General features: G+C 35.2%; 2 protein-coding genes and 1 non-coding gene across 3 annotated transcripts; 1 reads left to right on the plus strand and 2 right to left on the minus strand.

Moving 5' to 3' along the window:
* Positions 1 to 15,817: 15,817 nt before the first annotated feature.
* LOC133797134 (profilin) lies at positions 15,818 to 18,765 on the minus strand. Its single transcript, XM_062234942.1, has 3 exons — positions 18,499 to 18,765; positions 16,796 to 16,933; positions 15,818 to 16,256 (listed from the first exon to the last, which is right to left on the minus strand). Exons 1-3 carry the CDS (start codon positions 18,619 to 18,621, stop codon positions 16,122 to 16,124), a joined length of 396 nt encoding a protein of 131 aa, XP_062090926.1. The 5' UTR covers positions 18,622 to 18,765; the 3' UTR covers positions 15,818 to 16,121.
* A 4,981-nt stretch (positions 18,766 to 23,746) lies between these two features.
* LOC133795374 (uncharacterized) lies at positions 23,747 to 54,755 on the minus strand. Its single transcript, XM_062232825.1, has 6 exons — positions 53,891 to 54,755; positions 31,645 to 32,286; positions 31,369 to 31,473; positions 28,918 to 30,486; positions 27,822 to 28,413; positions 23,747 to 23,990 (listed from the first exon to the last, which is right to left on the minus strand). Exons 1-6 carry the CDS (start codon positions 54,753 to 54,755, stop codon positions 23,747 to 23,749), a joined length of 4,017 nt encoding a protein of 1,338 aa, XP_062088809.1.
* Positions 32,529 to 32,635, plus strand: LOC133798885 (small nucleolar RNA R71). The gene has a single exon (XR_009876101.1). It is a non-coding gene; the product is annotated as a small nucleolar RNA R71 (small nucleolar RNA).
* Positions 54,756 to 56,519: the final 1,764 nt, after the last annotated feature.

Raw genomic sequence — 56,519 nt, forward strand, 5'->3', positions numbered from 1 at the left:
GTTAATGGTATAATTAAACAATTATGACCCTCCCAGCCTATTAATCCAGCCATTAAACCGCATTAGGGATTTCGGGGCATTACAGCACGTGTGGGCAAAATGAGGTAGGGCCTCTGGTTGAGCTGGGGGTCGCGGCATGGGTTCTTAGGGCCGCGGTGCTTAGTGCATCTTTGGGTTTTAAAGAGGTTTTAGGCTGGGGATGGATTTTATCACTCGGATTGATAGAATTCAATGTCTCGGAGACTAGAATTATGACCCAAAGTTATTTAATGGATTAGAACTTGATGGATGGATATTGTTGGTGTTATATTATTTTATAATATAATGTAATATTATATTATATTATAATATAATGTTTAGATTAAATAAATGTGATAAAGTGTGTCACATATTGTAACATATAATAGAGAGTTACAATATTTAGATATATGAGATATATCCAAATAATGTAACATATTTGGTGTTACAAATTTGTAACTTCCACATATTACCCTTTATTGTGTAAAATTATTGTTACACAATATTGAGATGAATTTCATAAAGCCATATGTGATATGGCCGTTAGAGATATGATTTTAACCCCAATAATGTGTTTTTGGAGTTACAAAATCATTTGGGAGGGTTTGGAACCGTTTGGAAAAACAACACATTTTTAAGTGCTGAAATTGGTCGGTGGCCGCGGCCACAAGCCAAAAACTGACAAATTTTTCAGTTTTTTCAATCTTTGTTAAACGGCTCAAAAAACCCAAATAACTCTCAAATCTCTTTTTTAATTCTATATTAATCCAATTAAACATTGGTAACAGCCATGGGGGTTGGTGAAATTTGAAATTCAAAGGTGTAGAGTCCAAGAACTTTACTTAACTAATTGTTTAGTAGTGTTATAGTATGTTTAGTGTTATCTTTGTTACTATGGATTTTTGGTTCAGACCGGGAATTATTTGGACACTCATAGTAGTACTTATAGATTTTCTAAGTTTAATCTATAGTTTAAGAATATTAAGTATAACCTAAGGTTTGATTAATGTGACTGATATTAAGGATTATATTTATTATATTATAAGGTTTAGACATCAACCAATAGGATTTTAAGCACATGTTATGAATGGTGATTAAGGATTAAAGATTTTTGAGGATTTAATTTAATAAGGAGTAAAGTTTGAATGTTATAGGGTCAGTCAGCAGCTTTGAGTACGTTGAGGGCTTAGTCAAGGCTGTTTACTCCATTCAAACTTAGCTAAAAATGTGTAATTTCGTGTTTAAATATTCAGCGTGTGCCGATATATCGCAGCTATAGGGGGCGATATATCGCAGCACGTAGATACGGAAAACACGAATCGATGCACAGTCGCCTCGGGAACAATGGTCCAGGCGATATATCGCCTATAGGGGGCGATATATCGCCTCCTCCAGCATATGTTCAAACGTTTTTGAATTCTTTTCCTTTCAGCCATTCAAACTCCTTCAACAGTCCAGCATCTTTTGAACGAGTCTTCAGCCTCTGCTGAACGATTATTCAAATGATTTTCACCTAAAAAGCCATTATTTTTATTCAAGTAAAATCAAGATACTTTCATTCCCAAACTCTATAAATAGGACCTAGTACCCAGCCATTATTCACCATTTGCTCTAAGTTCAGAAGCTGCTAGTGTTAAGTGAGTGTGAGAGTGTAGACACTTGGTTTGGGGAAAAACTATAAGCTTAAACATCATAAGCTTATCAAACACTTTGGGAAGTGAGTTCTATAGTATTTCGGTGGAGGTTAGATTGATCTTGCAAATCTTTGAGGTAAACCCGAAACTCTATTTCATTTATTTCATGTTATTTCCTTTCTCAAAACCTTCTACTCAGTCCCCTAACCTCAATCTTATTTTGGTTAGGGAATCCAAGTTCTTAAGCATATAAGTCGGTAAGTATGTTTTTATGGTTTAGTCTTTCCATCTCTTTCATTTCATCTCCTTTCTTTAGACTCACTCTTTCTTATGGTTTTAGGAGTGTTCCAAAATGTCCCAACTCAGTCCATTATATCCCGGTAACTTTGGTAAGGAAAATAGGCTAGAATCAATATGTTATGTGCTTATATGTTTTATGTTATGTATATGTGTATGTTTGTAGGCTTGGGCATATGACCCATATGACTAACAAGACCCCAAAAGGGTTATGGGCATATGACCTACTTAGCTAGTAGGACCCCACTAATCCCATGTGCATATGCTTGTTTAGTCTATGGGACCCCAAGTAATAATGGCCATTATAATAAGTGTATGTTATATGTATTATGTTAAGTCTTTATGTTTTTATGAAATTATGTATATGACGTTGTGTTAGATTTTCCTTGCTGGGCATTAGGCTCACTCCTTTCTGTTTATGTGCAGGAAAATAAGCTTAGAGGCAGTAAGATTCGTGACGCTTGGAGGATGTGTATCGATGATGAATGGAGTCAAGGGTCCGAGCGTTATTCGATTCGAGGATGTAGTCTCATTTTATGTTTTTCTATGGTTTTATGTGTATTTTCCGCACCAATGATGTAATGTCTTTTATTTTAAATCATCTTTTGTTTTAAAGACAATGGGATCCCATAATCCTTCTTAGTATTCTGTTTATTTGTAAATAACTCTTATTTTGCAAGTTACTCAATAAATTATGGTATTTTCATAAAAATGTAAGTTTTATGTATAGTTTCGTTAATGGTCCAAATAGTCTAGATTAGTGGGTCATTACAAAAGGGTGTCTCTAAACTCTATAAATAGGAGCCTATAGCTCACTTGTAAGACACAATATTTTCTATCCATTAGAGCACTTGGCTAGAAACACCTTGAGGCTTGATAAAAGCTTTTCCAATATCTGAGAGAGATCTCTTAGTGCTTGAGTTAGGGGGAAATAAGCTTTTGGACAAATGTTTTAAACCTTGTTCAAGTTGGTGATCCTCAACCCTCTTCACTTAGGTTGTGTAAGTGAGAGTTTCTTGTATTTGTGTTCTTCTTTCTATTGTATTGTTTTCTTCTTATTCTCTTGTTCCTATTACTTGTATTTCTTGTTCAAGAGTTGTAATCTTTTCTTTTCTTTTGTTTCAAACACTTTACTTTTTTTGTAACCTTTTGCTTAGAGTTGTATTTCACTATTCTCTTCTTCTTCATCATCTTCTTCATTTCCTTTGTTTATTTGTAATTTTCAGTTATAGAGTTGTAACACTTTATTTAATCAATCATTGTCTATTGTAATATTTTGCATAGAGTTGTAATATTATTATCAATTTCTATTGAGGCAAAACAATTTTTCCTAACATTCAAAAGCTTATCCCCATTGTTTGTTTCAATGGAAAATGAGACTATCAAAATCATGAACCAAGACCTAGTAGGGTGGAATAGGTTTTATGGATTCAATTGAACTTGGTGGTAAGACAAGGTAAGTGCAAATTTTATATAATAGTGATGAAATGTTATTTCATGTATTAGCATGTTTTCCAAATGTTGATATATGAATAATTGTGTAAATGTTAACATGTTAATATAATATGAGATACATTGTAACATAGGTTACACATCTATTTGTGAAAGTTAAATCCTTAGAAGTGAACTTTTGAGAAGCTCTACATAATCTAGTGATTGTTAATCTTATGTGTATGCTATATGTGAGATAGTAGTACATACATTTGACATGAAAATTATGTTTTAAGAATTTATAAAGCATGATAATTAGGTAGTTTTGACATGCCTATATATTGATTTTGTGAATCAATAGATATGTGAATTATTGTACGATATTTGTGATATACTTACAATATAATTATGAGATTCAAAATGCATGCTAATATGATGGATATATGTTGACAAATTATGTGAAATTTCTTTGAGACATAATTATGTTAATATATAAAAGTATATTGATATATACATGAGAATTATCATGATTATTATGGTGTGCCATATAATATGATTATTAAGGTGATAATAATATAAATATGTTTTATCCTATATTATTGCAATGTGATGAGTTACCATTTATTTGGTAAATAAAGAGAATTATTTGAGAAATTAAAATTTCTCATTTAAGTGTTGACCATCTCAACTTATGAGATAAGAAAAGATGAACCTAAAATGTTACATCTTTTAATAAGTATCTTGCTATTGCAAGAAAAATTGATCAAGGTGGATTCAAAATTGTGGGATGACATATTGACTCAATAGACTTATAGTCTAAAGTGTGGTCAAATGAAATATATTTGAGAATTATTTAGTGACAATAATTATTGAATATTCAATGTCTCAATGAGGAGACATTACAAAATTGGAGAATCAATTTTGAATCTTTACACCAATGGTGAATAATATTGAAGATAATGTTATTCCTTTTTGGTCAAAGATTGTGATATGTTTAAATTAATCTCAATGAGGAGATAATTTTAAACCAAAGCATTAGAAATCAAAGTGTTTAAATAATTCATTGAGGGTTTATTTTCTTTGATTTAAGTGTTTAAAATTGACATCTTCCTAGTGTAGAAAGATCATCTAATTTACTAGATTTAATCCATAGTGATCTTTGTGAATTAAATTGTGTTTTAACTAGAGGTGGTAAAATGTATTTTCTTACTTTTATAGATGATTTTAGTAGATATACCTATGTGTTTCTTTTAAAGCATAAAGATGAAACCTTTGATGCTTTTAAATTGTATAAATCAGAAGTTGAAAATCAACTAAATAAAAAGATTAAGGTACTAAAAAGTGATAGAGGAGGAGAGTACTTCTCTAATGAATTCAATACATTTTGTGAAAAAAATAGTATAATTCATGAGTGCACTGCACCTTATACACCACAACACAATGGTGTTGCCGAAAGGAAAAATAGGACTTATCTAGAGATGATAAATTCTATGTTGGTGTTTGTAAAGCCCCAAATTCTCCGATGCATTTAACGGTGTGAACAGTAGGCCGGGAGGGCCATACTTGCTTAATTGTATTATTAATTGATTAAATGCATGTATATGTTGATTATATTATGATATGATGTGAAATGCATGCATGTGAGTCCATACTTCTTTATACAGGGGTGTGATGGTAATTTGGCCCGTTGAGGGTAAATTGATTATTTGTTCGCATGTCGGTGATATAATTTGAGACCACATTATGATGTGGGTTTGTTCGAGCCATTTGGTATGAGACGATCAAAGAAATGTTAACCGTCGGTTTGGTCATAACAGGCTTAAGCTCGGGGCTCGGGGTGAGTCTCGGGGTGTTTTAATGGTTAGAGTGTTACCGGGTATTAAAAGGTAACGGGATGTGAAATATTGGAGTTTGAGAATATTGAGATTAGCGGGAAAAGGGAAGCGTTAATTATGATTAACGGTGTAGGTGGAAAATGTCAAAATTGCCCTTAAGTTGGTTTTAGAGCCTTAAATGACCTAGGGGCATTTAGGTCATTTGGCTAGGATATATGTGGTTTTAGAAGGCTGTGGAAACCGTTCAAAACAGAGCAAAAACAGAGAGTCTTCTTCTTCCTTCTCGTACATCATTTCCTCTCTATCATTCTTTGAGGTTTTTTTGGTCCCAAGTTGAGGTGGCAAGTTAGGGAATCAAAGCTTGGAGGTTGTGGTCTTAGTTCATCATCTTAAGAGGGTTCAAAACCAGTTGGAGGTAAGGAATTGTCTTTGAATTTCAGGTTATACTCTGTTTTTGTTTATAGCTTTCAATTCATGTTTTTGGATGTGGGAAGCATGAATCAAAGGAGGTTTTTGTGTTAGCTTGATTGGGGTTTGATGAGAGTGAGTTAAGGGTGTTGATAGGGGGTTGAATTGGGTGTTTGGAAGAGGTTTAAAGTTGGTTTGAGAGGCTGGTTTTAAGGGTAAAACGCAGGGGCAATTCTGAGTTCGCGTGCTGGTTTTGGGCTGAACTGGGCTGGGTGCCGCGGCACAGCTTTTGCGTGCCGCGGCCCACGCGCGTCTGGCAGATGGAGCTTAGAGGCGTGCTGCGGCACGGCTTTTTGGGGCCGCGGCCCATAGGCCAAATTTTGTTAAAAATGGTTTTTAGCTTAGGGATTCAAACCATGGGCCTCGGGGTTGGACCTAGTACCCGGTTGGGTAGTATTTGAGGTCTCGAGGGCTGGGTTTTGGTTTGGGAATCCTCAGTTATCACTTTTTATTGATGAATCCTACATTTGGTTATGACCAGGTAACTGCTAAGGCACCAAAAGGTTGATCGTTCTCAGGGTCACTCTTTTATTTGTTCTTGGTCAAACCGGAGGTAAGAAAACTGCACCCCAAGTGTGACATGCATGGATATTTGTAAGGCATGTTGATTGTGTAATATGGACACGGATTGAATATGGATGCTTAGCGTATGTTGTTCGCTTGTGCATAGCACTGACTAATTAGTCAGGCTTGGCAAAGGTGCTAGTATCAACTGTGAAGCTGTGACTGATTAGTCAGGTTCGGCAGTGGTACTGAGCACTGGTCACGTTGCACTGACTTGTCAGTCAGAATTGGCAAAGGTGTTAGTGTCAGCTGTGAAGCTGTGACTTATTAGTCAAGTTCGGCGGTGATACTGGACGCTGGTCACTTAGCGCTGACTTATTAGTCAAAGATGGTCTTAGCGTGGTTCACGCAAGCCAGCGGAGATTAGATCTAATCGACTATTAGCATTGAATGACTCAAGGAGCATTAATGCCTGACCGACCCTGAGGGTCGATGAACAAACAGAGCTTGGAGGCTAGTGGCTTACTTAACAGCCACTCTCCCACTAGAAAAGAGAGCTTGGAGGCTAGTGGCTTACTTAACAGCCACTCTCCCGCTAAAATCATGTGATGTTCATTTGCTTGTTGAAAGCTTTATGTTCAGTATGATTATAATGATAATCATTTGATAGTGTTATTGAAAAATGTTATGTTTTCTTGCTGGGCCTTGACTCATGGGTGCTATGTGGTGCAGGTAAAGGAAAAGAAAAGCTCACCTAGCCTTGAGTGGAGAGCTGATGTGGTGGTGTGTACATATGCAGCCGCTTAACCACCACGGTCAAGGTGTTCTCAGAGGAACTAGGGGGTTTACCCTATTTTTGCCGCTTAGGTCGGCGGAATTGTAACTTTACAACAGTAGTGACCATTTTGTACTGAGAACAGCTTGTAAACGTTTTGTTTAGCTCTGCAGAGCAATTTGTAATAAAATCTCCATTTCCTTTTTACTGGTTTTATACCTTAACCTGTTAATTACACTTAGAGCACATTTTTGACCAAAGGACTCAGGTAGTGAGTCAAATTTCCGGTCCACCGTTCACCGTAACGGTTCTGGGGTAGCCAGGGCGTTACAGTGTTTTCTAAGTTGAACTTCAACTTATGGGGTGAAGCGCTTTTAACCACTTGTCACATTCTTAATCGAATACCGATGAAGAAAAATGAGATATCTCCATATGAGTTATGGAAAGGAAGAAAACCAAAACATAGGGTACTTCAAAGTGTGGGGGTGTCTTGCATATTGCAAGAAAAATGAACCTAATAGAACAAAGTTAGGTTCAAGAGCCATAAAGTGTGCTTTTGTTGGTTATGCCAACAACAGTAAAACTTATAGGCTATTAGACTTAGAGTCTAATATTATGATTGAATCTAGAGAAGTTGAATTCTTTGAGAATATGTTATGTGACAACAATTCTCAAGCTTCAACATCTCTAAGGGAGAATTTGTTATATGAGAACAATTCTCAAGCTTCTACATCCAAAGTTGATTATCAAGAGGAGAATTCTCAAAATGATGTAAAGCAACCCTTTGAACCTAGAAGAAGTCAAAGGCTTAAAAATCATAAAAGTCTAGTAGTGGATGAGATAGATTCTCAACGAATTTCATTCTACATGGTAGAAGGAAATAGAGAGGAAGACATTAGGAAAATTCCTATTGTACTTCTCGTTGAGGATGATCCTAAGACTTATAGAGAAGCTATGCAATCGAGAGATAATGCATTTTGGAAAGAAGCCATCAATGATGAGATGGATTCCATTCTTTCCAATAACACTTGGGAATTGGTAGACCTCCCACCGGGGTCTAAGCCAATTGGGTGTAAGTGGGTATTTAGGAGAAAATATCACATTGACGGCACTATCCAAACCTTTAAAGCTAGATTAGTAGCTAAAGGGTTTCGGCAAAAAGAGGGTATTGATTATTTCGATACCTATGCGCCTGTTGCAAGAACAACTTCTATAAGAATTTTGTTCGCTTTAGCTTCTATACACAACTTGTATGTTCATCAAATGGATGTCAAAATGGCATTCCTTAATGGTGACCTCTATGAGGAGGTCTATATGGAACAACTCGAAGGGTTTGTCCTACCAAAATATGAACATAAAGTTTGTAGACTTGTAAAATCCTTGTATGGATTGAAACAAGCTCCCAAGCAATGGCATGAGAAATTTGATCAAGCCATCATGTCTAATGGGTTTAGACATAACAATGGAGACAAATGTTTGTATTCCAAAACTTGTAAGGTATATGTGATCATTATTTGCTTATATGTGGATGACATGCTTATTCTAAGTAATAGCATGAAAGGGATAGAAGAAACGAAGAGGTTTCTATCATCAACCTTCAAGATGAAAGATCTTGGAGAAGTTGATACCATACTCGGTATCAAAGTAAAGAAACATAGTGAGGGTTTTGCGCTAGGGCAAGCCCACTACGTTGAGAAAGTATTGAACAAATTTAACCATCTCAAGGTTAAAGATGCCAATACTCCATTTGATCATAGTGTAAAACTAAAGAAGAATGAAGGAAGAGCGGTGGCTCAATTGGGGTACGCTAATGCTATAGGGAGTCTAATGTACGCTGCCCAGTGTACTAGACCTGATATAGCATTTGCGGTAAGTAAACTTAGTAGGTTTACAAGTAATCCAAGTGTGGATCACTGGAAGGCAATTGGAAGAGTCCTAGGTTATCTTAAGAAAACCAAAGTACTAAGCCTTCACTACTCCAAATTTCCTTCGATTTTAGAAGGATATACAGATGTAAGTTGGATATCCAATCTTGGGGATAACTTGTCCACAACTGGTTGGGTATTTACACTTGGTGGAGGTGTAATTTCTTGGGGTTCCAAGAAACAAACCTGTATATGTCATTCCACTATGGAAGCAGAGTTCATAGCTCTAGCTGCTAGTACCGGCAAAGAGGCCGAATGGTTAAGGGATCTATTGATAGAGATTCCCCTAATCAAAGATAATGTATCTACTATATCGATACATTGTGATAGCCAAGCGACATTGGCTAGAGCATACAGCAGAGTGTATAATGGGAAGTCTAGACACATTAGTCTAAGATATGGATATGTAAGAGAATTGATTCAAAGAGGAGTCATCTCAATATCCTATGTGAGAACAAGTGAAAATCTGGCGGATCCTTTCACTAAGCCACTAACGAGGGATTTAGTGGCTGCATCATCTCGAGGGATGGGACTTAAACTCCCTAAAGAGATTCACGATTGATGGTAACCTATCTTAATACTAGTTATTTGTGATGCCCCACGTCACTATGGCTGCTTTCTGGAATGACGACTGGCCCTACAAACCAACACGAGTCTTTTCAGCGTGCTTTGTCCTCACTCACATGCTTCCTAGGAAAACTTCCCAAGAGGTCACCCATCCCTAGATTACCCCAGGTCAAGCACGCTTAACTTTGGAGTTCTCAAGTGATGGGCTACCGAAAAGAAGATGCATCTTGTTGATATAGGTAGTACCCATCAATCCATTTAAGCCATCTTCAACTGTGTAGTCTCATACCTACACAGTCTTAGAATCATCACACTTGACCTTCCCCAGGCGGTGTGGGATTGCACAGCTTACCCAGTCTTTCCCCTTACGGATCACGGGATTCTGACTGTCACATTATTCAACTAGTGTTAGGTTCAATAGGTAACAACAAGTCAATCAAGTGAATATTAGGTAACAACAAGTCAATCAAGTGAATATTAGTTGTACTCAAAACAAGTCTCATCTGAGATATTGAGTACTTGTGTGTTACCAAGTGGAGGGTTAAAACTGAAAGGTTTTTTAATAGAATTCAGTCTTGTAAAGACAAGTACTTTTGGTAACAAAATACTGTAAGAATTCTACCTATATGGACCTAGGGGTGGTGCCGCCTCTCATGAGAATTGGGAGTATTCTCAAGATCGTCCATGAATGGAAAGTGCACATGGCCATTAACGGTGCAAAGCGAGACATAGAGGTCTCAAGTGAACATCGCAAAGGTGTGTGTGTTATCACCGATTTGTCATCATGAAAAGATGGTTCAATGCCTAGTGCAACCTAATTTTCGACAAATTTTGTGATAATTACACTATAGTAAAGTTCAAGTTGAAAAACACTTTGCTTTATGCACTAATGCAATGACTCCTATAAGAGAGAGTTCTTATTTAATCAAGTGGGGGATATGTTATATTTCAAAATATAATGATTGATTAAATAAGTGTTACAATAGATGACTATTTAATCTAGTGGGGGAATGTTATATTATTTTATAATATAATGTAATATTATATTATATTATAATATAATGTTTAGATTAAATAAATGTGACAAAGTGTGTCACATATTGTAACATATAATAGAGAGTTACAATATTTAGATATATGAGATATATCAAAATAATGTAACATATTTGGTATTACAAATTTGTAACTTCCAAATATTACCCTGTAACGCCCGGAATAGCTAAGACCGTTACACTGTGTGTTTATAAAGTGCTAGACTTGCTAATCAAGTCATTTAATTTAAAACGTGTTACTGAAACTATAAAGGAACTAGGGTTAAAACATTTTGGTCTTAAAAGCCACATTTATCATAAGAAACATTATGTGTTTACATGGGATCCCAAAAACATTGAGTTCAAAGACCGTTTACAAAAGTCATAAGATTTAGATACAATATCAAGCCATATTAAGGCAAAACAGACAGTTAGGCAATCCCTGTCCTGATCCACTCCTCGACCATGGCGATCGAACAGCTGGCTATGTACATTCAACTCCGCAGCTCTCCATCTCAGGATTGGTCCAACTTGCCCTTGCCTTTACCTGCACCACGTAGCACCCGTGAGCCAAGGCCCAGCAAGAAAACACAATAGTAGAGCATAAGCAATCAACAGACAAATCAATATTTCATATTGCATCACATATTCTCAACCATATAAGTATTCAGTATAATCAAGTATTCCACATGCTAAACATATCATATATCAGTTCTCAAATGATAACTAGGGCTAGCGCCCTCAGGCCGCTCCCTTCGTTATCCCACTGACTTCGGCCCGCTTAAACCGAGCTTAGTGAATATTAAGCTGCCTTCGGCTACCAGTGGCCGAGCCGCGCCCTGTGCGCAAATATAATGTACGGCACCCTTAGACCGTTTTTACATGTCCTATGGCATAATACCATCATTGACACGATACAAATATCGGGAGCACTTAGTCCCAACACAATCATATAATCGGGTGCAGTTTTCTTACCTTTCGATATGCTAGCTTTGATCACTCGACTCCTTGAGCATGATCCCCCTCGAGCCCTAGCGTTCACCTAAATACAACCATAGGCCAAAGTCATCATCGATCCTCAAGTTCAAAACCTAGCCTCGGGGCCAATCCCGAGCCCCCGGGAAGTTCTAGCTTCACCAAACAAGGTGGTGGAATCAAACCCCAAACCCTTGGTCAAAAACCCTTGCAAATAACCCTAAAATCCCTTTCTGAAAGCAGGGCAGCTCTACAACGCTCATTGGAGGGCGCTACAACGCTCATTGGAGGGCGCTACAACGCTACAAACAGAAGCAAAATCCCCTCAGCATGCATGGCCTAGCGCTACAGCGCCCAAAGGCTAGTGCTAGTCACAGACAGACCAACACCAGTTTTCCCTTCCTACGATTTCCTCGAACCAACCTCAACCAAAACTTCTCCAAACCTTTACCAAACTCAAAAACAACCTTATGAACATACTCCACTCATCCCAAGCACCCCAAGTACTCAAAACTCAATTACATGCATCTCTAATCCCAAAATTCACCATAGCTGACCCTATACTCAGAACTCAACATAAACCAGTCAAAACACCAAAGTCTAGAGCTCAGAACTTCATACCTTTTAATGGAATTCGATCTCAAGTTGTCTCTAGACCTCCTTGGCTTGCTTTTCCTCAACTCTTGGCTCCAACTTCCCTAGAATTCCCCATCAACACAGCTTAGATAACTTAGTTAAGAACCAAAACCAGAACTGAAGAGACTTACAAAATTTCACCTTAAGTGTTGGTGAGTTCTTGCTAAACTTTTGCCAATTCCTCAAACCTAGCTTAGGATCCTTGTGACAGTCAGAATCCCGTGATTTGTAAGGGGAAAGACCGGGTAAGCTGTGCAATCCCACACCGCCTGGGGAAGGTCAAGTGTAATGATTCTAAGATTGTGTAGGTATGGGACTACACAGTTGAAGAGGGCTTAAATGGATTGATGGGTACTACCTATATCAGGAAGGTGCATCTTCTTTTCGGTAGCCCATCACATGAGAATTCCATGGTTAAGCGTGCTTGGCCTGGAGTAATCTAGGGATGGGTGACCTCCTGGGAAGTTTTCCCAGGAAGTGTGCGAGTGAGGACAAAGCACGCTGGAAATACTTGTCTTTGTTTGTAGGGCTAGTCGTCATTCCAGAAAGCAGCCATAGTGATCTGGGGCGTCACAATCCTTGATGCTCAGCCTAACCCAGCTCTCCTCTGAACTTTGCTCCAAAAATCCTCAAGAAACTGATGAAGGAAGCATAAACCGACCTTAGAAAACTCTCTCTGTTTTCTCCCTTTCCTTTTCTTCCTTTTCCTTCTTTTCTCCCTTCCTTTCTTTCAGACTTCTATTACTTTCTACAATTCCCACTAACATAAAGCCTCAGCATATCTATCCATTGCAAGCCAAATGACCTTAATGCCCTCCCCTTGATTTCTAACCCTTTAATCCACTTATGGGCATTTTAGTCATTTTACCCAATTCCCGCTAATTCCTCGAATGTCTCTAATATTTCCCGCTTAATTCCCGATACCTAATTAATCACCAATAATATTCCTCAATGTCAAGATAGACTCCAGTATACTCACTAAATTCCCATTTATACCCCTAGGCTCACCCCGAGCCGGGTATAAATCCCCGCCACGACTTTCTCGCTACTTTGCTCACTAGGATCGTCTTGAGTCACAGATCATAGATATATCCACATAATAATGTGGTCTCAACAATTATCACATATATCGAAGCAGTTATGCCCATAATGGCCAAAATTACGATTATGACCTTCTAACCTAATCGGGGCCTACATGCATACTAATACACATAGTCATGCATCACAAATATTCAATTAGTCATATAACATGCTTTAAATCATAATCATGCATCTTACTCATTAAAATCACACATAATTCCCATTATGCCTTCTTAGCACATTAATCAAGGCCCTTAAGCCTTATTAGCAATTTTGGGTCGTTACAACCACCAACTCAAAGGACCAAATAACACATGTACGAGACAATATTTATGTACATACACACACACTTAGATGTGCATGGGAAATTTGGATCCCCAATCTTAGGCTTAATGTCCAAGACCGCACCACCCCATCCCATCTAAAGGTGGTAGTTGCGTATTATTAGATTGAATAAATATAGTTTTGTTTCGTAAATTAATTTCACAAATAACCTCTTGCCCCCTCACTTTTCAAGTCGTTGTCATTTATCTTATATCACTTATCTTTATGTTTAATTGCCCCTTAATTTATAAATGTGGTTCTAATTTGCCCCATTTCACTATTCTAAAACCAAATCTACTACTTATTATATAAATGGGTAAAAACAAACAATTATTTATTGAATATTTAGTTTTTTTTAGTAATACACATATGAAATGGAAATAAACATACAAGTAAAAGAAAATTGTGGCATAAATACTTATGCAGTTCGTTTTGTTACACTTAAATAGCTGTGTAAAATTACTAAAATCTACTTTATAAACTATTAAAATATTAATTAACAAGAACTACTAAAAATTCATCTTAAAAAAATTAAGACTTTAATATTGTTTTATGATGAATTTGAAAAAAAATACTTTGAGATGAATTCAAACAAATACTAAGATGAATTTTTAAAACTAAGAATTTAAAAATTTATCTTAAAATTCTTAGCTTTTTAAAGATGAATATTTAATTTTTTTTTGTTTTAATTAGCATTTCAATAATTTGTTAATTATATTTTAGTAATTTTTTGAGATAAATAATTTTTTTATTTAATTTTTTCCAACAAATTTTTTACTTAAGAATTAAAATATGACAAAACGAACTACATATATATTTATGCTACAAATTTTCCAAAAGCGAGTTTTGTCGCAAATCAGGTGCTGCCACATGCCGCTTGACACACTTAACAACCTAGAGACCAATATTCGTAATAAAAGAGTAATAGTAGTTATTTTTACACCAAATTTTTTATATAAGCATTTAAGTATAACAAAACGAATTACATAAGTATTTATACCGTAAATTTCCCAAAAGTAAATTTTGCCACCAATCGGGTACTAGCACGTGTACCACTTGGCACACTTAACGGCCCAGAAATCAACGTCCACACTAAAAGAGTAACTGTATGTATTTTTGTTGCCAAAACAAACTTCATATGTATTTATACTTACTTTTTTATATATGTCTATTTCTATTTTATGTGTATTACTAAAAGGTTATAAAGAGTATATTCAATAAATAGTAGTTTGTTTTTGCCCTATTTACATAATAAGTAGTAAATTTAGTTTTAGAATAGAGAAATGGAGTAATTAACAACTACATTTGTAAATTATGGGGCAAATGGACATAAAGACAAATGATATGGAGTAAATCAGAACTTCTTGCAAAAGAGTGAGGGGGCAAGAGGGTTATTTGTCATAATATTAAGTATTTAAATATTAATATTTTAATTTAATTCTGAAAAGAATAATAATATTTATTATAAAAAGTTTTAACTGTGGTTGGCAATTGTGGTGCCATGCTAACAATGTTGGCTTGGCTTGTGATATAATCATAAAAGTATCGTCTTTGTTATCATTATAAAACGAGGATGTTAGGAAAATTTACACTAGACGATATTACGTGATGATGGGAAAGAATCCCACCTAGGAGGCTAGGACTAGTAGTGAATGCCTTTCAAGTGTCTTTTGTCCTTTGTAATGTATTGGCTTTGAACTAGTAGCAAAAGATTTCAAATCCAATATTATACGATTATCGCTTATATTTTATTTTCCATGAATAATTAAATGCCAATCATTCCAATCTCATTGGCAGGATTATGTAATGGCCATAAAATGAAGAGTATATCTTGCCGTTTCGAACGTCAACCTTTATCAGGGGACCCAATTGGTCAAGTCAGGACAGGTCCTTCCATGAATTTTTTTAGAATTTGGTCATACAACAACGACCATTCAATTTCATGCACCAAACCATACCAAGAAAATATCCAAAACCACTTAGAATGGCATTCTATACAAAAGTTAACTTTAATTATTTTAATATTTTAAATTATAATACATGTCACCCAATTTTAAAAACAATACCAACTCAAGTAGCGTTTGCATATCGTGACTTGTAAGTTGTAACATTAAAACTTTTTTTATGCAGTGTATATAAAAGATGTAATGACGTTTATGTGTCCCTAAAATTAATCACATAAATAAGATGAAAGGAGTAAAAAAATGCTGTCTTAAAAAGAAGCTTCTAAAAATGCTAAAGAACTGCTGCAATCTCGTAGCCCAAAAGATGAACACAAGCACAACGAGTGAAAGAACCGAAGGCTGGAGAGAAAATCTAAAAGATAAACAAGACTCTTTATAATTTATGCCAATCAATTTTACCACATTTATGACTCAAAACATTGGACAATAACCTCACTTAAAAATCATCAAAATACCATCCATTGAAGGAATACAAAGACAAAAACCATAGTACCTACTTTTTAAAGCACCAAACTTTTTGTTCCATATGAGTTCTCTATGACTTTTAATAGGTGTAACATATTTCACTGCAACCATATCCAGGATTAAGAAGCAGATCGGCAGATACAATGTGTATGGAACCTTGGGGACTCGCATAAATATGACATACCAATGAAATCAGAGACCCTGATCAATGAGATAATCTCCAAGCCTCTCAACAATCATGTTGCATTGACCAGGCGTCATTGGCTCATCATACACACCAATGATCAAAGCCTGACTAGTCTTTTTAACAGTAACACCACCAGCACCCTGAAAGAAAAGAAAAAAGTGATACTGTGAGAAAGCCAATCACACTACACAAAATCATGTAGAGTCTAAACACCCCCTCCCGTCTTTTTCCAATAAAATACAAAAAGAAGAATCCCCGCCAATACCATGAAGCTGGATTACAAAGGAATGTATTCACACTCACAATTACAAAGGAAACAATGGCATGTATTCCTATTTATTCTTTAACTGTGTAGGAAGTTGAAGAAAAAGTTGGATAGAGGTTTGGAAGAAATTCATTGCTCTTTATGTGAAAGCCGACTATTTGAAAAGCCTAAACATGTCCTCGGAAATAGAGTCAGACCAGGGTGAAGTCGCTGTAAAATTTAATATTTTCAAATTACAAGAGACTGTCACTCAGCTTTGAAGTTAAGCTTATAAATATGCAACAAATCCCCTGTCACAATGTCTACATTTTAAGGAGTGAGCAAACCATTTATAGGGGGAAAAACGTAGAGAGATTTAGAAGATGTGCACATATTAGAACAAAAATGTAAAACAATCATATCCAAGTTTCTCACCTTCTTTCCTCTGATAACAGCACCTGGCTCGCCTTGGATCACCATGTATTTTGTGCCACCAAGATACAAGCCAGTTGGTGCAAGTGTTCCAGGCTCGTTAAAGTCATTCATGATGCCAATTATTTCTTCGGGCTTGAACTAAATCAACATTAACATCAAGCATATAAGCAATAAATAATAAGAAAAATCAAAACAAATAAGAGACATTGCGGTCAAGAATACCAATGAGAGTGTGAGGTATGCGTTTATATTTCTGAACTATAACACAGCCTTTAAAAACTACAACATAGAAATTGATTAAATTTAAATATTTTATGAAGAACAATGACGGTCAAGGAGTTGAGAAAACTTTGAGCTGACAAATCGAATTTAGGGTTCTACTTGAACTAATTTACAAATCATAGGGTCCAAAAGGTAATGAGATAAAACTTAGGGCCAAAAAGGTATAAACTCTTTTCATTTCGTAATTTATTAATGTTAAAGATTTAAGGGTGATCACGTGAGCTAGCCTCAAGTGGTTGGATGGGTGAGCGTGTGGGCGGTGGTCGGGTGGGTGCGCGTGTGGGTGGTGCAGCGATTAAGTTATCATAAATGTATCTTATCAAAATAAGTAAAGTGTTTTAATGTCAAAGATTTAAGGGTGGTTAAGTGAGCTAGCCTCAAAAGTGGTTGAATGAGTGAGCGTGTGGACAGTGGTTGGGTGGGGGCGCGTGGTAGCGGGGCGACGGTTAGTTTCTTGTAAATATATCTTATCAAAATAAGTAATGATGTTATGATCTAAGAGCACCTATGGAATTAAAAAATTTGATCACAACTAATAAAAAAATCTTTTGCATTAATTCAATTTAATAAAACTCGTCCGGAAGAAGCAGTATTTTTATTGAAACTCTTCAATCATGTTATAGTTAAAGGCTCGAAGCTCTTCCTGAAGAAGAAGCTGCTCCATGGGGGCCGCTTCCTTAAAAAAAAAAGACGTTGCAAACCAAAAAAACACTTAATATTTCATTCAAACAGGCCTAGCCCATGCCAAACAGACCTAAACCCCTTGTAAAAGCCATGCCAAACAGTCCTAACTCATTGTAAAAGCTATGTCAAACAGTCCTAACCCATTGTAAAAGCTACGCCAAACAGCCAAACAGGCCCTAAAACTTCCTGAGAAAGATCCGCATGCAATATAAAGAAATCTTTCTCCTCTCATTCTATTCCAGTTTTCCAATACCAGGCAGCATTTGCAAGTTTTTAATGACAGTTTCTTTTATAATATTATGCCTTTAATCCCACCTCCAGAAAAGCACTCACAATTTAACTGAAAAGCCTTCTAAGCTAAACCTTCACTGGGTGGTTGTATTAAACTACTAATATATTCCATTACCTGAAAACCTGTCCACACATCGTTCAATAAAGTACAAACATGGCAATTTAAATAACTCGATTGAGCACAGAAATGATGTAAAAAATACTTATAGCGCAATCCCTGAATCCCAAATCAAATCACAACTAGACCACAAATCCTGATTAACGAATCAACAAACAAACCCAAAACCCTTTCACAAAAAAAATAATAATAATGAATAAAAATTAAAGAAGCAAATAAAACACAACAAACAACATGCAGTGAAATAAACAAAAGTGAACAATCAGATCTCAAAATTGCATCAAATAAATGAAGGAAAAACAATGAAATAATGAAAAAGAAAATATACCTGAGGGAAAGTGGCGCTCTGAGCCCAAACGCTACCATCATGGCCGATGATGGCCGCAGCAGAGAGATGATTGCCATCGATTTCGCACATCAGATGGTCATCTACGTAAGCTTGCCACGACATCTTCTTCTTCTTCTTCTAGTAGCTACTGCAGAGATTTTTCTAGCAAATTTTTGCTGTTTGGATGGTGAGAAAAATAGCTGTGTTCTACTCCTACTTCTAGCGAGCGGTTGCGTTGAAAACACGGAGAAATAAATAATGAAATATTTCTCTTCAGGGTTTTTTTATTAAGGAAAGTTTAATTTTACTGTAATACCCCCACCCCAAAACTTTTGTTCTTCACAATGTTCTGTCTCCTCCCGTAAATTTCGCAGTGCCATACGTGCACTTTTCTTTTGTCTTTTATTTTTTTATTTTATTTTTTGGTTCTGATTTTGTTTTTATGTTTCATTTTCATAAACAATTATTCTCAACTTTATTTTTAATTACTCATGTTTATCGTCTAAATTTAACATGTTTACCTGATTACCTCAATCATTAGTTTGTAATAATTATTGTTAGACATTCTCTTTAACCATTTAAAATCTTATTATTTTGATATATCAATTAACATCTTATTCACTGAATCTATAAGGAACTGAAGTGGATATTTACTAATAATATTTTATATTTGAAAAATATTGATTTTATATGTCGTGCTAATTCAATACTGTCGAACTGTATATATAGAGAAATATATAAATAACAAAAGTATTTTGTATCATGTGTTTTTCTAACTAATTTTTTTTATTGAATTTTTTTTATTATTTTATGTGCATGTTTGAACAATTGTATAAAAGACTGGTTAAAAGATAAGGATTCAAACTCATAATAATTTATTCATGTAAGAAAAATAAATTATAAAACAATTTTTTATTCTAAATGAGTTATAATTTTTTGGAGAGAGATAATTATTATTTAAAAAAAAAAGGAGTTTAACATTATAATATAAGGGATGGTGTCTCATGCACTTTACAAAAGTATAATAAATTATTTATTTGACTGTGTTTTGCTTAAATATTTATTTACCCTTTTATAGATTTAACAATATTAATTTAGAAATGGATATTTACGGCAATAATATCTATATAGTTAAGTTTGTTGCACTTAAATATTTATGTAAAAAAATTTGCAGCAATAATGCCTACCGTTAATGTTTTGGTACAGTCGTTGGTCCCTGAGCCGTTAGGGGTATACATGGTACACGTGGCACAACCCAATTGTGTTAAATTATTAAAATTTTAAAAAATATTAACAAAACCTAAAATCTTTTTTGTTTAATATCTTAATAACATTTCTATAACTAATCTAAAACAAAAACAATTAATATTATGAGATTATAACATCTCTAACCTAAAAAAATGATATGCAAACCTCACAGTCACAAAACATCCCTAGAAAAGACGATCGAACACCCACACCCAGAGAAGGTGACCTCACCTCGACGCTTTCCCCCCGACCTCACCTTGACGCTCTCCCCCCCCCCGACAGTATAGCACTTCAACCCACTAGAAGAGAACTTGTAATTCCTTCGAATTGAGAGTTAGGACATCTTTTGCAGTAGGTTAATGGAGATTGACAAAAATTGCCATTGTCGACCACCAAGGTCAGTGGTAGAAAGAACGGCTTGGACAAACAAAAATCCTGGGCGAAGATTCAGAACATGCAACAAGTATCGGATAAGATTGGTCTCCATTTGTTTTTGTAATCTGATTCATTGAATAAATTATTATGGATATTGACTAGAAACTTTGTATGTTTGGGTTAACTCAGATTCATGGTGGGTGTAATTTCTTTGAATAAATAGACCCTCCCATGTGCCAACGAGCAAAAGTGGTCATCCCTAGACTACTAAGAAAAATTGGTGACCGTGAAACTGAAATCACATCCCTAAATACAACAACTGACATTGGAAGTCATCGACAATGCAATGGTTCTTCAAATGGATTTGAGACATAATCTCACAACCTTCAAAATGTTGGAAGAAAAAGCCGTGAAAGTTGTGCTGAAAGCAGGGGTAAAGTAAATGATGGAGGTCGAATGTAGTGTTACTACTTTTTGAATACTTTGTATTTTGCTGTAATTCTATTGGTTGTGGTTATTTGGGCTACAAAATCAAAGTAGAAGTTGTTGGTATTGTTAGTTTATTTTTGGGTAATCTTCATGTGTAGTATTGGCAATGACAAAGCTATTGCACCCTAGGCATTGATTTGTAATGAATTTTGTTGTAAAATGAAACACTGAATCAATGTAATCTATCTTGGTCTATTTTGATGGTCAACTTGATTGCCCAAAACTAAGTATTCAAATTCAGCAAGCTTTTTGAATTAAGTATTCTAGTTTATGCATTTTGTGAAATAAATATGATCAACAACTAGTTACATTCATTATCATAAGAGATAGGTACAAAAATATAGGCCTAAAAAGCCAAATGTATCTGATCTGTACATGACCAATATCATGGCCAGCATGACCTTGTCATGACTCAGAAAACATATATGATCAACAAGTCTATATAATATGTGCAAAAGGTGATTTGTACATGACTCTAAAATGGTCAACATAACACTTTAATGACTCAAAAAACAGCCATCAACCACAACATCCAAATATCAACTTTGCATAACACATAACAGACACCAAAATACAAGATTCGACCACTAGTTCAAAATAAAATCAAAAGATGAAACTCCTTCCAGTCAGACAGTATCGAATTGAGCATTCTTTGCACCACTAATTCCTCCTTTAGCATGTTGTTTCAGCCTTCTTTCCTTCCTTAAAAGTGTGGCTTCAATTGGTTTCTGCAGTGGTGGACGATCTCGCTTTTTGACCACACGATTCTAAAATAGGTTGAACAAACAAATATTTAGCTCCAAATTCACAAAACAATGATAAAGCAACTAATCCTAATTCATTATTTAATCATTGATAAAATTTATCTAGGAAGAGAAGAAAGCATAAAGTTTATACCTTAACCACCTTAGCAAATTTGCATGTTTCTCTCTTGTGCCCTGTTTTCAGACAATTGCTGCATGTTTTAACTTGTCCAGTTCTTCGAGCTTTCTTTGAAGCAGGTGGAGGTTCACCTGTCTCGCTTCTCCTAGCTTTCTTAGGTCTTCCAGGCAGCTTCGTCTTAGGTGGTGGATCAATTGAGTTGAGTCCTGTCTGAGGCCACATATCTGGACTAGGCATAGGGTGCACACTTTGTTCATATGCTTTTTGCAACGATTCTTTTTTATAGAATTTGTGGACTTAATCAAAGACATTACCTCCCATGAACCAGATAGTAGCTAGTGCATGGCACAAGGAAGCCCAGATAGTTGAAACCTCCTACATGTACAAGTTTTGAATTCCAAATTGACAACCAAGGCACTACCATTGCTGCATTGAACCTGAAGCACAAACTTGTCAGACCTAGTAACCAGACAATGCTTTGCAACCTCTTTTGGCTTCTCAATTATCTTCAAAATTCTCTTCCCCACAGGTTGAGTCATCTTCTCCAACTTAGCTTTTTTGTTATAAAACTGAGACATCAACCAAAATCTAATTTTCTCTAGTAAAGTTATAATTGCTTGTCGCGAGCATCAAGTATGGCTGCATTGAAACTCTCACACAAATTATTCACCAAAATGTCACATTTTGGGTACTCTGAAATATGTGACTTACTCCATTATGTGGGGTTCTTCCTTTCCAGCCAATTGTAAGCACCATCCGAGACATCCTTGACTTCTTGCATTGCTCGAGCAAACTCAGCTTGTGTTGTAGTATTAACTACTGCCCACAAAAGTTGCTTAAGTAAAAGCCTAGGATATTCCTTTTTAAAGTTAGCATGAAGATGTCTAACACAATACCTCACCTCACACCCACTAAAGATGGCTCCCACTGCATTTTCTAATCCTTTTTTACGATCACTCATCATTGTCACCTTGGTAGGACTCAAATTCCCGAGATCATCCTTCAATAGCTCCAAGAACCAAGTCCAAACCTCAGTGTTTTCCTTTTCAGCAACACATTAGGCAATGGGAACACATGGAATTATTACCGTCAATGCTTACTGCAGCCAATAAAATTCTCCTACAATATCCTTTCAAAAAGCAGCCATCAAGACCAATTAGAGGTCTACAACCCTCAAACCAGCCATCTCTACATGCCTTAAGACAAATATAAATACGATGAAATGTCATTTTCCCATTAACCAAATCAGTTTTCAACTTCACTGTAGAGACAGGATTGGTAGCCAACAACCTTTTACAGTAATCATCAAGAATGGTGTATTGTTCCTTGACAGACCCTTCAAACATCTTCCTTGCTTTTGTCTTGGCTCTGTAAAATGTCCAGCTAGACACAAGTGAGTACTTGGTCCTTGCAGTTATCTCCCTAAATTCAGTGTATTACATACTCGGATTTAGCCTAAATTGCTCCAAAAAGTGCTTTGCAAGCCAAGTTGAGGTTAGCTTTTTATTGTTCAAAACAATGCCACAACTATGCTTGACAACAAGTGTTTTAACCCTCATTGTCTTGCCATCTGTCTTGTTAACTATTGAAGCAAACAACATACATTCACAGTTTTCACCCTTGCACTTAACTCTAACTCTATTTGAATCATTGGCAATAAATACATATTCTCGATCACCTTCAATAAAGTACTCCCTTATTGCATTCCTTAAAATTGTAACAGTGGCAAATTCCATGCCAAGAACAAATTGGAAGTTTTGCATTTTGGTTTTCGGGTTGAATTCTTTGGAATTTTTACCAACATCAAACTCATCATCTGATTTCAATTCGTGTAACTTCTCCTCAGAACATATACCATCTGAGTTCCATCATCAACATTTTGAGTACAAAAATCTGAAACTGATCGCCACCACTTCATGGGGTCAGATTGTGTACCCATCTCTATCTCAGCTTCAACATCTTGCTCAAATTCTTCCTCCTCCAATATGAAATCTTCGTCATTCTCTCTTCTACTACAGCCAGTTTGCTTTCCTTTCCCTTTTCTGTCACGCTGAACTTTGTCTTGGCTCTCCTCAGCTGTATTTTCCCTCACATCAGCTTGCTTTCCTTTCCCATTTCTGTCACCCGGAACCGGTTCTTGGTTCTCCTCAACTGTATCTTCCATTACATCACCAATATCATCCTCTAAATCTGAAAGCACAACCACCTCTGGTATTTGGTTCTCCATATCACTTTCATAATCCATGTAGTCAAACTATTTTTCATATTCCTCTTCATCAGGTTCATCAAAGTCAGCATCCTGAAATTCCTCTGAATATTGATCAGCATCAAACTCTTCTTGTTCCCCATCCATGGTTGCATCAACAGGGATACCAACAACATCTGCATGGACATCACAATCATCTGGTAGTTCCTCAATAATACATCTTTTCAGAGGAGGTAAAGTGGTAGCAGAGACATGTTTAACAGTTTCTGAATCTTCCTTCAAATCTAAAGGTCTGACTATTTAAGGAAAAACAAGATATATGTCAATCTTTGTAGCCCGATTCCTCTCAATATCCTCCACAATTGTTAGGATCTTCTTATCCCCTACCACCATGAAGTCCATATTAAGCACCTTTCCTATAAAACCCATTGGAAGTTTATGTCCTAAGTTCAAGGTCATTCCATCCAATTCCATCTTAGTGAAGTAACCAGTATCCACCCAATCAACATAATCAACTTTACCTCATTTATATCTTCTATTGTCGAATGGAGTAAACCAACTTCCCCCATGGTGTATTGCAATAGTGAAGATGTTAGTATGGCCACCTGTTAAATAAAGACAACTCTGGTTTAGAATACTGCCCTAGTCAACAGAAATAAAAACTGCTATGTCAACACTTCATACGCACACAAACCGAAACATAATATACTTCACACACTTGAAGAGCAACATAGTCCACCACACGATTGAACCATAAACCACAACAACAAATATTCCCACAACAAACAAAGCATATATTCCAATGGACCCCACTCCGTCAATTGTATGCACATGCTTCCCAACAACAATTTGACACAAATGTAATAATACCACCTACTGTAAATCAACAAAACTCTCCCTCCCCCAAAAACTTGAAAACCAATACCTTTCCCCGCCCAAACTGCTCTATATAAAGTATCATTATCATTCCCCCCAAAAAATTGTAAAAACACTTTGAGAAGAAATGAAACCCAGTCAACAGGTTCTGTACAAAAGAAAAGAAATCACCATAGTCGGGTGGTTGTTCCTCCGGTTGTCAAATGGTCGACATTGTGGAGGCAAAGTCTCCGTCGTCTCTTCCGTGCTTCTATCGCGAAATGGATGGATTCCTTGACTGATTTCTCTCAAGCTCCTCCTTTAAACTTTCTGGGTAAAGAATTTTTAGGGATTCATCCGATTGGGTTTTCGATTGTTATATTTTGTGTAATATTCTGAGTAAGGAATTTTTAGATTTTTTTGTTTTAGATTAGTTTTAGAAATGTTATTAAGACAATCAGTTTTTTTTGTTATATTTTTAATGGTTAGTTTTTTTTTTTTATTTTAGATTAGAAAACAGAAATATATATTTTTTATTTTTTAAAATTTTAATAGTTTAACCCAATCGGGTTGTGCCACGTGATGGACCCTAAACGGGTATGTTTAAAAATTTATATATCGCAAGCGCACGAATCGTCCATATAGAATAGTGATCGTAAGCAAGGATGTCGAACCCAAAGGAGTTGTCTAAAATCGAAAATGAAACTATTTTAAATCAAAAGTAATAAATTCTAACCTAGTTCCAAAGATTGATAAGTTTTAATAGTATGAACATAAAATGAAATATTGAAAAATAAAGCTTTTTAAGATAATGAAAATAAACCAATAATGAGTTGAAAATAAGTATTAAAAGAAAAGATTATTAAGATACTAGAATCCACAAAATGTAAGTTTAATAATATTTATTAGTATATTGATTCCCAAGTTTTAGTGATAGTTAAAATAATTTAAACTATCCTTTTCCAAAATATTTATAATTTTAAACACAAATTTCTTATAAAAAGTTAGGATTTTTCTTCACTTTTCAAAATTATAATTTCAAAGCATTTAGTGTAAATCAATCTAATGAAATAACAAATAAATCAATGAACATTATTTATAAGGCAAAACATAATATTTTTGTTCTAAGCATGGATGTGTACAATTTAATGACACATCTTACACAAAGAATATTATGTTTATGCACTAATGAAGAACAAAGTGTAAATATGTTCTAACAATCTAAAATACAAGATATTTAAGATGAAAGAAATATATGTAGAAGAAAAATCCATAAACTTTGTTGTATTACAAGGGAAATCAACATACAACATAAATATTACCTAGTTACAAGTTGCTTCATCATGATCTTAATAATCTTATGAAAAAGATTAGAAGCACATAACTAGAGTAGAAATTACAAAATAAAAGACATACATACTTGCAAAATGCTCTTGAAAAACCCAAATGGAAGATAAAATGGTAGAGAGAAAATGAGAGAAAAAGATGGTAACCAAAATTAAGCACCCCAAAATAGTCTTCAAAACCCTTATTTATAGCCAAAATGAGATTATTAAAATAATCAATTTAAATTAAGTAAATTGATTAAATTAATAATAATGTGGTAAATAGGGGTAAATTGTAGGAGTGATGATGATTTTGGGGTAAAAGTGTATAGAAAATGGGTAAAAAGTGGCATTTTTTAATATAGGGGACAAGAGTACAAATTGACATTTTTATGGGCTCAAAATGTTGGTGGCATAGGTTTGGGCTGGCAAGTGGCTGCTGCAGGGAGGCTAGTTGGGCGTGGGGTTGCTTTGGCTGAAGAGGGCAGTGGCTTGGATGCAATGGACAGCTGGCGCAAGGCTGACCGTGGGAGGCTTGCCAGGCGTTGGAGGCAAGAGCTTCAATGAAGCAGCTGGGCCTTGAAGGAAAACTTCTGGGCCGTACGGTTGGCAGGCGTGAAGGCAACTGTGTGGAGAAGCTGAAGGCAATGTGGAGAGCTAAAGATGGCAGGCGGACTGGGCCAGGGACAGGCGGGCTGGGCCTGGGCCATGCGGGCTGGGCCTGGGCAGGAGGAATTGGGCCGAATGGCTGGGCCGACTGGGCTTCTATGCCATTTTGCTCCTTCCTTTCCTTGAAAATGCCATTATTTATTTCTTTATTTTCAAAACACAACAAAGATACAACAATTCCTACACCATAAAAAAAATTAAATTAAATTAAATAATAATCAAATCTCTTCAATTATAAATAAATCATATTAATTAATTGAAAATATTGATTATAATTTAATTTAATATAGCATTTAAGTTCAAAAGAATTACACTTTTAACTTCTAACTTAACAATACAAATTTCATATAATTAAATTACACATATTATAATAAAATATCTATAAAAACATAAAAAAATCTATAAAACTACAATAAGATTAATAAATTAAAAATTACATAAAATCTTAATAAGTTAATTAAAAACTCAAGAACTAAGCAACAATTAGCATATAAAAAGTGGTAAAATAACTCTATTTTGTAGAGTTATCACACCCCCAAACTTAAAGTTTTGCTAGTCCTCAAGCAAAAGAAAAATTAAAACACACATTTTTTATTGGTGATATAAAAATGATTTTCTCAAAAATTGTACAATGAAAATAATTCTAAAAAATTATTATGAATAAAAGTTAAGCTTATGTAATTAATTAAATTGTCAATTTTGCTTTTAGAAAATAGGTTTTCATTTAAAATTATTTTCCACTTAAACTTATAGGAAATAAGAATGTTTTTGTTATGAAAAATGTATTTTTTGTTACAAGCAAAATTGACCCTATAATTAAAAACAAAGCTTAAAAATTATTCATATTTTTAAGAGAATTAACTTCAAACTCAATCAGGATTTTTATCATTGAAAATGAAAAATATCACCAATTTTTTTTTTTTTTTAAATATATATTTTTTTTGAATTTTTATGAAAATGAACAACTAAAACAACAACAAATTTTTTTTTTTTTTCAAATAAACATAAATAAAACACAGAAAAAACACAATAAAACTCGATACCACCAAACTTAATGTAAGCATTGTCCTCAATGTGTCAAAATATAAATATAAATTAAAATTGACAAGAGTGTAAAGTTTAGAATGGTCGTACCTCGATATTGTGCATTGCGAAGAGAGAACAAGATACAACTAACAAAAATTAAATCACACATAAAACAACAATACAAATAAAACACAAGTTATCAAGATCACACAGGAATCTAAAGAGCATGGTAAACAGGGTCCTCAAGGAGTATCTCATCCACTTCATCAGATTTTAATTCTAAAAATGGTTTTAATTTTTGTCCATTAACTTTAAATATATCACCATTTTTAGGATTTTCAATTTCAATAGCTCCATGTGGAAAAACAATACGAACAATGTAAGGACCGGACCACCTAGAGCGTAACTTTCCCGGGAATAAATGCAAACGAGAGTTGTATAAAAGGACTTTCTGACCTGGATAAAAATCTTTTCGCAAAATATTTTTATCATGGTAAAATTTCATGCGATCCTTATACTTTTTTGAATAGTCATATGCATCATTCCTAATTTCGTCTAGTTCATTTAGTTGAAGTTTTCGTTTCTCACCTGCCTTGTCTAAAGAAAAGTTTAACTGCTTAATTGCCCAAAAGGCTCTATGTTCTAACTCAACAGGTAAGTGGCACGCCTTCCCATACACAAGTCTGTAGGGTGACATGCCAATGGGTGTTTTGTACGCGGTACGATACGCCCATAATGCATCAGTGAGTCTTAAGGACCAATCTTTCCTAGTTGGATTCACAGTTTTTTCTAAGATGTGCTTAACTTCCCTATTAGACACTTCAACTTGACCACTAGTTTGTGGGTGATATGGTGTTGAGACTTTATGTGTAATGCCATATTGTTTCATCAAATGTTCAAATGGCCTGTTACAAAAGTGTGTACCGTTATCACTAATTATAGCACGTGGTGAACCAAAACGGGAAAATATATTTTCTTTCAAAAAACGAAGCACAACTTTGTGGTCATTAGTGTGGCATGCAATAGCTTCAACCCATTTAGATACATAATCGACTCCAACAAGAATATAAAGATTACCAAAAGAGTTAGGAAATGGTCCCATAAAATCAATGCCCCAAACATCAAATATGTCAATAATAAGAATAGGATTTAAAGGCATCATGTTTCTTTTAGTTAAACTTCCTAACTTTTGGCAACGTTCACAAGCTTTACAATAAACATAAGTATCATGAAAGATAGTAGGCCAATAAAAACCACATTGTAAAACTTTAGCAGCTGTTTTCTTACCACTAAAATGTCCTCCACATGCATGATCATGACAAAAAGATATGATTTTAGACTGATCACAGTTTGGAATGCATCTTCTAATTATTTGATCAGGGCAGTATTTAAACAAGTAAGGATCATCCCAAATAAAGTTTTTCACCTCAGAATAAAATTTAGATTTATCATGCTTAGACCAATGAGATGGTATTTCTTTAGTGACCAAATAATTAACAATATCAGCATACCAAGGTAATGAAGAAATATGCATTAATTGTTCATCAGGAAAAGTTTCAGTGATAGGAGTGGAATCATGTATAGTTTCAACAACTAGTCTAGATAAATGATCAGCAACAACATTTTCAGATCCTTTTTTATCACGTATTTCTAAGTCGAATTCTTGTAAAAGCAAGATCCAACGGATCAAACGAGACTTGGCATCTTTTTTCGATAAGAGATATTTTAATGCAGCATGATCAGAATAGACAATAATTTTAGATCCTAACAAATAAGATCTAAATTTCTCCAATGCAAAAACAACAGCAAGCAATTCTTTTTCGGTTGTGGAATAATTTAATTGAGCATCATTTAAAGTTTTGCTAGCATAGTAAATTACATGAGGTATTTTTTCAAGTCTTTGTCCTAAGACAGCACCTATAGCATAATCAGAAGCATCACACATTATTTCAAAAGGTATTTTCCAATCAGGAGGTCGAATAATGGGTGCAGTAGTCAACAAACTTTTTAATTTTTCAAAGGCAACATGGCAATTATTATCAAAGACAAAAGCATTTTCTTTTCCAAGTAAATGGCATAAAGGCCGAGAAATTTTGCTAAAGTCTTTTATAAATCTTCTATAAAAACCGGCATGACCTAAAAATGATCTAATTTCTTTCACAGTTTTAGGTGGGGGAAGTTTTGAAATAAGATCAACTTTAGCTTTATCAACTTCTATGCCGTCAGATGAGATTACATGACCTAAAACAATTCCTTTTTTAACCATAAAATGACATTTTTCCCAGTTGAGCACAAGGTTTTTCTCTTTGCAACGAATTAAAACAAGTGAAAGATGGTGCAAACATTCATCAAAAGAGGAACCAAACACAGAAAAATCATCCATAAATACTTCAAGAAATCTTTCAACCATGTCAGAAAAAATCGAAATCATACATCTTTGAAAAGTCGCGGGTGCATTACATAATCCAAAAGGCATGCGACGATAGGCAAAAGTCCCAAAAGGGCATGTAAATGTAGTCTTTTCTTGATCTTCTGAGGCAATGGGGATTTGGTTATATCCCGAATACCCATCAAGAAAACAATAATATGCATGGCCAACTAATCGTTCAAGCATTTGATCAATGAAAGGTAATGGAAAATGGTCTTTTCTAGTAACATTATTCAGCTTTCTATAGTCTATGCACACTCTCCACCCCGTTTGTACTCTAGTAGGGATTAATTCATTTTTTTCATTTTCAACAACCGTAATCCCAGACTTCTTAGGCACAACTTGAACAGGACTAACCCATTGACTATCAGAAATAGGGTAAATGATACCTACGTCTAACAATTTTATGACCTCTTCTCTAACTACTTCTTTCATATTTGGATTTAATCTTCTTTGACATTCCCGAGAGGTTTTAGCATTCTCTTCTAGATGGATTCTATGCATACATATGGATGGGCTAATTCCTTTAATGTCTCCAATGGTCCAACCTATGGCTTCTTTATGTTTTCTAAGGACATCTAACAACTTGTTTTCTTGTTCTTTATCTAAAGCAGAAGCTATGATAACAGGTAAGGTTTCAGATTCTCCTAGAAAAGCATATTTTAAATTTTCTGGCAAAGGTTTAAGGTCTAACTTTGGAGACTCAGAAATTGATTGAACATGATCTAAGGGTGAAAAAGGTTCAACTTTGGTTTCATTTAAGGGTATAGGCTCTACCAAAGAATTCACATCATCATTAGAGTCATCAACATGCAAGTTCATACCAAAGTATTTTTCACAAAAGTCAAGTAAGTCATTTCCATCATCTTCACATATGCTATCTATCATGTTAACTTCATGTATTTCCTCACACTCAACAGATTTAGCAACATTAAAAACATTCAATTCAACAGTCATATTTCCAAAAGATAATTTCAAAACACCATTACGACAGTTTATGATTGCATTAGATGTAGCTAAGAATGGTCTACCTAAAATGATAGGAATTTGAGCATGCATATTTTCCACAGGTTGAGTATCAAGAACAATGAAGTCAACAGGAAAATAAAATTTATCAACTTTTATCAAAACATCCTCTATAATGCCTCTAGGAATTTTCACTGAACGATCGGCTAATTGAAGAGTTATAGAGGTAGGTTTTAGCTCACCAAGACCAAGTTGCTTATAAACAGAATAAGGCAATAAATTCACACTAGCACCCAAATCAAGTAAAGCTTTGTTAATAAAATGATCACCAATAATGCATGAAATTGTGGGACACCCAGGATCTTTATATTTAACAAGACTCTTATATTGAATAATGGAACTAGCTTGTTCAGTTAAAAACGCCTTTTTAGGAACATTAGTGTTTCTTTTAACAGTACAAAGATCCTTTAAAAATTTAGAGTAGGCAGGAATTTGTTTAATGGCATCTAAGAAAGGGATATTGATACTAACTTGCTTAAAAACTTCTAAGATGTCATTATATTGGCCGCCTTTTTTAATTGGAAGTAATCTTTGTGGGAATGGGGCTTTTGGAATGAAAGGATGGATTGGAGTTTCTTTGTTTGATGAGTCATTGAGATTAGAACTAGGAGGCTGACTCTTTTCTTTTTCTTTTTCATTTTCAACCTCGGGTATGTAATCGGGTTTGACAATTTTCTTTCCAGACCTAAGAGTTGAAATTGATTTGACTTCTCCATTATGACTAGACTTTCCTATCTCATATTGACCTTTTGGATTAGGGATAGGTTGACTAGGGAATGTTCCTTTTTCTCTATCAGCTAAAGCAGTGGCGAGTTGTCCTACTTGTGTCTCGAGTTTGGTAATAGATTGAGATTGATTTTGTAGGATTTGTTGGGTGGATTGCATAAATTGTTGTAAAGTATCTTCTAAGGAAGGTTTTCTTTGTTGCGGATATGGTTGATTTTGTGGGGCATGAGCTTGGTTTTGTGTGTTGTATTGGTGCCCTTGATTCATTTGGGGTTGGTTTTGTCTCCATGAAAAGTTCGGATGGTTTCTCCAATTTGGATTGTAGGTGGACGAAAATGGGCTATCATTTGGTTTCCCATAAGTATGAAGTGCATTGGCCTCCTCAGAAAAGGCTTCTTGGTAGGAAGGGCATGATTGGGCATTATGGCAAGGACTAGAACATATAGAACAAACATCTTTTCTAGGTTGAATTGGAGAGTTTATAGTTTGGCTTATGGCTAAAGCTTCTACTTTTCTCGCTAATTTGTCTAAGGATGTTCTTAAGTCTAATTCTTCTTTTACTTCATACCTTCCTCCTCTTTTTGGTGAATTAGTTGACCTAGACCTAGGATCAAAATAATTCCATTGTTGTGAATTGACAGATAAATCTTCAAGGGTGTCCCACGCCTCTTGTCCTTGAAATTTTAAAAATTTTCCAGTATGCATAGATTGAATCATTTGACGATTAGAGGGAGTCAAACCATCATAAAAATATTTTACAAGTCTCCATTTTTCAAAACCATGATGAGGACATTTTAATAATAAATCTTTAAATATTTCCCAACATTCATAAAACTCTTCATTATCTTTTTGAAAAAACTCGGAGATTTCTCTCCTTAGACTATCAGTTTTAGACATAGGAAAAAATTTCAGTAAGAATTTATTATAAAGTTGATCCCATGTAGTTATAGACCCCGTGGGAAGGGAATTTAACCAGGCTTTTGATTTGTCTTTTAATGAAAAAGGGAACAATCTTAGTTTGACCGACTCATCAGAAAAATTTTGAAATTTAAATGTTGAGCAAATTTCTAAGAAATCTTTGATATGCATGTAAGGATCCTCTCTATCTAACCCATAAAAAGATGGCAATAATTGAATGATTGCGGGTTTAAGCTCAAAATGAGTAGCAGAAGTAGTAGGTAAAACAATGCATGAAGGAGCATTAGATGAAATAGGTGCAAAATATTCAAGCAAAGTTTTTTCAGGCACAACATTTTCATCAACAATATTAGCAATAGGTTCCATGATGCTCAAATTTTTACTAACACTTTCAATTTCAAACAAAGATAAACGTCTTTTTACTAATCGTTTTTTAGAGTTACGTTCCCAATGATGCATACAATTTTTCACAAACAAGGCAACAAGGATAATCTCAAACAAACAATTTTCTGATGTGGAAGATCAGTTAAAACCGCAACCACAGAGCATACTTAGAATTTTTAGAGATTTCACAACAATATAATTCTTATGGTTTACTTGTCCCCAGGCCTATTTGATTCCACTTACTCGCGCACTACTAACAACTCCCCGAGGTTAATTAGTAGAGGCGGATGGGAATTTTGGTCAAATTTCCTTTAAGCAAGAATTGCTTATGGTGAAAGGACAAGATTTAGGGTTTTTTTTTTTTTTTTTTCCAAGTATTTTTCACAATATTATGCTAAAATATTAAAGAAGACAAAGAAAAATAAGGCAAAAATTAAATAAGACTAAAATTTAAGCAAGAGTAGGGAGGCATAGCATGTCATCAACCATAACAAAATTAAGGTAAAAACTAGGAGGCACAAGTGCCATCAACTTAAACATAAGATAGAGGACTAGGAGGCAAAAATTGCCATCAACTAGCTAGGAGGCAAAATTGCCATCAACTAGTAATTTGCGGAAATTAAATAAAATAAAAATTACAACAATATAAATAAAGAAAATTACAACAAATGTCAAGAGGCACAAGTGCCATCAATTAACAAAGATATAAAAGAAATAAAATTACAACAAAATTATAATAAAATTAGGAGGCACAAGTGCCATCGACTATAAAAATTAAAAGGATAGATAGGAGGCACAAGTGCCGTCAACTAAAAAAAAAAAACAATAAATATAAATATAAGTATATATTTTTTTTGATGGGTGGTTGAACCGTCCCAAATTTCTTTTTATCTTTTTTTTTTTTAGATTTTATAGATATATATTTTTTTTGTTTTTTTTTTAAGTGTAAAAAAAATTAAAATAACTAGTAGAAGAATTCACTAACCTTGAGATAAATTCGTTTCTTTTCTCTTGCAACTCCCCGGCAACGGCGCCAAAAACTTGATGGACCCTAAACGGGTATGTTTAAAAATTTATATATCGCAAGCGCACGAATCGTCCATATAGAATAGTGATCGTAAGCAAGGATGTCGAACCCAAAGGAGTTGTCTAAAATCGAAAATGAAACTATTTTAAATCAAAAGTAATAAATTCTAACCTAGTTCCAAAGATTGATAAGTTTTAATAGTATGAACATAAAATGAAATATTGAAAAATAAAGCTTTTTAAGATAATGAAAATAAACCAATAATGAGTTGAAAATAAGTATTAAAAGAAAAGATTATTAAGATACTAGAATCCACAAAATGTAAGTTTAATAATATTTATTAGTATATTGATTCCCAAGTTTTAGTGATAGTTAAAATAATTTAAACTATCCTTTTCCAAAATATTTATAATTTTAAACACAAATTTCTTATAAAAAGTTAGGATTTTTCTTCACTTTTCAAAATTATAATTTCAAAGCATTTAGTGTAAATCAATCTAATGAAATAACAAATAAATCAATGAACATTATTTATAAGGCAAAACATAATATTTTTGTTCTAAGCATGGATGTGTACAATTTAATGACACATCTTACACAAAGAATATTATGTTTATGCACTAATGAAGAACAAAGTGTAAATATGTTCTAACAATCTAAAATACAAGATATTTAAGATGAAAGAAATATATGTAGAAGAAAAATCCATAAACTTTGTTGTATTACAAGGGAAATCAACATACAACATAAATATTACCTAGTTACAAGTTGCTTCATCATGATCTTAATAATCTTATGAAAAAGATTAGAAGCACATAACTAGAGTAGAAATTACAAAATAAAAGACATACATACTTGCAAAATGCTCTTGAAAAACCCAAATGGAAGATAGAATGGTAGAGAGAAAATGAGAGAAAAAGATGGTAACCAAAATTAAGCACCCCAAAATAGTCTTCAAAACCCTTATTTATAGCCAAAATGAGATTATTAAAATAATCAATTTAAATTAAGTAAATTGATTAAATTAATAATAATGTGGTAAATAGGGGTAAATTGTAGGAGTGATGATGATTTTGGGGTAAAAGTGTATAGAAAATGGGTAAAAAGTGGCATTTTTTAATATAGGGGACAAGAGTACAAATTGACATTTTTATGGGCTCAAAATGTTGGTGGCATAGGTTTGGGCTGGCAAGTGGCTGCTGCAGGGAGGCTAGTTGGGCGTGGGGTTGCTTTGGCTGAAGAGGGCAGTGGCTTGGATGCAATGGACAGCTGGCGCAAGGCTGACCGTGGGAGGCTTGCCAGGCGTTGGAGGCAAGAGCTTCAATGAAGCAGCTGGGCCTTGAAGGAAAACTTCTGGGCCGTACGGTTGGCAGGCGTGAAGGCAACTGTGTGGAGAAGCTGAAGGCAATGTGGAGAGCTAAAGATGGCAGGCGGACTGGGCCAGGGACAGGCGGGCTGGGCCTGGGCCATGCGGGCTGGGCCTGGGCAGGAGGAATTGGGCCGAATGGCTGGGCCGACTGGGCTTCTATGCCATTTTGCTCCTTCCTTTCCTTGAAAATGCCATTATTTATTTCTTTATTTTCAAAACACAACAAAGATACAACAATTCCTACACCATAAAAAAAAATTAAATTAAATTAAATAATAATCAAATCTCTTCAATTATAAATAAATCATATTAATTAATTGAAAATATTGATTATAATTTAATTTAATATAGCATTTAAGTTCAAAAGAATTACACTTTTAACTTCTAACTTAACAATACAAATTTCATATAATTAAATTACACATATTATAATAAAATATCTATAAAAACATAAAAAAATCTATAAAACTACAATAAGATTAATAAATTAAAAATTACATAAAATCTTAATAAGTTAATTAAAAACTCAAGAACTAAGCAACAATTAGCATATAAAAAGTGGTAAAATAACTCTATTTTGTAGAGTTATCACCACGTGTACCCTGTATACCCCTAACGGCTCAGGGACCAATGGCTGCACCAAAACATTAACGGTAGGCATTATTGCAGCCAAATTTTTTACATAAGCATTTAAGTGCAACAAACTTAACTACATAGGCATTATTGCCGCAAATATCCCAATTTATAATACTGTGTTTTATAAAACAGTACAAAATATCTCATTGAATTTATTTATATTCCAATTTTACTTTAATGAGACAATAACACCTTACATTTATTAATTTAATTTTTTAAAATATTTTCTAACATTTTATTATAATTTTAGAAAAATATTATTATACATATTTTTAGTATGATGACATGATAGACACCATAGTTTGACATATGTGAAAATGCGTTGACTAGGCAAGAATGATTGCTACCCCTCACCATTTGTAGAGCACTTAGGCAAAAAGGCTTCATCTATTGCAATAAGGGAACCTTTGCCACTTGGAGGAAAGATGACCTTCGCCAGTTAATGTCAGTCTAGCTGTCGCCATTCACAGAAAATGACCCTCACTACTTGTCAAGGAGATGACCCTCATCATTCATCAAGGAGATAGCCCCTCGCCACTAAATATGAGGGACATTGCCACTCTCGGGGAAGATTTCCCTCGCCAATTACTCAAAGAGAGGGACCTCGCCACTCGCTAAGTGGCCCTCGCCATTTATCGTTCATGTGGCCATCACCATTTACCATTCAAGTGACCCTTGCCACTCGCTAAGTGGCCCTCGCAACTCGCCATTCAAGTGGCCCTTGCCATTTACCGCTCATGTGGTGTGACGCCCCACGTCACTATGGCTGCTTTCTGGAATGACAACTGGCCCTACAAACCAACACGAGTCTTTTCAGCATGCTTTGTCCTCACTCACATGCTTCCTAAGAAAACTTCCCAAGAGGTCACCCATCCCTAGATTACCCCAGGTCAAACACGCTTAACTTTGGAGTTCTCAAGTGATGGGCTACCGAAAAGAAGATGCATCTTGTTGATATAGGTAGCACCCATCAATCCATTTAAGCCATCTTCAACTGTGTAGTCCCATACCTACACAGTCTTAGAATCATCACACTTGACCTTCCCCAGGCGGTGTGGGATTGCACGGCTTACCCGGTCTTTCTCCTTACGGATCACGGGAATCTGACTGTCACATGTGGCCCTTGCCACTCGCAAGGTACGAAGCCCACACCACTTAGACAGTCATCACCACTCAATGCAAGAAGGGACTCACCACACTTGGAAAAGATAACTCTCGCCATTCAAATGGCCCTCACCACTCTAGGTATCTCACCAACCTGGAGGTCGCCACTAGAGCCTCCTTTGGCGAAAGTTGACGACAAACCAAATTGTTATAATTGAAGGACACAAAATTATGAAGCTTCCCCACAACTTTCAGGAATTAGCCAGATCGGGTTACGACATTCCACCGTCAGCTCCTCCCATTCTGCCACTATAGATATTGTAATGTAAATAATAAAAAAGGGGGACTCTTGATACTACCAAGAGAAAAAATGTATAGATGCACCTCTTAGTACCAAATACTTAAAAGCTCCATTATTAGGATCTCTCAAATGTAAATTTGATAAAATCTTCAAAGTCTATACATCAATAAAAATGACTTAGTGGACATAGGTCACTTTTTCAGACTGAACCTGTAACATCCCAACTTCCCTAATATGACTTAGTGCCTTGATTAGGGGGTCGGGAGGCAATATTTGAGTTAATTGTATGCTTATGTGTTCTGAGCATGTTATTATGTGGATTGTATTATGATATGATTATGCTTGCATGTTTAAGTGTATTAAATATGCATGTGGGCCCGTTTCTTATTAGAATGACATTTTTCTCAATTTGACTCGCTGATGGTATAATTGTAAATATATACGATTTATAATTGTGACCACATTATTATGTGGATATATTTGAGTTACCTGGTACGAGACGATCCTAGAGATAAGTTTTTGAGGTTGGAATCCTGCTGGAAAACATTGGTATGGGTCAAAATTGGGGTCTGTATTGCTGGTAATCCCAGGTTTAGAGAATTGGGGAAGAACACCATATTCTGGGCTCGATTTGCATTTCTGGCGACCTAGCGTGACCGCGCTAGTGTCCCAGAAAGGGGAAAATTGAACTTTGATTTGGGTCTCGAGTTCTGGAGCGCGACCGCGCCAGGGGTTGGCGCGACTGCACCTGTAGCGTCCTGAATTTGCTAACAAGGCTTAGGGCCTTGACAGCATGTCGGGAGGGCAATAATTGATTTAATTACGTTAATATATGAATTTGATGATTATGTGATTAGAAATACATGTTTAGGTGAATTAAATATGCATGTGGGCCTCATTTGGCTATTAGGGGCATATTTGTAATTTTATCCCATTGGGGAAATAAATATAATATTTGTGTATATTATGATTGATACCACGAGTGAGTTGATGGACCCAAAACGGGTATGTTTAAAGATTTATATATCGCAAGCGCACGAATCGTCCATATAGAATAGTGATCGTAAGCAAGGATGTCGAACCCAAAGGAGTTGTCTAAAATCGAAAATGAAACTATTTTAAATCAAAAGTAATAAATTCTAACCTAGTTCCAAAGATTGATAAGTTTTAATGAACATAAAATAAAAGATTGAAAAATAAAGCTATTTAAGATAATGAAAATAAACCAATAATGAGTTGAAAATAAGTATTAAAAGAAAAGATTATTAAGATACTAGAATCCACAAAATGTAAGTTTAATAATATTTATTAGTATATTGATTCCCAAGTTTTAGTGATAGTTAAAATAATTTAAACTATCATTTTTCGAAAAAGATTTATAATTTTAAACACAAATTTCTTATAAAAAGATAGGATTTTTCTTCACTTTTCAAAATTATAATTTCAAAGCATTTAGTGTAAATCAAACTAATGAAATAACAAATAAATCAATGACCATTATTTATAAGGCAAAACATAATATTTTTGTTCTAAGCATGGATGTGTACAATTTAATGACACACCTTACACAAAGAATATTATGTTTATGCACTAATGAAGAACAAAGTGTAAATATGTTCTAACAATCTAAAATACAAGATATTTAAGATGAAAGAAATATATGAAGAAGAAAAATCCATAGACTTTGTTGCATTACAAGGGAAATCAACATACAACATAAATATTACCTAGTTACAAGTTGCTTCATCATGATCTTAATAATCTTATGAAAAAGATTAGAAGCACATAACTAGAGTAGAAATTACAAAATAAAAGACATACATACTTGCAAAATGCTCTTGAAAAACCCAAATGGAAGATAGAATGGTAGAGAGAAAATGAGAGAAAAAAGATGGTAACCAAAATTAAGCACCCTAAAATGGTCTTGAAAGTCCATATTTATAGCCAAAGTGAGATTATTAAAATAATCAATTTAAATTAATTAAATTGATTAGATTAATTAAATAAAATAAATATGGTATGTAGAGGTAAATTATAGGGTGTAATGATGATATAGTGGTGAAAATGTGTAGACAAAATGGTAAAAAGTTGACATTTTTGTCATAGGGGACAAATGAGCAAATTGATGGGCTCAAGGGGATGGTGTACGGCACACCAGGCGGCTGGGCAGCTAAGGGGCCTGCTGGGCGAGCTGGGGACAATTGATGGGAGTGGGCCTTGTGGGCTGAGTGATCCGAAGAGGCCCAAGGAGCTGGCCTTGGAAGGGGCAGGCGGTTTGCTCTTGCTGCTGGGAGAAGTGTTGGGTGCTGGGTCATGTGAAGGCTGAAGGTGGCAGCGACAGGTGGCGTGGGAGAAGCTTCAGCTGATGGGTGTGGCATTTGGCTGAAGAGAGGATTGAAGGTTGAAGAAGGCCAACGGGCCTGGGCCGTGGGGCTGAGTGCTGGCTGAGATGGAGGCTTCGGGCCTGGTGGGCTGGGCCGTGGGGCTGAATGGAGCATATGGCCTTGTGCCAATTTTTCTAATTCCTTTTCGCAAAAGCCACTCTTCTTTCTTCCTTTTTCCCAAAACTATAATATAATTCCTACAAGATAAAAATAAATTAAATAACAATCAAATATTTTCAAATATAAATAAATCATATTAATTATTTTAAAAATATTGATTATAACTTAATTTAATATAGCATTTAAGTTCACAAGAATTACACTTTTACTTCTAACTTAACAATACAAATTTCAAATAATTAAATTACAACATATTATAATAAAATATCTATAAAAACATATAAAAATCTATAAAACTACACTAAGACTAATAAATTAAAAATTACATAAAAACTTAATAAGTTAATTAAAAACTCAAGAACTAAGCAACAATTAGCATATAAAATATGGTAAAATAACTCTATTTTGTAGAGTTATCATGAGTGGTGATATATTTGTGATGCACAATCCGAGACGGTCCTAGGGAGCAGTTTAGCTAGATAGTCACAACAAGGTCGAATATCAGGCTCAGGAGGAGCCTAGAGGTATTTTGGGAATGTTATATGTGTTCAGATTTTACCGGGTAACGGGTAGTAATTTAGCGATTGTTTGGTTATGTTGGGATTAAACCGAGATTAATAGGAACACTTAAGGAATTAGCGAGACATGGTAAATGACGAAATTGCCCTTAGTGGCACTTGAGGATTTAGATGGACTTAAGGGTAATTTGGAATTTTGCCTAAGGGATAAGCTGCTGAGACATTAGAAGAAAACAGAAGGGAAACAACATCAACTTTCAACTTTCTCTCTCTCACAGTCGGTTCTCACTCCCTCTTTATGGTGCTTAAGAATTTTGGAGAAACCTTACGGATTTAGGCTGAAGAACTGGTGGATTGAAAGCTTAAAGACTTGGGAAATCAGCTCAGGGTCGAGATTCAGAGGTAAGCTCTTGGACTTGATCTTCTTGTTGAATTCTGCTAGGATTAGAGGTTTGCATGAGAGTTCAATTCTGAGTTTTATTTTGGGTGTTGATAAGTGTGTGGAGTTGTTTGTGGTTTTGTTACGATGTTTAGGTTATGTGAAATGGAATTCTAGGCTTAAATCTAAGTTGGGTTTATGATTGGGGTATGAATTTGGGGCTAAGGCTCGAGGAAAACGCAGGAAATAGTTTGATTTTCTGGGTTTGGGGGATCGGGCCACGACCTTGTTCTTCAGGCGCCACGGCCTGTGTGTGTCAAAGAGGCTGGAAAGCCCCTGTTTTCCTAGGCGCATCGTGGTGCAAGGTATAGCGCGTCGTAGCCCATGTCCCTTAGCAGAAAGGTATTTTTCCTCTGACTTGGGCGTGTCGCAGCCCTTAAGGGGGTTGGGCCGCGACTCAAATGCAAAATAATGGTTGTTTGAAGGTTTTTAGCTCGGGAACTCAAATGTTAAGGCTCAGGAAGGATCCTACTACCCGCTTTAGTAGAATCCATGGTCTCGGAGGCTAGATTTATATTTCAAAATTATTTATTGGTTTAGAACTTGATGTATGGTTATTATGAATGTGTTGTGACTAAGTTTTCAACGAGGCTCGGGTTAGGAGACTGTGCTCGGGATCACGATGCTCAGATAGCTCGAGACCAGGTAAGAAAACTATTGTACTTGTAGAGCAGGGCGTGGCCCTATTGATTGTATTGCAGGGCGTAGCCCATTGTTTGTATTTCAGGGTGTGCCCCTAATGTTTATATTTCGTATGTGTTTATATATATGTTGATATTGTGCTATGTGATGCATATTTGTGAGTGAACGACGAAGGCAGGGAACGGCGAAGGACAAGAATGGCAGGAAATCGAATACGGCAAGGGGCCAAGATCGGCGTTGAGCACGCTGAGTGTAAGCCGTTAGGGCCAGACCCTCCTAGGGTGCTGGAGCCACCCTCTTAGTGAAGGTCGCGAACTCAGGGCTTGTTAAGCGCTTGGGACGACGCTGGCCGCTATATGTTTAGCCATTGGCTATTTGTTATATATTGTGGATTGTCATATATATGTTATATGCTTTGTGTTGAGTTTTCTTGCTAGGCTTCGGCTCACGGGTGCTCTATGGTGCAGGTAAGGGCAAGGGAACAGTCGACCAACCATGAGTACGGAGAGCATGGAGCGACGGGTACATGTTTGGCCTGCCTGGGCGCCACGGCTAGGGTTATTTTTGGGAAAATGTACTCTAATAGTTGTTTTGTCGCCTAAGTCAACCATATGTATATTTTGATCTGTAATGTATTTTCTAAACAGTATTATGGGATCCCAACAATAAAACTTTCTAAGATTTCAATGAATAACCAAATGTTTTATACTTAATGTCTTTAAACGAGTTTTGTTACAGTTTAGTCACATTTTAACCTAAAACCTCGATTAGTGAGCTGATGACACATTTTTAACTCACTTAGCAAGGACTCTAAAGAAGTAAGGTGTTACAACGCCAATGCCTTGGCAACCCCAAACTTTTTAAGGGCGCAATCGCGCTAGGAGCCCCGAAATGCCATTTTGTTGGATTTTAAGGGCTAGGCCCGGGGTCTCGGAAATCCTATTTGGGGGCTCGGGGGACATTTTTAGCGTCCCATTGACTGGGAACAATGGTTTTAAGAGTTAGAGTTCAATTTGGAACTCGGGTTCTGGGGTTAATTCCTGATGAACATATACTTGTGTTGTGACTAGGGCTTCCGCCAAGCTCGAGTCAGGGATACCGCTCGGGGTCGTTTCATTATTCGCACGAGGTTCGAGTTAAGAAAACTGCACAAAATACGTGAGATACATGATTAGGGCTTGGCCTAGTTGTTAAATGTAAAAAGGATTAGGGCTTGGCCCGACTCAGCTATCAAATGTAAATATGATTTAAGGGCATGGCCCAATTGTTAACTGTGAGCATGGTTAGTGCTCGGACCCCTGTTAATAAGCATAATTACCATTATGCCTGCGAATATCTGTTTAAGTATATTGGAATGTGTTGCATTTGTTTATATGATGATTGCACTATATATATGATTATTCTGGATTGGAAGCTCGACTTATAAGCCGTGGTCGACACTATGTGTGCAGAACGCAGGTCGTTATGGCTAGGCATCCTAGGAGTGTATTATGCACTTGACTGTCTCGGATGCCACTTGAATAAATAGAAGTGTGATACGCACTTGTGTGACCTTGTGGTCGCTTACTTGTACAATGTATCTGCTTAGTTTCAGTTATTACTTTTAAGCATGTTATATTATGTTGATTATTTGAATCTGTTAAATATGTTTTCTCCTCAGCCTTGGCTCACGGGTGCTATGTGGTGTAGGTGAGGGTAAGGAGAAGCTTGACCAGCCATGAGTTGGAGAGCATTAGAGGCGATGTGTACATATGTAGTATGCTCGATCACCACGACCAAGATATTGCATCGGAACTAGGGTTGGCCCCTGTTTTGCTGCTTAGATCGGCTTATTTTGTAATCATTGAGTTGTAAACAATTTTTAAATTTGTATTTTGGGATCCCATGTAAAGACTAAAGTTTTAATAGAAATATTGACTTCTTTGACCAAGATTTTTAATACCTGAACCACTAGTCACTTAATCATATATTTAGTCAAAATGACTCGCTAAGCGAGTCCAGCATTAATTCAAAAACACGTCGTAACGGTCCCTGATTAGTAGGACATTAAAGAACCACTATAAACCCTTTCTTCATTTTTTTTAACTCTTCTCAACAATTATCATTCATCAAATACTTAAGTCCACTCTCACAAATTCCTACATAGGGTGTTTGACGAAAAAACAAATGAACAAATATTATCTCACTTTTTTAAATAAATTTTTATTTTAAATCCATTTAAGGAAATTAATTATTTAAAAATGAAAATAATTTTAATTATTTAAATGAATTACATTTTTAAAAAATAGCATCTACTTTGTATGCTTATATAATACAAATTTGTTTCAAAAATTAAAATAATACTTTTAAATAAATTATTTTAAAGATTTGTATCATATATTTCAAAATATAAAAATAATTTTAATTAAATAAATGGATGGTATTATATTCTTATTAAATTAATTTTTAATAAAAAAATGCATGTTCAAATACATACATTTTGTATTACTAGATATATACAAGTAACACACAATGCACGTTTGCTTAGTTTTATTTATAGATATTATTAATTATTTTTTATTAAATTTGTATCATTGTCATATAAATTTTAAATAAATAAACAATATTATATATTAAAGAATGACATATACATATTAAAGAAAAATTAAACAAAAACATTGTTTATAGTTTTTTTATAAATATATATAACATGTTAACATTTTTAAATATAAATGATAATTTTTTTAATAAAAATTAACATTATGTATTATATATTATTGTTATAATGATATTTTATAATATTTAAATTTATATTAATATAAGTGTTAAATATTATTATAATAATACTATTTTATAACATTTAAATTTATATTAATAGAATTATTAAATATTTATTTTTGTATTATATATTATTGTAATTACAATATTTCATATCATTTGAATTTGGATTTATATTAATATAATTAATAAATATCTATTTCTATTAGTTTTAAAAATATATTCCATTAAAACCGTTAAAATTAAAAATTTCTATTATCTACGTATTTTTTTTATATAGAAGAGATTTGATAAAAAGATATAATTTGGTATTATTAAAACTCAAATATATAAGTAAGTATTTAATTTATAATTAAATTTATTAATTAAATAATTTACCTTATTTATTAAGCAAATCGATGTTGATTAGTGTACTATACAACTTAATTGACCTAAAAAGTTTTAATAACTTGTTCCACTTTCATTTAAGAGTTCATATATTATTATAAATTTTATAAATAATTATTACAAACTCAGACTCAGACCTATAACATGCATAATAAATCACGTATGAATTTTTAAAATTTCTTTCACACACCTACTTATTTTTTTTATTCTACAAATGGCATATTACTAAAATATTTAATAATTTCACCTCGAAAGAGTTTAGGCTTAATGATTTATAATAAAATTAAGATTTACAATGATTCTATCAATTCACTCCCACTTAGTTTGTTTTTTTTCCTTTTTCCTATGAGCACTATCGAGCAGCAAGACGTACGACCTAACTTAGTTGTGTTATTATTTTTTTATTAGCCATTAATCATCTCATACCTGATAAATTGCAGAAAGCAGCCAATAAAGAAAATGCCACATCAGCCTCATGCTAAACTCCTGCTTGGGATAGTTAGCATTTTATACAAAAAGGCTAGAAAAAATAAGTTTTGAATGAATATGGGTAGTATGCGAAGAACATTAGGTATATCAAGACATATTTATTATGTTACTAGATACAAATAATGTGTAATATGCACATGCACGTTTGTTTAGTTTTATTTATAGAATTTATTAATTATTTTTATTAAATTTATATTAATATCATATAAATTTTAAATAAATATCCTATTTTAATTAAATAATTTATTTATTTTTATTTAAGTTTATATTTGTTCTAACTTTTGAATTTGAGAGTGGCAACAAGAGATTATATATTATATGTTTAATGTAATTTTAAATATTATACGTTTGCTAGTTTAAAAAAAAAATAATTTGTTGCTAATTCACAGTAGATTATATTATATGCTTAATATGATATTATTCTAATAAGTTAGTTTAAGTTTAATTAAATTTTATTTATGTTATAAAACGTATGATTTTTGTAACGCCCCAACTCCAGGGACCGCTACAGTGCACATTGCAAACAGTGCTAAACTCGCTAGTCGAGTCATTTGGCCATAAACGTGTAACTAAGTATGACTAGCGATTTAGGGGTTAAAAACTTTGGTTAAGGATATAACGTTTCACTAGAACGTTTACTGTATACATTGGGATCCCAAAAATATAATTTCAGAGTTTATTACCCCTAAACCGCTAGTCATACTTAGTTACACGTTTATGGCCAAATGACTCGACTAGCGAGTTTAACACTATTTGCAATGTGCATTGTAGCGGTCCCTGGAGTTGGGGCGTTACAATTTTGGTATTAGAGCATGCCATGGTTTATGTGTTTCTGAAGACAAGCTGGGCATGTACACTCATCACTGAAGATAGCTTCACTCAAGGAATGGTAACTATTTTCGTAGTTATGTGCTTAGCTACTTAAATAGATTATGAATGCTTTACCTGCACATTGCATTAGGGAGCATGAGATTCTGATAGAGCTTGACTCTTGACTATTTGATTATATGCTCCGTGGATATATTTATGAATATGATCATTTGATTACCTGCTCCATGATTACATAATTGTGATATTTGCATGCTTGAGTTGAGGCATGGTGTGATTGTTGGAAGAGCAGGGATTTTGATTGAGGTATGAATGCCATCGGAATGTTTATAGCACTGCAGTGATTTGTGAATGTGGTGTGGTAAGATTGATCCCGTGGGGGAAAGCTCATGATATGCTCATTGTGTCTAATGGGTCAAGTTATTGACTGCAGAGTAGGTTCATAGCCAAGGCAAATAATGAGGCCTGGTGGTGGTTATTCAGAGGCTGGGAATTTCAGCCAGGGGTTGAGTTCTTCATCTACCCCTCAGAGTTTTCAACAGATAGTCACAGATTTGCAATCAAGATTGCAGAGGCATGAGGAAGAGATCAGGTGTTTGAGGCAACAGTAGAATCTGTTGGGGAGCACCTCTTCCTATGTTGTGCCAGGAGTGGCACCAGTTTTGGCTCAGCCTAGGGTTAAGAGCAGATGGGAATTTCTCTGTGGAAGATTCCAGGAATATTACCCTCCAGTTTTTGAGGGAGGCCTAGATCCATTCAGAGCTGAGCAATGGATGGGCATGATCAGTTCCATTTTTGACAGTATGGGACTGGTAGGTCACGATAGGGTGATCTGTGCTACTTTTGTACTGCGGGATGATGCCCAGACATGGTGGGAAGTGATATCCCAGACACGAGACACAGCTGTGATGGATTGGAAAGAGTTTAGGCAGCTGTTTAATGAAAAGTATTACTGTGATGTGGCCAAGACTGCCAAGATGAATGAGTTTCTGAATCTTGTTCAGGGAAAGGCATCAGTATCCGAGTACGTTAATAGATTTAATGGGTTGACCAAGTTTGTTTTAGACATGGTACCCACAGATGTGGCTCGGAAAGAAAAGTTTGTTCAAGGATTGAGTCCTGGAATAGCTCAGGGCATCAGAGTTGCCCCAATGCATGAAGTCTCTACCTATGCTCAGGTGGTAGAGAAGGCTCATGCTGTTGAGAGCATCAGAGATGAGGAAAAGAGTGCCTCGGAGCATGGAGCTCAGATAGTGGTACCTCCACTTAGTGGAGCAAGCAAGAAGAAAAGCTGGAAGCCTTACCCAGAATGCGCTCGGTGTAAGAGGCATCATCTGGGAGAATGCCGAGCAAAGTCATGTTTTGCTTGTGGCAGGGTTGGGTATTTCAAGAAGGACTGCCCAAGGCTAAGGGAGCTTGAGCAAAAGAGGATAGACAGCTTGACTCCAGCTCGAGTGTTTATTCCAGAGCAGACAAAGTCTGGGACTGAGACTAGCTCCTCAGGAGTGGCAGGTCAGTTTCCTAGTTTTATTTCTGAGTTGTGCTGATTGGTTTTGGTACCATGTTGTTCCTTTGTTGTTGCATATATAGAGGCATAAAGTGGGCATGCTCATGACATCTGTATAGAGAGCTAGAGTTTTATGGCGGAAAGATGAATAGAACTCTTAGCTAGTGTGGTGGATACCACTTAGATTGTGTCAGTGGGATCGGGGCAGGCTGGACTAGTCTGTGAGTTCCTGAATGTGTTTTCAGGGGATTAGCCGGGATTTCTGTAGTATAAAGAGATAAAATGGTGGTTTGATTAGTGCCAAGGATAGAGTTGAATTGAGGGCATTGTATTGAATGACTTAGTAGATTTATAAGAACTCGAGGCTTAGATACTGAGTGAGAAGGAATTCTTAAAAGTTGATCTCCGATCTGGTTAGTACCAGTTAGGGATCAGAGGGAAAAGATATGCAAAAGGCTGTGTTTATATTAGATAAAGAGCACTAGGAAGTGCTGGATTGTATTTTGAGAATTTGTTTAACGATAAGTGCTTATGGATCAGATGAACAGAGCGTTAAAGGGATTATTTGAATGGGAATTTGTGATCGTCTGGGACGATGGTATTGTGGTGTATTCTCTGTGGAAATTTGCTAAGGTCAAGGGATACCTTAGAAGGCGGGAGTGTCCTTGGATGGGCATGGTATTATATGTGATTTGTGGAAAGAATTCTGAGTCTCTGTTTACAGATCAGAATCAATTGGCAGGTTGTTATGACACCTCAGTGATACAGAGAAAAGATTACTTATGTAACACGTTAGTGAAAGAATTTTACCAGAACTAGAGTAGAGTTTCTGGTGGGTCAATGGCCAGTTCTGTGCTTGAGATTATTATCTCGGAGGAGCTAAAAGAAAAGATGACTAAGTGAATCTCAGATAAGAAAAATTGAATGGAAGTCTTAGCTGGATTAGCTAAGGGTGATACAGTGTCAGGTATGAATCCATTGTGATATAAGGGTCATAAGGATCAGACTTGGGGTCTGATGGACACTGGGATTAAATGGGGGATTCTGAATGAATCTCATGTTATTTTCTTTCTTTTCTCTTCATTCAGGCATCATGTCAGTGTACTAGTGTATGAAAGCTTTATGGTGATGGCCTGGGATGGAGAGGGGCATAATGGAATGCGTGATAAAGTTCTTAACTTGTTGGCAGGTCAAGACAATGTATCAGGAATCTGTAAGGTCATAGCCGCCTTTAAATATTTTGCAATGGAAATAAGAAAGCATCGTGATAAGTTTTGCGGTGGGGCTACTCAGGAAAGTGGGTCTGTAGGATCTTAAATTCTAAATCTAGATGCATGCTTCCTATTATTTTTCCAAACACATAATAGAAACATAGAATAACATGACATACATATGAACATTATATTCGTAAATTAACATAAACACAATGATGTAGAAACTTACGAATACGCAGCGGAACTGGAACAACTCCTTCCTTCAATCTCTCTAACTCTTGATTCCTTTCTGTAGCAGAGTATTATCAAGAGATTGAACTAGATTAGCAACACAGTCTTCCTCACCAAGCCTTTGATCAATCTAGAACTAGTGTGGGCTGGTTCTCAACACATGAGAAAGAGATCTAGAAAAGAAGAAGAGAAAGTGGCTAAGAAAGAATTAGAGTGTCTAGGTTTTCACTTACCCAATAAATCAACTGAGACTGACTTTTTTTTAAAAAACCCTAGATATCATATTCCTTATATAGACAACTTAATGGGCTTTATTTAAATTTAAATTTAAATTTAAATTTTGAATTAATTAAACTAATAAACAAAAAGATAAAAGCCTTGGGCTCCCACAAATGGACTTGGGCCCAATACTTTTATTTTGAATTTAAATCCCAATTGGGCCTAAATTCAAAACCTTTTATTTATTTATTTATTTTAATTAATTAACTAAATCCTTATTCAAATTAACTAATTATAATTTGAAACTTGATTTAATTTTTATTTATTTATATTGACACCAATTTATCAATATTAATAAATTTACCCAAAGATTCTCTTTTATTCTCTAAATCTCATATCTCTATAAATTTTCCAAAATTGACCTAGTCAACTTTAAAAAAAATCCTAATTGATAATTAAATCAATTAATTGAGACATTCTAGATGATTTACTCAAAGGTGATGCGGGGACCATGGATCCATGAAATCAAGCTCCAATAAGTTACCGTGAATTTATTTACGAATAATTTCACTACCTTATTAATTCCTCGTGACTCCACTATAGACTTGGAATTGAACTCTTGAATTCATAGAACGTATTTTCCAAAGCATAAATACGTTATCCATTGTTATAACCATTACAGTTAGTCAATCCTCTATCGATGACTTACTAACAAGCTGGGTGAAAATTACCGTTTTACCCCTCATCAGTATTTTATCCTTAACTCCCACTAAGTTCCTTATAAATGATATTTCCGTGAACTTAATCACAGAAATGAGATCTCAATCATTTAACATTTTGAACAAAGCAATTAAGGAAATCATCTTTTCACTTCTCATATAGAAGTTATAGAGTTCATATCTATGAATAATACTCCCACTCAATTTCATTACTAAATCTCCAAGATGTAAGTATGGGCTAGACCGTAGGGTAAGCTGGTAACGAACAAGTCAAAAGATTTAAATAATATAATTAGCAGAATATTATCACTCAGAATTAAGATCGACTTAACCTATGGTCAACGTTGTGATATTGATTAGATTTGATAACAACGATACTTATTTATCAATCAATAATCAATATCGGTCCTAGTCCGATGTAACCAAATGCATCCGATCATATCTACTTGGTCAATGCCTTGGACAAGACATCACACTCCTAATGTGTAAGCAGATCATATCGTAGATTTCCTAATCAGTGAAAATCCAATGCACTGATCTAATCTAGGACTCGTTCTTTTTGAACATATAATTACAACTATAATCCACTGTGACCTAGTCACTATAATTGTAACTATCCATATGCTCAGGATTTTATGAATGTTTGTATTAATTGAATAAACATGTAATAAAACAAGCGAACAATGCAATTGAATAAACAAAACGATTTCTACTTCTTTTATTGATAATAATAACGTGTTACATAAGAAATATGGTTTTATTAAGGGCATAAAACCCAACAAACTCCCACTTGCCCTTTTAAAACAAATGAGACATGTTTTTCAAACCCATTCCCTCTACATGCTTCACGAAAACACTCTCAGCCAAAGTCTTGGTAAAAGGATCTGCCAGATTGTCTTCCGACACTATCTTCATCACCTTGACTTCACCCCTGGACACATATTCCCTAATAATGTGGTATTTCCTCTCTATATGCTTTGCTCTTTTATGACTTCGAGGTTCTTTCGAATTCGCTATAGCCCCATTATTGTCACAGTACAATATGAGTGGTTTATCCATTCCTGGAATAACACCGAGATCCGTGTAGAACTTCTTCAGCCAGACTATTTCCTTAGCCGCTTCAGACGCAGCTATGTACTCAGCCTCCATGGTGGAATCTGAAATGGCAGACTGCTTAACGCTTCTCCAAATCACAGCTCCACCCCCAAGAGTAAACACCATTCCAGAAGTAGACTTCCTGTCATCGACATCCGTCTGAAAATCAGAATCAGTGTAGCCTATCGGGTCTAGTGAACCTCCCGAATAGACCAGCATATAATCCTTTGTTCTTTGTAGATACTTCAGTATGTGCTTGACCGCTGCCCAATGTTGTCTACCAGGATTTGATTGGTACCTGCTTACAACTCCCACTGCATAGCAGATGTCTGGTCTAGTGCATAACATAGCATACATAAGACTTCCAACTGCAGATGCATAGGGAATCTGTTTCATCTCTTCTTCCTCTTGAGGAGTCTGTGGAGACTGCTTCTTAGAAAGATAAACTCCATGTCGGGATGGCAACAGTCCCTTCTTCGAGTTTTTCATAGAGAAACGTTCAAGTACCTTATCTATGTATGCTGCTTGAGATAGCGCCAACATCTTGTTCTTCCTATCCCGAATGATTTGGATGCCGAGAACGTAACTAGCTTCACCCAAATCTTTCATCTGAAATTTGGTCCCGAGCCAGTTCTTTATGTCTGATAATTTCTTGACATTGTTGCCAATGAGTAAAATATCATTTACATAAAGTACCAAGAACACTTTCACATCATTTTCCCTTAGTTGGTAAACACAGGGTTCATCGACGTTCTGCTCAAAACCATAGGTCTTAATTATTTCATTAAACCTTAAGTTCCAGGAGCGCGAAGCTTGTTTAAGACCATAAATGGACCTATTGAGCTTGCATACTTTCTTTTCCTGTCCAGCTACTACAAATCCTTCTGGTTGATCCATATAAATGGTCTCATCAAGAAAGCCATTGAGAAATGCTGTCTTGACGTCCATTTGCCAAATCTCATAATTAAGAGCTGCAGCTATGGATAAAAGTATGCGAATGGATTTTAACATGGCCACTGGAGAGAAAGTTTCCTCATAGTCAACTCCCTCTCTTTGGGTATAACCCTTTGCCACAAGTCGAGCTTTATATGTCTCAACATTTCCATCAGCTCCTCTTTTCTTCTTGTAGATCCACTTGCATCCAATGGGCCTAAAATCCATCGGCGCTTCTACAAGATCCCAGACGGAATTGGAGTACATGGACTCCATTTCCTGGTTCATGGCTTCGACCCACAAATCCTTTTCAGAACTAACCATTTCCTGTTTAAAGGACAATGGATCATCATCACGAGTGTAAGTTACTACCATATTGGTTTCACCATCCATCCCGTAGCGTTCCGGGTTCCGAGAAACCCTCCCACTACGACGAGGCACCGTAACTGTCTGACTTGGACCAGCTGTCTGTTCTTCTTCAACGTTCTTGTTGATTTGCATTGGTATGGGTTGAACATTTCCTGCTGATTGCATTTCTTCCAACAATATTTTACTCCGAGGTTTGAAGTTTTTCATGTAGTCGTTTTCTAGAAAAGTAGCGTTTGTGGAAACAAACACTTTCTTGTCTACTGGACTATAAAACAGACCACCCCGAGTACCTTTAGGATAGCCTACAAACAAGCAAACCTCAGTTCGCGATTCTAGCTTTCCTTCCTTTTTCCTCAGGACATGAGCAGGACACCCCCAAATTCTATAATGGCGTAGACTAGGTTCACATCTATTCCGTAGTTCTAGAGGCGTTTTGGAGATAGCCTTAGACGGTACAACATTTAAAATGTCATTAGCGGTCTGAATGGCATACCCCCAGAAAGACGGTGTTAGAGTTGAATAACTAATCATTGACCTCACCATTTCTAACAACGTTCGGTTCCGACGCTCAGCAACACCATTTTGTTGTGGAGTTCCTGGGGTAGTGAGTTGAGACAGAATTCCACATTCAGTAAGATGATCTTGGAACTGATTATCCAAATATTCTCCACCCCTATCAGATCTCAAGATCTTTAAAGTTTTACCTAACTGGTTTTGGGCCATTGCTAAAAATTCTTTAAACTTGTCAAAAGTTTCAGATTTTCGTTGCATTAGGTAAAGACATGAATATCGAGAATAATCGTCAATGAAAGTGACGAAATATTCATTACCACCTCTTGCCTGAACATTAATCGGTCCACAGACGTCAGTATGAACGAGCCCTAGGGGTACTTTGGCCCTTTCTCCTTTTGCAGAGAATGGACGCTTGGTCATTTTACCTTCCAGACAAGATTCGCAGACAGGTAAGTCACCCATTGTGAGTTCCTTCAAAGGCCCAGCCTTTGTAAGTCTTTTAATCCTATCATAGTTAATATGACCAAGGCGAAGATGCCAAAGGTATGTCATGTGATCATTATCGATCTTTTGTCATTTGGCGGTCCTAGGATTAGCTACCTTAAACAATTCATTGTTAAGCGCGAGTGATTCATTAGGTCGCAAAATATACAAGCCATTTTCCATACATCCAACACACAATTCACATCCATTAAATGAAATAGATATATTAAAACTTGTGAAAGTAACAGCAAATCGTTGTTGATGTAATAAAGAAACTGAAACTAAATTCCTACTAAAGTTTGGAATAAAATAAACATCATCCAACAACATAAATTTATTTCCAAAATTTAAACGGGCTTGTCCTTTCGCTTTGACCTCCACGAATTCACCATTTCCAACTCTAAGTTTTAACTCGCCCTCCTTCACCGTTTTCCAGTTGCTAAGTAGCTGCAAAGAAATACACACATGATTAGTGGATCCTGAATCAACTATCCAAACAGAAGAATCATCCTCTAAAACACATGCATCCAAGACTAATAAATTATTATTACCTTGGGTTCCAGTTGCCTTGAGGGCGGGGCAATTACGCTTCCAATGCCCCTCCTCCTTGCAATGGAAACATTGTCCTTTAGCCTTCTTGCTAGTTGGCTTTGCTCCAACAGGCTTTTCAGTTGTTGGTGCCTTTCCAGCTGCTTGCTTCTTAGCTTTCTTTTTGTCCTTCCTTGCCTTTCTCTTCTTGCTCTTCGAGGAAGAGGCTAGGTTAGCCTCACCCTGAGCACCCCCGGTAGTAGCAGCCTTCTTCTCAGGTCCTTTACTCGGTCCACCATTTATTCCTTCATACATCTGGAGCTCATTCAATAACTGAGTCATTCCATAGTCCAACTTGTTAAGAAAATAGTTCGTGGTGAACGTAAGGAAACTAGGTGCAAGGCTGTTGAGAATGATTCCAACTTGAGTCTTCTCATCTACTGTTGCTCCATGCAACTCAGCTTCTTGGAAGTAGTTCGTCATCTTAATAAAATGATCACGAACATGTTGGCCAGGTGCCATCCTACAGTTCACATACTTCTTGGTAGCCTCGAAACTAGCTTGCGCTGACTTGTGTCCAAACATTTCTTGGAGTTGCTCCATGATGTCGTAAGCAGTTTCGATATCTTCCATCTTAGTCCTTACCGTTTCTGACATGCTGGCGAGCATGTAGGCCTTGGCCTTGTTGTTGGCAGCAGTCCAACGATCATACTTCTCCCTCACTGCCTTCGAGGCATTCTCTCCAGGAAAGTCAGGTTCAGCTTCAGTCATCACGAATTTTGAGTTGTCGCCGATCAACACTATGTTGATATTAGATTTCCATTTCATGAAGTTCTCGCCGGTTAACAACTCCTTGGACAGAAGAGAGATAATGGGGTTGGAGGCCATAGAGGAATATGATTATCAATAAAGGAGAAATCAATGCATTGTTCGACAAACATTCATTCATACAAGTTTCAGAAATAGCATAACATATAAACAATGTTTGAAGATAAGTAAATACTAAAAACTTATCTTTCTATTTCTTAGGTTTTTCAACTAGCCATGAACCTATGTGTCCCGGTAGGCGAGAGTCACAAATATTCACTTAGTCAAATAGAGAAACAACTCAATTAATAAAACGTCCCAGACTTTTATTAATAACCTATCCATTCGATCAAAGTAACGAAAACACATGTGTCCCGGTTGGCGAGAGTCACAAATATTTCTTACTTTATGAGTTTGACCCACGATTTTGATTATTATAGACTTAATTCCTATAGTCACCGTAGGGATGAGTCTATAGAAGGTCCATCTATAACCATCTATCCTAAGAAATTTAACCATGTTAAGAGTCTAGTGAACACCTTCCGTAGGGAGACGAAATCAAAGCGCCATTAGGCCCCACTAAACCCTAACCTCGTTAAATCAACGGTGGAGATCGAATTCAAAATTTTAAAAAACTCATTATTTAATTTTTCTCGATTTAGTATTTTATTCTTTTGAAAATTACCAACTTAGGTTTGCCAAATTATTAAAATAATCAATAAACCATAGTTTATAATTTTCCCATTAATTCTAAAATTACTCATTGAAAATTAATCCAACAATTAGAATTAATTTGTTTCTAATCAATTATTAGGTCCAACTAAAAGGAACAACCTAATACAATTAAGTCCAACTTAAGTAAATGGGCCTTAACAATTCGAGCTTGCATGGAGGAGAGCTGAGTTCAGTATGTCGGACCCACTACTAAGGCTCCCTAACTTCCACACAAAGCTCAAAAAGACAGGAATTTAAACCTTCGTTTTATTAATTGTTATTCAATTGATTAAGTCCAATCTAGTAATGCAAAGCAAATGGGCCTTCACAAGTGGAACCACCCACAAGAGAGGAATTTAAACTTTACATGTTCAATTGGGCCCAAATAAAACCTAACATTTTATGAAAGTTTTATTTGATTTTTTCCACATTTTTCAAAACAAAAAAAAATGGGCCATCATTATACTTATATTTAAAGCCCAAATGCAAAAAATAACTTAATAATGATTCTAGATATGTTAATTTTCTTATTAATTGGATGGACCTAACATGAAAACCTATATGACATGTTACATATATTTATGTATCATTACATTTATTCCCAAAATAAATAAATTAATTGCTAAAATAAATAAATCAATCAATATCTAAAACAATCAATTGAGTTATCAAAATTAATTTACTTATTAATTAATTACCATAAAGTTTTACCCAATTGAAAACTTACCACATAATTAATTAAACATAAAATTAATTTAATTGTCATTAAAGAAAATATCTCAAATTTTTAAAATTGGAAACTAAGATATTTCTTTAGCACAACAAAAAACAAAAAATCTCTTAACCAACTTTTATATTATATATATAAACATATATATATAAATATATTAATATATGCGTTCCTTTTTTTTTTTTTTTAACTATATATATACGTTATTTCAAAAGAAAAATATATATATATAAACATATATATATATAAATATATATACATATACGGTTTATTTTTTTATTTTTTTTAATATAATATATATATATAAACATTTATATTAAAAAAAATGGGCAACTACCAAAAAAAAAAAAAATTGTGCAATTTTTCAATGAGCATTTTATCAAGCACCAATTAAGATCTGA

The sequence above is a fragment of the Humulus lupulus genome, chromosome 8, assembly GCF_963169125.1.
Source record: "Humulus lupulus chromosome 8, drHumLupu1.1, whole genome shotgun sequence".
In the NCBI taxonomy this organism is placed as follows: Eukaryota; Viridiplantae; Streptophyta; class Magnoliopsida; order Rosales; family Cannabaceae; genus Humulus; species Humulus lupulus.

Coding starts and splice junctions, on each gene's coding strand:
- LOC133795374 (XM_062232825.1), bottom strand. CDS start 54,755: ATGGCCTCCAACCCCATTATCTCTCTTCTGTCCAAGGAGTTGTTAACC. Junction 30,487..31,368: donor GTTTTTAACTGAACAAGCTA/GTTCCATTATTC, acceptor GAATCCATCTAG/AAGAGAATGCTAAAACCTCT. Junction 28,414..28,917: donor AAGATGCATTCCAAACTGTG/ATCAGTCTAAAA, acceptor CATATCACCCAC/AAACTAGTGGTCAAGTTGAA.
- LOC133797134 (XM_062234942.1), bottom strand. CDS start 18,621: ATGTCGTGGCAAGCTTACGTAGATGACCATCTGATGTGCGAAATCGAT. Junction 16,934..18,498: donor AGAGCGCCACTTTCCCTCAG/GTATATTTTCTT, acceptor ATGTTGATTTAG/TTCAAGCCCGAAGAAATAAT. Junction 16,257..16,795: donor CTGTTATCAGAGGAAAGAAG/GTGAGAAACTTG, acceptor CTTTTCTTTCAG/GGTGCTGGTGGTGTTACTGT.